Genomic DNA, 67,962 nt, shown 5'->3' on the forward strand with positions numbered 1-67,962 from the left:
AGTTCTAGGGGACTGATGACCTCAGAAGTTAAGTCCCATAGTGCTCAGAGCCATTTGAACCATTTTGTACTATTTCTGTCGCCGAACTGTGCTTTACGAACGAGATAATATTTATTCACATAATTCATTAACCGGTCCTTCAAATTGGAATCTATTCCAGAATGAAATTTTCACTCTGCAGCGCAGTGTGCGCTGATATGAAACTTCTTGGCAGATTGAAACTCTGGGCCGGACCGAGAATCGAACTCGGGACCTTTGCCTTTCGCGGGCAAGTGCTCTACCAACTGAGCTTTCCAAGCACGACTCACGACCCGTCCTCACCGCTTTAATTCCAGCAGTACCTCGTCTCCTACGTTCCAAACTTCGCACTACGCTGCAGAGTCAAAATTTCATTCTGGAAACATCCCCTAGGCTTTGGCTGAGCCATGTCTCCGCAATATCCTTTCTTACAGGAGTGCTAGTTCTGCAAGGTTGGTAAGAGAGCTTCTGTAAAGTTTGGATGGTAGGGGACGAGGTACTGGCGGAATTAAAGCTGTGAGGACGGGTCGTAAGTAGAGCTTGGGTAGCTCAGTTGGTAGAGCACTTGCCGGCGAAAGGCCAAGGTCCCTAGTTCGAGTCTCGGTCCGGCACACAGTTTTAATCTGCCAGGAAGTTTGGAATCTATTATTTTTGAGAATTATTCATGCTGTCAGTTAACGTGAAACTTTCTTTTAACGTATGGAAGGTCAGGCAATTTACTCATTTATGATAGTGCTTCCCTTAGATTTACGATAAACTGGCTCGACGATGTTTTGAGTGACTGAACCCATTACGTTGCCATAGACGCTGAATGTCCATCAGGGACAGTGGTAACGTCAATAGTGCCCCAGAGAACTGTGATAGGGCCGCGACTGTTCTACGTGAACATAAATGATCTGTCGGATAAGATGGGCAGCAGTCTGTTTGCTGACGACTCAGTTGTATACGGGAAAGTGTCATCGCTGAATGACTGAAGGAGGACTCAGAATGACTTTCACAGAATTTGTATTTGTTTCGATGGCTGGCAGTTTTCTCTGGGAGTACATAAATGTACATTAATGCAGCTGGACAGGAGAAACATCCCTGCAGATGCGATTACGTTTGAAGAGAAGATGAATGGCTGACAGCGTTTTGTTAGGAGAGTTCTGAGCAAGTATAACACACCTGTAGAGAATAGCGCATACACAACGCTTGTGCGACCCATTCCTGGGTATTGTTGAAGTGTCTGGGATCCCCACCAGGACGGGGAAAATGGTTATATCGAAGAAATTCAACGTGTGCTGCTAGAGTCGATATCGGTCGGGTCGGTTAATACAAGAACACGTAATCCCCACCCCCAGTTGTTTAAAGAATCGGACTCCTGTGCATCAAACAGTTTCGTTTGAAGAAAAGCTGTTTCTTCACACATCTCAACGTTTATCACGTTATGGCGGCCGGGGTGGCCGAGTGGTTCTAGGCGCTACAGTCTGTAACCGCGCGACCGCTACGGTCGCAGGTTCGAATCCTGCCTCGGGCATGGATGTGTGTGATGTCCTTAGGTTAGTTAGGTTTAAGTAGTTCTAAGTTCTAGGGGACTGATGACCTTAGAAGTTAAGTCCCATAGTGCTCAGAGCCATTTGAACCATTTTTTTATCACGTCATGTCTCGTGAACTATGTGTCGTAAAATGATACAACTTTACAGATTCATTCAGTAGTAAATGTGGATACTGAATGCAAAGTGTGTAGCGAACAGAGTTAGTATTACAGAAGTAATAAATCAAGACGTCATGCCTGATGCGATACTGCAATAGCGATAATGTAGTGAGCGATAAAAACTTTTCCTTTCCTTATTTTATGGGGGTGGGGGTGCGGGGGAGGAGGGGTGTCTGTCAGCGAGAAAAAGTTTCTAAAAAGTTTGAAATTATATGTTAAGTCTGTTGAAGTCGCTAAGTGTTCTCTTTCTCAAATAATGGATGAATATAGTCTGTGTAATTTGTGCGCTGTGAGCTACACACAATTTCTAGTTTGAGTTCTTGACTTGTTGTGTTAGACCTTTAACGTAAGATTATGCCTCTTAATGAGTTTATTATGGCAGTATTTTAAATTTTTAAGTTGGGACGTAACGATATGAAATACTGAAAACCAAATTTTTTGTTCTCCTTTAAGCCAATAGATAGCCAGTCTTCAGTTGTGATCAGGTGACCCTTTCAGCCATTTAGTAATACCGATGTTACGGAAACGCTGTGTAAGCCTCTATGGGAGAAGAACATGATTTTATCGAGTAACACTGTGGAGAAAATTTAGAGAATCAGCATTTGCGACAAATACAGTCCGATTCTATCGCCTCCAACGTCCTTCTCCTATAAGGACCATAAGGACCACAACGACAAAATAAAGGAGATTAGTGCTCGCGCACTAGCGTAAAGGCAGTCATTTTCCTCAGTTCCATTTGCAATTGGAATAGGAAAGGGGTTGAACAGAAGCCGGCCGCTGTGGCTGAGCGGTTCTAGGCGCTTCAGTCCGGAACCGTGCGCCTGCTACGGTCGCAGGTTTGAATCCTGCCTCGGGCATGGATGTGTGTGACATCCTTAGGTTAGCTAGGTTTAAGTAATTAAAGTCTAGGGGACTGATGACCTCAGATGTTAAGTCCCATAGTGCTTAGAGCCATTTGAACCATTTGATGAATAGAAATGGCACAAAACACCTCCTAACTGAATTGTACAGTGGCTTCCGGAGTGTGTATAAAGGATGTTTTAAAGTCTTTTGCGACATGTATTGGGAAGCAACTTTTTTTGGGAAAAAAATTTTCGTTGAGGGTTACCGGCGACACTATTCGTCGTTTAAGACTTATTATGCCCCTGAGAGGCAGCAGGGCAGCATAGGCACTCAGCGGCGTTCGTATGCAGTGCGTGTTGCCTTTCATACAGTCATTTGCCCCTCGTGAAAGGCGATATGCAGGGCAAAATTAAAGTTCCTTATTCGCTTCTAAACTATCTTTGCCCGCTTAGAGACAGCAGTTCATATTTTTCCTGTTGAAAATCACACTATCAGTTTACCGAGGTAGGCAATATGTTGCGCACCTTATTAATAGACCCTACCAGTACCCTGAAAACTCGTGTTCCCAGGACCGACGAGTACTAAAAGACGCCTTGAATCGTTCGGATGCGTCAGCTAAAATATTTTCTCTATAAAAAGTTGTTCCCCATGACACGGTCTAACAACCCTAGGCATCTGATGCGAAGACTCCGAAACACCCCGTCAGATGTAAATGTTGACGGTTCTAAAACTCAAAGCTGTAATCGCACTGACGTGTTAAGGGAAGATGAGAGTCAGGACTCGAACTTGTACAACTTCGCGGGCAGTATTCAACCAACAGAGCAAACCAACATTATCTTAAAGCGTGATAGGAATGCGGTGCAATGCGGTGCTTCAATGGGACATTTTCTCCATACCAGTCTCCATACAGGAGTAAAGCCGACTGGCACAATATATACGAAAGAGAAAAAATTATCCTGGAAACAGAAGACTTCAAAAGAAAGAATACTCCATATTGCGTTTACATGTCATTACTTTGTGACATCGCTTTATAGCAGTCGCATCGCAATTATTTATTAGTTTACGCTGATGATGTATTGGATAAGCATTTGCTCATCTGTAGAGTACTCAGATAGTATCCTCAAGATGTGCTTGCCGAATAATTTTCCACCTATAACGCAGAAATGCACGTGCTCATGACAGCTTATTAGACCTTTTACGTTACGAAATTCCTCATGTACTCCAGCTGCGTGAATGCTGAGGACCTTATTTTGTTGGGCATAAGAAAGTCAAGAGAGAAATGACGGTTATCACAGCGAAGTGTCTATTGTGGCAAAATGTTTTGTGTCGTTACAAGTAGCTACCTCGCATTAGCGATAAATATTTGCTGATAGTGCATCAGCCGCAATCTAGAAGCTAGTTTGCTGAAGAGCTATCATTCAGTACTACAAAGCAAAAAATTTAGAGTTTAACGTCTCGTCGACATGAAGATAATTTGGGAGGTGTTACCATAATTACTGCACAAGGATGTTGAACGGAGTTGGCAGTGGTCTTCCTGAAGTAAACGCTCCGCCGTACACATCAATTAGCGAAGGACAGACCGCAAACAACAGGATAAATGGACTGTTATTTAACCCTGCTCCTCCAAAACATAAATCCAGTAGTGAAGTTCCTCTTATTTTGTCTGTGACTGAATTTTTTAATTGTTACTAAGACTTTTACATGACGCATTGTTAGAGCAGTAGCTTATGGAGCTACAGGATTAGGAAAGAAAGGGTCAGTTAGTGGTATCAGAAGTAACTTCCGCCACACACCGTCAGGTGGCTTGTGGAGTACTGATGGAGATGTGAATGTAGATCATAACGAGAGGCTGTCACCACGGCTGGAGGCAGCTTGGGCCTAACATAGATACATGCCACGACATATACAACATATGGTGCGTATAAACACTAGTCTAGGATGAGACAGTGGGCTCAGTACGGAAGAAGATACCTTGCTCTCTGACATGTAGATCGTGGATGAACCGAATAATTGGCGCCGATCAGTAATAATTGTAAATAACAATATTAATAACTATAAATGTTTCCCATAGAATATGTCACGGGGAGTCTATGCAGCAATTTTCGACTTTTGCTAAGTAAAGGACATAGTCACTCGAGAGTATACGATGAAGTACGGAACAGAACGATGTTGTATAGCAGATTTTACACCGTGCCAAGTCAATCATTCGGCGCTTCGAGACGATCCAGCTGAAATCTCTCCGGAGGCCATGATTTTCATATACTCCACTTTCGACTTAATTACGTTGGTTATTACCAGAAGCGTATTGCTGTACACTCCACAGTGATTAATTTCTATACGTTCGCCGTGATGGCATCTCTGTTTTTCTTTTATTGCGTTACTATCAGAAGCTATACTATCAATTTACAGCACAATAGTCTACTGTCTGCGAGGGACATCATCAGAAGAACTGCAACACGGAGAGACTGTCAAATGCTTCCTCAGTAGGTTAATTCAAGGGCGCACTAATCTCGCCTTTCCTTCCTCAATGACATGGTGTTTCCCGGTATGTCTTAAGGCAACTAGGTGAATTGCCTGCTTCGAAAGATGTTCTGTATTGTCTTAACCATTTTCTGTAGCAGCGTGTTCCCCAAACAAAACCTTCCATGCAGATAGAAGCCTTCCACGAATCATACACTATAGTAGTATCAACCCAGGCATCTAGGAGTGGCGGAATATAGCAGTCTGCAAGTCTCTCTCCATTACGTTAAGCATTCCGCAGAACTTTTTCTGTTAACCATTTCTATAAGTCATTCGGTACTAGTACCCATATGGAAAAGAATACGACGGTGAAAGGACATGGACAAAACTTAAGAGTTCTAGGGAAATAAAAAAAAATTCTCTATAACCAAGCGAGATATGCCCAAATCTTAAAGGACTTTCTAGTTTCTCTGTTTGTTACAAAGAGGAAGACTCTGAAGACAATCAAACAACTTCTAAGGCATCTTACACATAGCATGTCCAATGTTCATCAGCGACCGCAAGCTCTTATACATTTTATGAAAACTCAACCCAAATAGTTTTTAATTAATACAAATAATAACAGTTACCTTATACAGTACAATGCAGCAGTTTCATGGAACTTTCGCGACTTGCCTAATGATAATGCCATTGCTAGCTCATAGTATATGTTGCTGTTGAGGAAACAGAATACTATGTAAGCTACTAAGTAACTAAAGAGCCGACTCTTCACTGGGAAAACCATTTCCGTAACTGCAAATTTGGGAATTTCTTATCTTGTAAAATCTTAAGTACAATTTTAAATACTCACTGTCCATAAAAATATGTTTAAGTTATTCGCAGAATATGTTTTCCAATTTTCCAACCTTCATTTATCAACTCCACAATTAACGCTACAGTGCGTGGTTCGATGTGTGTTACTACTAGTTAGTCGCACCCTATCGCAAATGGAATGCCAGAGAGACTACTGCATTCCTCTTCTCACTCCTAGCTCTCTTGTCCAAATGCACATACGTGATACATGTATTTCAATTACCGAATAGTTTGTTATTGGAAGGAGCCTGTCGCAGGGACTGAATCGGCTCTTTCCTGTTATAGGAATATGCGTCTGAATTGCTTCAACTTTTTCTGTAAGACCGAGTTAGTGTGGCAGCAGAAAGTGCATTTTTTTACTATTATTTTTTTTCATCTATTCCTTAGCAGAAATCGCCCGGCAAATAGATGTCTTCGTTTCACGACTCATGAAATTCATCTAAAATCTTTCCATTTAGTATGCGCCGAGGTCTAGATCAGTAATGGTGCAATTCAATATTAATGAATGTTTTTCTTCTGCTCATGGCATTAATCTGACAATTATTCACTTGCTTCATTCAAATAGAAATTGACATAGGCGCATCCATGGAGCTGCATAGGCAGTTTCTTAGAGCGTGCTTCACGAAAATCGTATAAATGGCGTTCATTCTGTAAAGTAGTTTGAATACAGAGCTGGTACCAAATATACCAATGAGGTTTCTCAGGTTGTACAGGAATGCCTTGTGGCGCTGTGTTTCTTTTGGGAATGCTATGGTATGGCGCTAACACATAAGATGTGCGATAAGGGTTATGAGATTGATTTATCTACCAAATTTTCATTTCATTTCATTTCACTTTCAAGCAACAATATTGTCCGCTTCAAAGTAGTTCCCTCCGGCGGAGTCATTGTTTCCAGTTTTGATAGCACCGCTGAAAGACTTCAACTGGTAGGGCCTGTAACACGTCAGTCACATTCCTCTGAATGTTCCGGAGGGTCCCAAAATGACGTCCTTTCCAGACACTTTTCAATTTTGGGAAAAGGGAAAACTTGCATGGACTTATTTGAGGTGAACAGAGGAGCTGTGGAACAGCAGGAATGCCTTTTGAGGTCGTCAATTTCGTAATGGAAGTGACAGGTGCGTTGGCATGATGCAGCTTCCACTTCTCTTCAATCTCCGGCCTCACTCGATTCGCCGTTGTCCTGAGCCTTTCAAGAACTTCTTTGTAAAACACTTGGTTGATGGTTTGTACTGGAGGAATAAATTCTTTATGGTCGATACCCCTCCTGTCACAAAAGCAGATCAGCATTGTTTTGATCTCTGATTTGCTCATTCGACCTTTTTTCGCTCGAAGAGCTGTCTCAGTGTTCCACACCTGACTTTGCCGCTTTGTCTCACGATCGTATTCAGAAAACCAGGATTCATCACCTGCGATCACTTGACTGAACTATTCGTGGACACTGTCAATCCTCTCAAGATGATCAACGCACACTTTTCTTCCAGTGTCCTTCTGCTCAGTTGTGAAGTTTTTCAGCACCATTTTAGCGCAAACCTTTCTCATGTACATAATTTTGGTCAAAATCTGATGTATATTGAAAGTGTTAAACGTTATCAAATGTTGGTCTGATCTCTGACGAACACGCACATGTTCGACGTTTTCGTCAGATTTTGAAGATCTTTCTGAGCTAGTTTTATCTTCAACGTGTTCCCGGCCTTCCAAAAATGATTTGTACCAGCGGAAAACTTGTGCTCTTGGTAAGGAATGTTCACCGTAGGCCTACTTCAACCTTTCAAATGCCACACTCGCGGATTCCCCAAGTTTAACACAAGCTCGATGGCCATACCTTGCTCTAAATTCCTCTGCTCCAGGTTTGTTACACACAACGAAAACACTACCTCATTGACGGCGCTCTCAAAAATCACGTGATGGCTGTACGCAGCTGAAGTTCGGTCTAAGCGTAATGAGCATCTACACAAGTAGAACAGCACAGCATTGTCAGTCTCATTACTTTTCTCACACATGTCGTATTATGCTCGTTAAGAGGCAATTCGTCACAGGAACATGCTGCAGAAATCTACTGGAGAGGTCACAGAATACTGTCAAGAAGAAGGGAGTGTTTTAGCTCCACGATAATGCCCCGGCTCATTACGCACCGGACGGTCACACATGCTGTTTCTTTGAGCTATCAAAGTTTTCCTTTATCCCTCGCCCCTCTACTCCGCCATATTCCCTTGAAATGGTGCCCAGTGAATTCTTCTTCTTTTCTCGGCTGAAGGAACAGGTATTTCCAGGATTTTCGATGTAGAATGTTTTCTGAACAACCAAACTGTAGACTTCAACGACCAAGGCCTCCGCCAAGTTATCTGTCGTTTGGTGTAATGTGTCTCAGTGAAAGCAGAAGTTGTAGGGAAGGACCATAGCCAACTTTAATAGTCACAAGTTGACTTTTTCGAGATGTTCATTAAAATTGTGCCGTCCGCGCTTGATATTTTTTTCTGATATCAATTGTATTTGCGCTAGGTTTGCCTCTGGCCCATTCCTGGGAGACTAGAGGATGCTGGGCCACGTGAACAGCCACGAACGGGATGTAATTATGTCCACGCTCGGCTAGCTATTGGGAAGTGACTGTCTGGCAGCAGTGACGATCGAAAGTTTGATATTTGTAGCTTGCTCCGGTCTGGTATAGTAGATCAAAGGCGCTCGTTGGTGTTAGTCACGTAATGCGCGCTTTCGCAAACTGTCGCGAACGTGCATCAAGTTTTTTGTGTACTCGCCACGTCACCGAACGACATGGACAGCTTGCATTTTCTCTAAGGCTCTTTTCAAGATTTCACTCTGCAAATTTTTTTTTTTTTAATGCCACACTTGACAGTTCTCCTTAAGGTGTTGGTATTTTATTGCCTGTTATTTAGTGCTCTGCATTTTACTTAACGAAAATACTCTAAAGTAGTCCTTGTCTGGTGGAATTGGCTTTTCATTTAAATACTAATTCTCCCTTAATGCTGGTCTAGTTGATTTTATGATTTGTCCTACTGAAGCATGTGTACTACCATATAGCTATGTTGAGTAACTTTTAATCGTGTTTGTGCACTACTGGAAAAAAATTGGTACACCTGGTCAGATGACGTCTATTTTGACCCAAGTACAGAATATGCCACCTGGCCGATCGTCGGCCAACAATAGCGGTGTGGCATAGCTACCAGATCTGTCCTTTAAATGGGAATGCTCGGAGGCAGAGGACTCAGTGTGGTGCAAACGTGTGAAGCAAGCAGGCATTCATGCCACGGGGACGCACTCGTGCTTCCTACAGATAGATGAGCGAGTTTGAAAGAGGTCAAGTTGTGGCCTTCCGAGTGGCGGGATGGTCCTTTCAGGGAACTGCGATACACGTAGGATGTGCTGCGTCAGTTGTGCATCGATGCTGGTACTATTGTTCACGCAAACATTCTCACACCCGTACACGAGGTTCTGGACGTCCACACAGCACAGACGCGCCCCAGGATCGTCGTAGTGCAAGAACAGCAGTGACAGATCATACAGCTACCACAACACATATAAGAGGGTTCGTGAGCCCAGAAGTGTCAACACGAACTGTTGCAAACCGGTTATTATAAGTGGGTCTGCGCCCACTCACACTTCTACCCCACTTCCCACTCACGCCACAGCATCGAGCTGCACGCTCGACTGGTGCCGTCAGAGGATCACTTGGAAGATGGAATGGCATGCCGTGGTCTTCAGCGATAAAAGCAGATCCGCCTGCAGGCAAGTGATGGTCGTTCGCTCGTTCGACGTAGACCTGGTGAGCGCTGTCTCGTAGACTGCATTGGTCCAAGACACACTGGTCCCACCTCAGGCCTTATGATCTGGGGTGCGATGAGCTACAACTTTCGCCGACCTTTGGTGTTCCTCGAGGGGACGCTAACCAGCGCTTGGTAGATCCAGAATGTTGTTCTTTTGCCGTTCTTGCAACGGGAAGGTGATGTATTGTTCCAACAGGGTAACACTCGCCCATACACACTGCCCGTGAAACTCAACGTGGTCTGCAAGACGTGCAGCAACTTCCCTGCCCAACACGACCTTCGGACTTGTCTCCAGTCGAGCGCTTACAGAGCTACGTGAACAGCTCGAGCAGGCGTGGAATAACATATCCCAGGACAGTATTCGTCCTATGTACGATCGACTGGTTGTCGAAGTCAGCGAACGCACTGTCTCCTGTGAAAGCTGCATCACGTACTAATAAAAAGAATGGTTCAAATGGCTCTGAGCACTATGGGACTTAACAAAATGGCTCTGAGCACTATGGGACTCAACTTCGGAGGTCATTAGTCCCCTAGAACTTAGAACTAGTTAAACCTAACTAACCTAAGGACATCACACACATCCATGCCCGAGGCAGGATTCGAACCTGCGACCGCAGCGGTCTCGCGGTTCCAGACTGACGCGCCTAGAACCGCACGGCGACACCGGCCGGCCACGTACTGATATTGGTGTTTCAGCATGTGCTCACCTGCCTCGAGATGACTGGGTGTTTGTGTTGTCCTCATCATTTCATTATCATTCATGAAAGTGGCGAGATTGGACTGAACAAAGGTTGGGGATTTGTACGGGCGCTGATAACCACGCAGTTGAGCGCCACACAAACCATACATCATCATCAGTAGCAGCAGTATGTGTTGGTACCTAGTACCTCAGAACTGCTTGTGGTATTGATCCCTAAATGTAATCATTTCATATACTTCATATTCACTATTGCAACAACAAATCTTGAGTGAACTGAAAACCTCTAAAGAGGTGTACTAATTCTTTTCTGGCAGTGTACATATGTGCTAAAATTAGCTATTATTTAATGAATTATTTAACGGCGACATCACTGTAACATTCATCAAACAGTTTTACATTACGACTGACTAAAGGTATCTAATTTTGCTAAGACGCCTGGCCAGCTGAGTGTATTAAATCTCTATTACTTACCATTTGTTACTTTTGTAACTAGCCCTCTGTCTTTTAACTATTTTCAGTTGTCATTTTGGCCTGCTGCCCTTTGGCCTTGCTGACTCTGTGTGCTTGAGCGGCTACTGCTGTCGTTCGCTGTCCCTGGGGTTAAGCGCTAACCTCGCCACGAATATTTCAGTTATTCAATTTTTATGTGATTTGTTTTATAAATTGTCTTTAAATCTCTTAGTAAATCTAAGAAACACAGCCTAAGGGTGTCCTTTAGAATCAGTTCAGGCTGTTACTTGGCCAATGTGGGGCAGCACCCTATTGTATAGTTACTTATGGACTTGTTGTGTTTTCATCAAATTCCAGACAAATCCTAAAGCACCTTCGCCAGTTATAAAACTTGTTTACAAGACCGCCGACCGTTAAGTCAGTAGATGCCTTTCTTTTAAAATACTGTTAAAGTTCGTTATCAGTATTTATGTTCCTGATCTGTTATTGTTTTTGGAATTCTCACTACAGTAGCTTGCATCACTTGAACTTTTCAGTTACCTAAACTGTACTTGATTATATGGAAATATTTTTCTTGTTTGGATAAAGAAACGCCGGTTACAGGCGACCTATAGTATAAATTCCACCTATGGTTTGCGTGATCATTGTGCCTTAAATCATACTATCATTACCAGTGGATTCCTTGCCTTTTAGGGGAATTTCAGGCAAAACTTAAAGCCCCTTCACCGAATGTATCCTTATTTCCGTGATCACGGACCGCTAATTCAGTTAACCTGTAAATCATCTTATTTATATGAATACTACTGAAGGTCAGTGTTTGTAAAATTCGCAGTCCCCTCTTACTGTACTGTACTTGCATTAGCTTACTTTTTTTGGCTAATCTATAAACCATACCTTTAACTAGGCCTTGAGCCAGTTTTTCAGTCGCCGAGTTTGTCATTTGATTTCCATTTTCTGCCTATGAACAAAGTCACAAAGATATTAATTATGTAGCAGCAATTTGGTTTGTGATTCTGTGTTTGTCGCTGCAGTAATTCAAAACTTCAAGTTTAGCTGTGAATGTCACTTGTTATTTGCCCTTAATCCGCTGAATTGGATTATTCTTGATCTTTATTCCTTGTTGACCATTTGCGCTGAAAGTGTTTCTTTATACTCTAAATTTTTTTCGTGTTTTGTCATTCTGTCATCGGTCTGTTTTCTTCATTGTAGAGATTTTGACTGGTTTAATAAACTGTTTTTAAAATACAATTTTGTGATTCCAGCACCTTTCCATTCTCTTCAGAAGCTCCCAAGAGCTTCAAAAACTTTATAACAATCCCTCGTAGAACAGATTGTGTAGCTGATAAATTTTGGAGATAAGGACAGACAACATCTGAAGAAGAGACAAGTTTTCAGTACATGGTGTTAAACTCTTTAGTAGAGACTATATTTTATTTTCAAAGCCTTAAGTACAGATTTTTGATGAGTGAATGTTAGGCAGATGCAGACATTCGTAAACCTCGACTTGCAATTAGCCAGTTCTTGGCTGAGGAAAGATAATCAGGAAGTGTCGTTTCCCGACGGTTGAGATTACTGTGTGGGAGACAGAAAGTGTCTCCTATGTCAGTATGACTGGTTGCTCTGTTAGCTGACTTCAAGAAGCGAGTAAAGCGATGATGCCAGTAGTATGTGATGTTTGTGATATTAATACTTTTCGTCGTAATCGGTTACTCTGTCTTCGTACAGCAACGGCGTTATTAGGTCTGTAAATAAAACAGAAATCTATTAATAAACGTACAATGTTCCTGCAGTATGGTTAGAGTTCTAACACTTACTTATTAACGCTTGTTCCAACTGTTCAATTATGTAATGGAAGACGAAGAAGAAGAAGAAGAAGAAAGAGAACAATAAGAAGAGGAGAATGAGGAGGAGGAGGAGGAGGAGGAGGAGGAATTGTTGTAGATGTCGAAGTGATGGCATGTTTTTGCTAAAGAGGATCTTCATTGTTAGAAATGTCAAGATCAAACAGTCGTGCCTAGCAGTTGAAGGCTCTGAGGCAGAGCCTCCCCAAAATATATATTAAAAATTAATTTTAGTTCTGTATTACGTAATTTATATTATCAGGAAACATTTCTAAAATTCTCAGAATGCATTTAAATAACTCAGCTGCGCGTATCAAGTGATGTTTATCAAAGTGGTAATAACTAGTCTCAAGGCTGAACCTTGAAAATCCGATTAGCTACATTTAGCAGAGGTTCGAGGGCGCTGATCCTGCAGGGGACAACTCTTATCGTCTACTAGAAGGCTCAGTAAACTGATTCTAAGAGATTTGTTGCATCTCGATATGATTTTTTTCGGTGCACTGATTGTAACCAAGGGGAATCAATAGAATAGATGAACCTTCACTCTCGAATCCCTGTCTCTGTGTCTCTTTACTGTAACTTGATGTGTTGTTAATGAGCATTTGATATTAATATTTTGCCGGTGTTAAAGGCATTTTTTTGTTTGAGGCATTGGCGATTCTATTCACTACAGTAATTTGTAGTGGCTTAACGGCCTGATGCAAGTGTTTCAATTGGGCGCCACTCCGCCAATTTCCGTATCCCTAACCTAGAACTGTAATACTACCTGGGAAAAGGGGTGCCGTTCCTCAAGAATCTTCACCACACTGAGAGGAGAAGGCTAGGTTAAGGAAACACTGAAAAATTTCTATGAATCTGCCAGGATTGGATTCAGCGACATCTTTAGTCAGGAAAGCTGTTTATCGCTAGATGACCAGGTCCGACATCCAAGGTATGCTAGGTTTTTAAAGACTTCGCTATCGTGCACTAGGTCATCTGTCACCGCCTAGGAAGAATTTCATGAAGGTATGATATACGGGCGTGAAACATATGTCGTTACATGCAGTTGCTAACAAGTTTCTTTCTTACCAGCGGCGTTTGCTTGATAAAGTGCGTTGTTTAAGACAATTTAAGATACTGCTTGAAGTGCAGTTTAACGGATTTCGCAACTCTTGCGTCAGCACCGCTAAATACGCGTATTTTGACACATAAATAAAGGGAACAAACACATAGGTAGTGTTTTAGGACTATCTCCAGTGTGGAAGCCAGAGCCGTGACAAAGATAGAATAAGGAAAGTGGCAACGACAACTTCACTGCAAGAAATAATGTGCGTTTGAACTTTCACGATAGGAGTGAGAAATGAATGATAAGCTCCTCAATTGAGTTTCAGTACTATTATCGGTAAATCAAAACCGTATAGTTTTGCTGAGTGATGGGTTCAGTTGCCTAACTGTAACGGTTTTCTTTGATCACATGTATAGTCAGCTTTTGTCTGCGGATTGTTCTATCTTCGTAGTAGGCGACTGATGATTGCAAGCAGACTGCATTTGTGTATGTGTGTGTGTGTGTGTGTGTGTGTGTGTGTGAGAGAGAGAGAGAGAGAGAGAGAGAGAGAGAGAGAGAGAGAGAAGAGTTGATGAACAGACGCGTGAGATAGGGGAAGATACATCCGTGTGCCAGCATATAGCCTACTAATAGCACTAAGGGGACCACGGAGTGCGAACTTCTCATCTGGCAATCGGATCACTAACAGCGTCACAAACCTTCACTATATTGGGACATGCAGTGAGTTTTGGAGTTTAAACCACGGCGTGGTCCATAAGCAAGTGTACGCTTCACCCTCTCTTAACATTATCAGTGATACGTCGCTTAAAATGTCTTTCATCTTACGGATTCGATCAAGTTACCTTCATGAGGGGCATATGGGGTCGCAGTAGATGTCACAGTCGTGAATTAATGATTCCATTTTAAATGCACAGGCAAGTGTTTATGGAACGACATGCATCGAATCTCGTGGTATTGATGAGCTACAATCTAATTCAACAAAAGCCAGAAACACGACAATTACAAATTTTTGTGATAATTGGCAATATAGTAGGAATATCTATCAAGTGAACATAGCGTAGTGCGGATGTCATCAATATCAAACCGATATAGCCGCATGATTTCGCTATATGACAGTGTGTTTACCTTTTTCGGCTGACACATAAAATTTTTTATTACGCTAATTATGCTCCACACTTACATATTTGTTTGCTAGTAATAGCAATTTGCTACTGCAAATGTAGATGTGGACATTCTAGCAAGAGGCACTTCGTGTGTTGATTAATATTGGAACACTGCTTGATCAGGATGTGAAATCGTAGGGCTAACATATCTGACTGTATGGGGACACAATTATGGGACAAGTGGCAGATCGGTTCAATAGTGTGGGAGGATGCTTCCAGTCAATTCGTTGAACGTTTACGCATTTAGAGCAATATTCATCTGCAGATAAGATCAGTGTATGAATGAGTAGTTTCCTTCGCATTTATCAGTTTTCCAAGCCACTGTGTTCATTTTATAGTAAACATAAAATTCTTATGTCATGTTGAATAATTATATGCAATTGCTAGTTCAGTTTCCATAAGGATGAACAAAAATTAACAATATTGTAGCAGAAAATAAAAACGGAAGAATTTCGTCTCTAAATGTGTGATAAATTGTTAATTTGTTGCGTTTCGTAGGCCCAAATTCGAAGTTTTTTGCTACATTTTCGTTTCGTCTTGTTAGGAATTAATTTCGCAGAGCCGCTGCACCATAATTTATTAAAACAGAGATCCACAAATGCAATAAAATGCAGTTCACAACACCAGAAGCAATTGTAGCTATACCTTCTGTCCCTGTAGCAAAAAAGCGACGTTTCAGCTGTAATACCTGTCGCAAATAAGCGAAATGCCCTTCAGATTATCTTTTCAAAGCTTTGAAACAAGCTCTTTCAAAATAAGGAATCTAAATTGATGATATGCCTATGAAACACACGTATAAAATTAGTGGAACTTAACGAAGGACATCTGTTAGTTTTAATGATGTGATTACACTCAAAATCAGCGGCAATAATTCTGTTCTGTATGTCTGAATGCTCACTACATAGATATTCCTACTCTTAATTATTGAAGCTCATTTTATAGCTTATAATGACCAAATGAAAGAAACAATAGACTTTTATAAAGTTCCCATAGTATATCACACAGTATCCTCATAAAAAATTACCATTGTAATTTTTAAACACGAAAAATGCAGCAGATTTGTTAGATGGGAGGTATAACTATGCCTTTTTCTAACTACGAGCTAAACAAAATATGTGCTAGAGATTAGATAGAGTGGTAGTAAGTGATTTGGACTTAAAGGTAGATGGCTGATGAAATATGGCAAAGCTGCAGGATACCTACACGGACGGTGATTGGAGCTGACTCGACGCCGACCCAGAACTCGGTGAAAGACTTCACGATCGTAGCCCTGCAACAGAAGGTAAACACGTCAGGAACTGCTACAGGTCTTGCAGCGCCGTAAGGGAGACCATACTGAAAATTAACTTTCTGGAAAGTGGTCAGATGACTCCACAAACTAGGACATGACAACGAAAAGGGAAGCAAATCCCATACAAATTATCCTGAAAACCGAGACAGAGATCAATGCAGCTCTTTTTCCTTTAAAATCTAAACTGTGACTTCAGACCAAATACGGAGTCCAACATAGCACCTGAGCGGAGTGCAGTATGCAAACTAGATATGATACGGCAAACAAAAACATTAATAACCATAATGGAATTTTAACCTCTGTTCCCGTGCTTGCAGAAAATGACAGTGAATTAAAGATAGTCTGCATTTTACAAGAGCGCAGCTGTTTTGTTTTGTTTAATATTCAAACATGTTTCACCACATTTGCGGCACCCTCGGTAGGTTTTCTTCTTTTATTTTTTCTGTAATATATACACACAAATTTTATATAGGGTAGAAGTATGTTGACATGAGATTTTGTTGTTGTTCAGGTTGCAGATATAATTTTTTTTTACGTTATGTGCGCCCTGTGGCTGCAAACATAAATCAGCAATTAATCTAAACTAATACAAAATATCATCTGCAGCACAAGGATGTTAGGGGAACGTCTTGATTCCACTTCGATTTAGATTATAGCCTTTAAACTATTGCCATACACCCGACGTTGCCTAAAGGGATCGCAACCCCTCAGACGCTGATGCATTACGGAGTTGCATGAGTACAAGGCGTTGCCTTCTCAGACTGCGTCGATCACAACGAGGACTGCAGGACAAGCGCCACCAGAGGTCCTCCGTGGCAGGGACCTATTTCCTCCGCCGTGACACTTGTTCCGAACTGGAATGGCGAGATATCCTCCGCGCCCCGGCTGTACAGAGCGGCAGTTCGCTCCACCGGAGCTCTGGGCCAATTCATGCAGCGGCTCTTAGCAGCCCATCATCCTGGTCGAAAGCCACCACCGCGGAACCTACGACATTCCAGCGAAATCCGAGGCATGCCTGTGGGCCAACTACGCCGAATATGAATGTAGTTAAGGCTAACCGGCCATTGACCTTTTTCTGTACGGATCCACAAGTATTGCCCGAACTCCTACGGAACGCGGAAAGATTGTCTGCCGCGAGTAATAAGTGTAATGGGCAGGTGCACTACGAATGTAGTGTGTGGACATTAAGTTGGGAATGTGTGTCTCACGGGGAGCGTGCAAGAGATAAATCCCTGCAGTCGCACTATCCTCTGTGACATCGGTGGCTCAGATTGATAGAGCGTCTGGCATGTAAGCAGGTGATCCCAGGCTCGAGTCCCGGTCGGGCATACATTTTCAACTGTCTCCGTCGATATATTAACGCCTGTCCACAGCGTAGGGTCTTGATTTCATTATCATTTCAACCAAGCCAAATGCTCAAACTCCGTCGTTAGGGATTATCAGTGACACAGTCTTCACATCCCATTACGTTTACTCATATGTGCTCCAGGCCTGTTACTGTCTGAGAAGTTGTATTATTTTTTATTGAGAAGAGTTTTTCCTTTGTTATTAAATCTCTCTACTGTGGTCGTAATAACCTCTTTTTTTTGTTTGCCTGTGTCTTATTATGGCTTACCAAACATCTCCCATGGGAGATACAGCCTATACACTATGAGATGAAAATTATCCGGACACCCCCAAAAACATACGTTTTTCGTATTAGGGGCATTGTGCTGCCACATACTGCCAGGTACTCCCTATCAGCGACCTCAGTAGTCATTAGACGTCGTGAGATAGCAGAATGGGGCGCTCCGCGGAACTCACGGACTTCGAACGTGGTCAGGGGATTGGGTGTCACTTGTGTCATACGTCTGTACGCGAGATCTCCACACTCCTAAACATCCCTAGGTCCACTGTTTCCGATTTGATAATGAAGTGGAAACGTGAAGGGACACGTACAGCACAAAAGCGTACAGGCCGACCTTGTCTGTCGACTGATAGAGACCACCGACTGTTGAAGAGGGTCGTAATGTGTAAAAGGCAGACGTCTATCCAACGATCACATATTAATTCCAAACTGCATCAGGATCCGCTGCAAGTACTATGACAGTTAGGCGGGAGGTGAGAAAAGTTGGATTTCGTAGTCGAGCGGGTGATCATAAGCCACACATCACTCTGGTAAACGCCAAACGACGCCTCGCTTGGTGTAAGGACATAAACATTGGACGATTGAACAGTGAAAAAACGTTTTGTGGAGTGACGAATCATGGTACACGATGTGGCGATCCAATGGTAGGGTGTGGATGTGGCGAATACCCAGTGAACGTCATCTGCCAGAGTGTGTAGTGACACCAGTAAAATTCGGAGGCGGTAGTGATATGCTGTGGTCGTGTTTTTCATGGAGGGGGCTTGCACCCCTTGTTGTTTTGCGTGGCACTATCACAGCACAGGCCTACATTGACGTTTTAAGTACCTTCTTGCTTCCCACTGTTGAAGAACAATTCGCGAATGGCAACTACACTCCTGGAAATGGAAAAAAGAACACATTGACACCGGTGTGTCAGACCCACCATACTTGCTCCGGACACTGCGAGAGGGCTGTACAAGCAATGATCACACGCACGGCAAAGCGGACACACCAGGAACCGCGGTGTTGGCCGTCGAATGGCGCTAGCTGCGCAGCATTTGTGCACGGCCGCCGTCAGTGTCAGCCAGTTTGCCGTGGCATACGGAGCTCCATCGCACTGGTAGCATGCCGCACCAGCGTGGACGTGAACCGTATGTGCAGTTGACGGACTTTGAGCGAGGGCGTATAGTGGGCATGCGGGAGGCCGGGTGGACGTACCGCCGAATTGCTCAACACGTGGGGCGTGAGGTCTCCACAGTACATCGATGTTGTCGCCAGTGGTCGGCGGAAGGTGCACGTGCCCGTCGACCTGGGACCGGACCGCAGCGACGCACGGATGCACGCCAAGACCGTAGGATCGTACGCAGTGCCGTAGGGGACCGCACCGCCACTTCCCAGCAAATTAGGGACACTGTTGCTCCTGGGGTATCGGCGAGGACCATTCGCAACCGTCTCCATGAAGCTGGGCTACGGTCCCGCACACCGTTAGGCCGTCTTCCGCTCACGCCCCAACATCGTGCAGCCCGCCTCCAGTGGTGTCGCGACAGGCGTGAATGGAGGGACGAATGGAGACGTGTCGTCTTCAGCGATGAGAGTCGCTTCTGCCTTGGTGCCAATGATGGTCGTATGCGTGTTTGGCGCCGTGCAGGTGAGCGCCACAATCAGGACTGCATACGACCGAGGCACACAGGGCCAACACCCGGCATCATGGTGTGGGGAGCGATCTCCTACACTGGCCGTACACCACTGGTGATCGTCGAGGGGACACTGAATAGTGCACGGTACATCCAAACCGTCATCGAACCCATCGTTCTACCATTCCTAGACCGGCAAGGCAACTTGCTGTTCCAACAGGACAATGCACGTCCGCATGTATCCCGTGCCACCCAACGTGCTCTAGAAGGTGTAAGTCAACTACCCTGGCCAGCAAGATCTCCGGATCTGTCCCCCATTGAGCATGTTTGGGACTGGATGAAGCGTCGTCTCACGCGGTCTACACGTCCAGCACGAACGCTGGTCCAACTGAGGCGCCAGGTGGAAATGGCATGGCAAGCCGTTCCACAGGACTACATCCAGCATCTCTACGATCGTCTCCATGGGAGAATAGCTGCCTGCATTGCTGCGAAAGGTGGATATACACTGTACTAGTGCCGACATTGTGCATGCTCTGTTGCCTGTGTCTATGTGCCTGTGGTTCTGTCAGTGTGATCATGTGATGTATCTGACCCCAGGAATGTGTCAATAAAGTTTCCCCTTCCTGGGACAATGAATTCACGGTGTTCTTATTTCAATTTCCAGGAGTGTACATCCTTTAACACGATCGAGCACCTGTTCATAATACACGGCCTGTGGGGGAGTGGTTAAACGTCAATAACATCCCTGTAATGGACTGGCCTGCACAGAGTCCTGAGCTGAATCCTAGAGAACACATTTGGGATGGTTTGTAACGTCAACTTCGTGCCAGGCCTCACCGACAGACATCGATACCTCCCCTTAGTGCGGCACTCCGTGAAGAATGGGCTGCCATTCCCCAAGAAACCTTCCAGCACCTGATTGAACGTATGCCTGCGTGAGTGGAAGCTATCATCAAGGTTAAGGGTGGGCTAACACCATACTGAATTCCAGCATTACCGATGGAGGGCGCCACGACGTTGTAAGTCATTTTCAGCCAGGTGTCCTGATACTTTTGATCACACAGTGTATATTCCGGCGAAATATGTCTGTTCATTGACTCTCTCCATTTCTGTAGGAATCTTCTCCCGAGCTGTTTTTTTTTTCTTTTTAATGTGGTTGTTAGGGTTTTTTTTTTAATGACGTTTCTTCCTGTTCATTTCAAACACAAAAGCATAAACGACACATTTAGCAGCCAAATAGGAACCAGTACTGTTCATTACAGCTTAACTACAGCGCCAAAGAAGTGGCATGTCAACTGTTTTACGGGAACATATAGTTTAAAGGCTATCAGCTAAACAAAAATGGAATGCAGACGTTACCCCTGTGTTGCTTATGTCATGCTCTATTAATTTAGAGTTTTGGTTGATTACAGTTGCAGCCACACGGCACACACAATGTAAACCGATGCTTAAGTTCATATGCAATCTAAACAACAAAATATGATGTCAACAGATACCTAACCTACATAAAATACATTGTATATACATTGTGATGACAAGTCATGGATATTATCTAATGTCGTGTTGGACCTGCTTTTGACCTGCATAGTGCAGCAACTCAACTTGGCATGGACTCAACAAGTGGTTGGAAGTCCCCTGAAGAAATATTGAGCCATGCTGCCTCTATACCCGTCCATAATTGCGAAAGTGTTGCCGGTGCACGAACTGATCTCTCGATTATGTCGCATAAATGTTCGATGTGGTTCAGTCGGGCGATCTGAGTGACCACATCATTCGCTCGAATTGTCCAGAATCTTCTTCAAACCAATCGCGAACACTTGTCATCCATAAAAATTCCGTTGTGGTTTCGGAACATGAAGCCCATGAATGGCTGCAAACGATCTCCATGTAGCCTAACATAACCATTTCCAGCCAACGATCGGTTCAGTTGGATTACATTTGAACCCTACCATTAGCTTTTACCAACTGAAATCGGGTCTCATCTGATCAGGCCACGGTTTTTCAGTTGTCTAGCGTCCAACCGATATAGTCATGAGCTCAGGAGAGGCGTTGCAGACGATGTCGTGCTGTTACCGAAGGCACTGGTGTCGGTCGTCCACTTCAATAGCCCCTTAAGGCCAAATTTCGTAGCACTGTCCTAACTGATACGTTCGTCGTACGCCCCACACTGATTTCTGTTGTTATTTCACGCAGTGTTGCTTGTCTGATAGCACTAACAACTCTATGCAAACGCTGCTGCTCTCGGTCGTTAAGTGAAGGCCTCAGCCACTGCATTGTCCGTGCTGGGAGATAATTTCTGAAATGCGGTATTCTCGGTACACTCTTGACACTGTGGATCTCGGAATACTGAATTCCCTAACGATTTCAGAAATGGAATGCCCCATGCGTCTAGCCCTAACTAGTATTCTTCGTTCAAAGTCTGTTAATCCCGTCGCGCGTCCATAGTCACGTCGGAAACCTTTTCACGTTAATCACCTGGTTACAAATGACAGCTCGGCCACTGCACTGCCCTTTTATACCTTGTGTACGCGACACTACGGCCATATGTGGATATCGCTATCCCATGACATTTGTCGCTTCAGTGTATTTGAGAAACAATAAAAGAAAAAAGAAAACTATTGAGGGTGCCAAAACTGTCGTGAAACAAATGGTTCAAATGGCTCTGAGCACTATGGAACTTAACATCTATGGTCATCAGTCCCCTAGAACTTAGAACTACTTAAACCTAACTAACCTAAGGACAGCACACAACACCCAGTCATCACGAGGCAGAGAAAATCCCTGACCCCACCGGGAAGCGAACCCGGGAACCCGGGCGTGGGAAGCGAGAACGCTACCGCACGACCACGAGCTGCGGACTCGTGAAACATGTTTGAAGATTAAACAAAATAAAAAAGTTGTATTCTCGCAAGAAGGCTTGCTACCTTCACTTCGTTATTACGAACATATTGTAAATATCAAGAACAGTGCAGTTACATTTACATCTGCGTTTACGCTCCCTAGAAGACTTTCCAAGTACGGCCGAAGGTGCTTTGCATGTGATTGTCATTCCACCCTTTCCTGATACAGTCGTGAACGGTGAGCGGGAAGGCGGGCTGTAGGTGAAGTTCCGTGTGAGATCACTTAGAAAGGACGGAAAGGTCTCTGTGCGCCCTACAACTGTCCACTGATAACAATGAGGATTAGGCAACATTAATTACGTTTTGATTTGCCATTGTATTATTCGTAGTTAATAGTTTTGCTTATTTTTCGTCAGAAACTTATACCTTTTTTCAAATACAAATCATACTGTGTAAGTAATTTACTAACTGCAGAGTACACACGGTCCCTAGCCCGTAGAGACAAGCGCTTTTAGCAACAACTGTTCGTCATATGTTGCCTCATGTCAGACATCAATGCACATCAGTGTACGAATGTTGTAACAGATTGCAAACAACATCGTTATAAACCGGCTCATGGGATATAATGGCGGAACAAATTTTTTCAGCAATCACTTCTCAGCAAACCTAATAATGAAACGGTTTCTACATTCCTAGATGAAACTGTACGCTTTGTCCTTGATGCGCCACCGCTCAAATAAGCTTCCCCTATTAAAAATGTACACTGACAGTTTTTGAGCGCTGTACACGGTATTGAACTGTACGAGTAGGTCACACATACACTACTGGCCATTAAAATTACCACACCAAGAAGAATTGCAGATAATAAACTGGTATTCATTGAACAAATATATTATACTACAATTGACGCGTGATTACATTTTCACGCAATTTCGGTGCATAGATCCTGAGAAATCAGTACCCAGAATAACCACGTCTGGCCGTAATAACGGCCTTGATACGCCTGGGCATTGAGTCAAACAGAGCTTGGATGGCGTGTACATCCTGCCCATGGAGCTTCAACACGATACCACAGTTCCTCACGAGTAGTGACTGGCGTATTGTGACGAGACAGTTGCTCAGCCACCATTGACCAGACGTTCTCAATTGGTGAGAGATCTGGAGAATGTGCTGGCCAGGGCAGCAGTCGAACATTTTCTGTATCCAGAAAGGCCCGTACAGGACCTGCAACATGCGGTCGTGTATTATCCTACTGAAATGTAGGGTTTTGCAGGGATCGAATGAAGGGTAGAGCCATGGGTCGTAACACATCTGAAATGTAACGTCCACTGTTCAAAGTGCCGTCAATGCGAACAAGAGGTGACCGAGACGTGTAAACAGTGGCACCGTATACCATCACGCCAGGTGATACGCCAGTATGGCGATGACGAATACACGCTTCCAATGTGCGTTCAACGCGATGTCGCCAAACACGGATGCGACCATCATGATGCTTTAAACAGAACCTGGATTCATCCGAAAAAATGACGTTTTGCCATTCGTGCACCCAGGTTCGTCGTTGAGTACACCATCGCTCGCGCTCCTGTCTGTGATGCAGCGTCAAGGGTAACCGCAGCCATGGTCTCCGAGCTGATAGTCCACGCTGCTGCAAACGTCGTCGAACTGTTCGTGCAGATGGTTGTTGTCTTGCAAACGTCCCCATCTGTTGACTCAGGGATCGAGAAGTGGCTGCACGATCCGTTACAGCCATGCGGGTAAGATGCCTGTCATCTCGACTGATAGTTATATGAGGACGTTGGGATCCAGCACGGCGTTCCGTATTACCCTCCTGAACCCACCGATTCCATATTCTGCTAACAGTCATTGGATCTCGACCAACGCGAGCAGCAATGTCACGATACGATAAACCGCAATAGCGATAGGCTACAATCCGACCTTTATCAAAGTCGGAAACGTGATGGTACGCATTTCCCCTCCTTATACGAGGCATCACAACAACGTTTCACCAGGCAACGCCGGTCAACTGCTGTTTGTGTATGAGAAATCGGTTGGAAACTTTCCTCATGTCAGTACGTTGTAGGTGTCGCCACCGGCGCCAACCTTGTGTGAATGCTGTGAAAAGCTAATCATTTGCATATCACAGCATCTTCTTCCTGTCGGTTGAATTTCGCGTCTGTAGCAGGTCATCTTCGTGGTGTAGTAATTTTAATGGCCACTAGTGTAATATACGGAACATGAAAATAATTCATACATGGTCTGTCTCACCTGAAGGCAACCTGGGCGTTGATTTGTGGTGCCTTCCACTCAACTTCTGCCTCTTTAGTTCCCCTGCGTGAGTTGTACGAGAAGGCGTTCTGAAAGGAAATAAGTAAGTCACACAGTTGTCCACTACAAATTTTCAACGAAAAGAAGAAGAAAATAAGCTATAGTGTATATTACTCAAGTTTTAAAATTATGAAGATGCGTAATGAATATCAAAGGCATATACAGAATGATTACCTTGTATAATACTTTCTTCATGAAGTTAATGCAAAATGAAAGATTCTTATACTTCAGAGATAAAATAAAGCTTTATGGACGAAGCAAGGAGGATGTAAGAACCAGACCAGCAGAGCCAAAGTGGGAGTTGTTCACTAAATGAAGTTTACTAGTATCAAACACGTGCCTTAATTTGTAGAAGAAATTTCTAAGTATGTACGTTCGGAGCAGAGCATCCTATGGGAATGAACGACAGATTCTGGGGAACCTGGAAAATTTGAGAATCGAAGCGTCTGAGGTGTAGTGTTACAGAAGGTTGCTAAAAAGTAAGTGGACTACTAATAAGACAGGGAATGCGAAGGTCGTCCGCAGAATCGACGAGAAAAGCAGTATATGGAAAACGCTGACTAGAAGATGTGACACGACTATAGGACACGTGTTATGACCTTATGGAAGTTGCATAATACTAAAGGGAGCTGTAGAAGGCGACAATAGTAGGTGGAGGGATAGAAAGTAATACATCCAACAACTAACCGAGAATCTCAGGTGTAGGTGTTAGTCTCCGATGAGGAAGAGGAAGTTGAGGGGGTTTGCATCGAACTAATCACAAGACTGACGACAAAAAATAAAATTATCTAACAGAGGTGGTGATTACGTACAATGTCACACACCAACCAGAAGTCACCGGTTAGCTGTGCACTACTGACTTTGGAGACTGTGCACTTCTGACTTCGACACTGGGGACTGGTACGTTGTATCATTCGTATAAGCAAAATGTCACACGATCTAAAGAGAATGTGAAATGTATAGTGGAACTCTGGGGGCAAAACGGGATAACTGTGACTTGGTCCGGAGTGCGACTTGTAAGTTAACGGTTGTTCTTCGCGTTACCAGTCGCGTTTTTTCAACTTATGGTGAATGTAAAGGTAGGAAAATCCGTTAATCCCTAATTGCACGCCCTTAAATGATATGTAATCTTAAAATGCGTGCCTTTCCGTATATTTCAGTTACGCAACACGTTAAATCCGCCTGTTATTACGCTCCATAAGAGTTGTTAACCTGAAATGTGCACTTGGGGCAGAACATTACATGGCAGACTGGGACAGTATCCCGTTGGGTCCCGTCATTTTTTGATGCAAATACATTTCAAACTACATATGCCTTTTTTTCTTCCTTTTCCAGGTGGTGTGAACTTACATTAGAAATACTAATGGACAGAAATTGAATAGTAAATCAATAGAAATTGCAGTTTCAACCGCATTATATTCAGAAATGGGAGTTTTAAAAGCAGCTAACAAGTTTAACGTACCCAAATCAACGTTGGAAAGATACGTTCGTAAAGCAAAGAATATTCACAGCTATAGTGCTGACAAATCAGATGGAAAATTTAAAAATTTGTTCACTGCAGAACAAGTAGACAAGCTGATGACATATATGAAGTCAACGGAGAGAAGATGTTTTAGTCCAACGATAAAACACCTCATTGACATATCATTAACCTATCGGCTAGTACAAATAAATGGTTTGCCACACATATTTGACAAACAAACGTGTCTAGCATAGCAGGATGGGTTATAAGATTTATTACTATGTATCCATTCGCAAGCCGGAAAATACATCTACTGCACGAGCGACGATATTGAATAAAGTAACAGTATATTGGTATTAAGCATCAAAAATAATTGTACATTTTTTCGTAATGATGTTAAAATATTTTCTTCTTATTAACATTTTTTTAATATTCCTTATTCATAAGTATAACTTGTGCATTACACAACTTTGTTTTAATTTTAAGACGTTATTCCTGATAATAACAACGATTGAGCAATAATTTCACAAAAAAATTACCTTATCCCATTCTCCTAAGTAGGTGGGGCAGAACGGGAAATACGCAACCATTTCTTTAAAAGAACGTAAGAAATACATAATATACGGTTAAGGTGATTTTCAACTAAAGTACGGTACAGGATGATTTTCGACACCTTGAAGAAGTGTTTTTTGTGGTCCTTCATTTTAAACATCCCGTCCGCCCCGTGTTACCCTAGTTTATAATGAGTAACGATATTGACAGCGAAATGATGGCAATTATTTGTGGTTGTTTGCGTATGTGCTCCAGGAAGAAATGATTCCCGTAAGTAGTGCAACAGTAACCAAGCATTACTCACTTTCTGTCCGGACGGGCAGCCAAAGACGCCGGCCCTGCAGCCTTGTCCGCTGGGGACCAGGAACTCCCCCACCGGCTGCTCCCCGTTCCCTGCCTGCAGGTACACGCTGTGGAAGTTCTCGCTGCCAGATATGCGCACTGCAAGCACAACAGTACCAGCTGTAAGAGGTGCCAGCTAGCTATCACCGTCACAGGACACGTTACAAAGAATCTGCGTCATTTACTTTAACACTATAGTGCAGTTATCCACTGCGGTGGACAGATGTTAATGTCGCGTCTTCGGCGTTTTTAATCAGTCCTGAGGCTCCAAATGTAAGCAGTCCACTCAAGCGGATACTTCCCGCTGATGCTATGCCCTGCATCCATTTGCCGTCTTTCTAGAGACTCCCCCAAACTGAAATCCTATCACTTGCAATGAAACTTCATAAACTGAAGCGCCAATGAAACTGGTATACGCGTGTGTATTCAAATACAGAGGTATGTAAACAGTCACAGTACGGCGCTACGGTCGGCAACGCCTATGTCAGACAAAAAGTGTCTGACGTAGCTGCTAGATCGGTCACTGCTGCTACAATGGTAGGTTATCAAGAATTAAGAGCGTAGAAACGTACTGTTACAGTCAACGCACGAGCGGTGGAACACAGTATCTCCGAGGTAGCGATCAAGTGGGGATTTTCCCGTACGATCATTTCAATACCGTGAATATCAGGAACCTGGTAAGACATCAAATCTCCGACATCCTGCAAGAACGGGACCAGCGACAACTGAAGAGAATCGTTCAACGTGACAGAAGTGCAACCTTTCCGCAAATTTCTGCAGATTTCAATGGCGGGCCATCAACAAATGTCTCCGTGTGAACCACGCAACGAAATATCATCGATATGGGTCTTCGGAGCCAAAGGCCCAGTCGTGTGCCCCTGATGACTGCACGACACAGTTTTACGCCTCGCCTGACCCCGTCAACACCGACATTGGACTGTTGATGCCTGGAAACATGTTGCCTGGTCGGGCGAGCCTCGTTTCAAAGTGTATCGAGCGGATGGACGTGTACGGGTATGGAGACAATCTCCATAGACCCTAATACGTCTAGATACGACACTAACAGGTGACACGTACATAAACATTCTGTCTGATCACCTGCATCCATTCATATCCACTGTGCATTCCGACGGACTTGGTCAATTCCAGCTGGACAATGCGACACCCCAGACGTCCAGAATTGCTACAGCGTGGCTCCAGCCGGGAACATTCTTCTGAGTTTAAAAATTTCCTCTGGCCACCAAACTCCCCAGAGGTGAACATTATTGAGCATATCCTGGATGCGCTGCAACAGATCTCACTCCCCCCCCCCCCCCCCCCTTTATACTCTTACTGATTTATGGGCAGCCTTGAAGGATTCATGGTGTCCGTTGGCTCCAGCACGTCGCGTTGCGGCACTTCTTCGTGCCCATGGGGCCCTACAGGATATTAGGCAGGTGTACCAGTTTCTTTGGCTCCTCGCTGTATTTCCATAAGTGCAAAGTCAAACATCCTCCAACAAGACTCGAGGACATAATCCCTAAACGAATTATCGACTACCAGTTTCACCCCAACAACTACCTGTGTCCCTTTACCATAGCTAAAGTAACTGTCCGATTCGTCCCAGTAATGCTGCCAAATATGCAACCCTTCCAACTTTCTCACACGCTATACCAAATTTCCGTAGCTGTCCAATCTGTCCTCCACTGAACTTTAACTGCCACCTATTCCTACAACCAGATAGACTTTAGCTTGAACCACCTATCCATCCTAATTACCCGATCCACTCCCACGTTCTGCTCGAGAATCCGTTTTGACGTGGATACAACAAACAACTCCACCCCTCTGATTTCCAAGTGACACCTATAACCTTTCATTTTGTCATCCGTACCCTTTCTTTCCCAACCCACTCAATGAAGGCCCCAGTTCGTGCTTCAGCTTAATTCAATTCCACCTACTGTTTGACTCCAACACCCCATCTATTTCGATCCGTTCCACGTAAACATACACTTCCTTGCACGCAAAAAAATCTACATCAGTTCCACCGTTACCAGGAGCCTTCACATCATTTCCATGAGTCATGAATCAATACACATAATTAAGATCTTAATAAATATTTCATCACTATTGTTCACGTTTTAAAAACAAAAACGTATTTTGTCCGTTTGTAAACACTGTGGTTGAAGAGACAATCTGTTATACCGCTGCCAGCACAAACAAAAAAGAAAAAAAGAATCGTGGCGTCGTGGCATTTTTTTACATCACATCCTTGTGAACGGAAAAAACAAAATTAAAGAACATCTCGTCAGATAGCCAAATATACTCGTAGGGTGTCCCAAGAGGAATGGTCAGTATTCAGTGATATGACAGTAACGATCATTCTAAGCAAAAAAGTCTACTGAACAATAGCTATACAATGGTTACCTTAAGAGCTGTGAGCACTAATTCAGTAGAAGAGATGTGTTTCACAGTAACGAAGGCAAATGTTTTCTAGACAATTTTTTTCTTCTTATGGTCCTCCAAAAATGTGGAAAGCAAAAAGCTTTCAGCAGAAGAGATTTGTTCCCCAGTATCGAAGACAAAGTAACGCTCACAACCAGTAAAGTATGCATTTTAGAACCCATGTTTGCTAGACTTTGTTGCTTCGAAAAGTGGTTCAAATGGCTCTGAGCACTATGCGACCTAACTTCTGAGGTCATCAGTCACCTAGAACTTAGAACTAATTAAACCTAACTAACCTAAGGACATCACACACATCCATGCCCGAGGCAGGATTCGAACCTGGGACTGTAGCGGTCGCTCGACTCCAGACTGTAGCGCCTAGAACCGCACGGCCACTCCGGCCGGCCTGTTGCTTCGAAATGAATACTGTCCATCCCTACTGGGACACGCTACACTGTAAATGTCACATGGGAGAATCATTCGGCTTCAGTCCAGAATCAACTATTAGCATCTGGTTTGGAAACGGATAAAATAGTAGGATGTTTACTCCAAAGAGTGACTGTGGTAGCACGTTCGAGCATCTCGCAATGATTTGGAAGAAAGTAGTAGTACATTTTCTCATTGAATGTACAGCCGATGACATCTTACTTGAGAAGATTAACTGAATCCATATAAGCCAGTATTATCTTCAAGTATCTTTTTTAATTCGATGGGGAGGTGGATAAATAATTGTGTAGTTACTCTTATCAGACCTTCCTGCACATGAATGAGACTAATACATGAACAGTAGCTTATATTTACTGAAACAACTCTAGTGTTTTGCAAGTGTTTCTGAGCGTAATAAATGTTGCTAAAGCTCTCGAGCGTTGCATCGGGTGGTGCTGCTAGGACTTCGAGTTATTTCGATAGAGCAGCATCTTCGGGAGATGACGCTGACTCCTCTACGGACTTCCAACCACAGTCAATATCATTGCCTTTAAGCTTCTGGGATAGAGTTTTGCCAAAATGCTGAAAAATTTAGCGAAAGCGTCCTCAGGGAGCTTCGGTAACAACGTTATAAGAAAATTCTGTCTCTTTAGTTAATGATGTAATGAATATAGTTAATGATGTAATTAATATAGTTACGAATCTACTGTGAAGCTGTGATTACTGTGTCTAGTAGCCTGAACAACTGTCTACAGTTCGACAGGCATGTTTTTCTTGCACTTATTCCAAAACATTATCAAATGGTTCAAATGGCTCTGAGGACTATGGGACTTAACATCTATGGTCATCAGTCCCCTAGAACTTAGAACTACTTAAACCTAACTAACCTAAGGACATCACACAACACCCAGTCATCACGAGGCACAGAGAAAATCCCTGACCCCGCCGGGAATCGAACCCGGGTACCCGGGCGTGGGGAGCGAGAACGCTACCGCACGACAAACATTATCACGTATAGCGTTTAGCAATGAAGCGTACAAACTATTCAACTTTCTTATACATAAAACGCGGAAGTTAAAATCACGCACACAGTAAAAACGCTTGAATTTTAGCCTTTAATGCCTTCAATATGCGATTTTTAATTAATGTTCTTATCAGCAAACACCCAAGGAAAATTTTTGAACGTTTTATTTTACGTATTGTTGTGCTGAGGCTGTAATAGCACTAGCTTCTACGGAACTATGCGAACTTTGTTTCTTCCGTTTCTCTTTTTTACGGTAAGTGGTACCACCATTTACAGAAAATCGGTCAACAACCTTGTCACATACTTCATTTATCATTCCTTTTGCATGCACATCTCTGAAGGATCTTGATCATAATGTTTGCGGCGTCAAAACCGATGAATTATTTCTGATTATTACGTAACACATTTACATATAAGAAGAATACATAACTGGTATTGCAGAACGCTGTGGCAATTTTTCATTAGTCGGGAGTCGACCATTGCGCAAACTCGTCGCGTTGCCTAACGTGGAATTAGAGTCCTGAAGTTAAATGTAAACTACCAGTTATTAATCGTGCGTGCATTGGCTAAAAAATTAAATTTCCAAAGTTGGATAGCCAAACGCGTTAGGCGCATCACCATCAGTTTCTGTTGTTGATAAATGATAACATTTTGTTGTCATGAGGAACAATACTGGATAAGTTATCTTGTTAAGTGTATTCTGCATGTGATCGACGCCTCTCTCGAAAATGGTTGCAGTCATATCGATCCCCAATGGATAAACAATGGAAAACTGTGCGTGCAGAAGTTTAGGCTATTTGGATCGACGTACCGCATCAACATGGACTGCAGCAAGACGTTCAGATCATTCCAATTGCACACTTACTCGAATGCGTAAGTAAAAGACGGAAAACTACGGAAAATAATTTTCAGATAGTGGAGCGGTTATTACAGTTCAGGAAAAACGCGGTAGATTACTCATGAGAACACGACGAAAAATGTGCTCGGTCCTAAGTTATTCGATGAGAAGCTTAGAAGTAAGTAACGTTAAAACACAAAAAATAATATTAGGAGCACTTAAGACATAAATTAGTTTTTTTAATAAATTTTCCTTAACTCTCTTTCTCTTTCTCTCTCTCTTTCCCTCTCTCTCTCTTTCCCTCTCTCTCTCTCTCTCTCTCTCTCTCTTTCTCTCTTTCTCTCTCTCTCTCTCTCTCACACACACACACACACACACACACACACACACACACACACACACACACACACACACACACACACAAAGAGAGAGAGAGAGAGAGAGAGAGAGAGAGAGAGAGAGAGAGAGGCAGGTTGAAGAAATAAACAGTAAAATGTATCTCTGTCTCCACTGAAATGTATTTTAAAACCGCTTTTAGTTCCGTATATTCCGTCCGGTATTTTTGAACCACCGCAGACCATCATAATAATAGTGTCTCTGTAAACAGAAAATAGCAAGAACCACTTCTTGCTGTTGGAGTATGGATGATGAAAGCACTGGTCTGTGCCCCGACTGCACGATCTCCTTCCCTGCTCATCCACTATACTCTGAGCACGCACAGCTCTGCCATCATTTACTACTCACTGTAAGATAATAACTGCCCGGTGAGCCAAAAACAACAGAAAATGTAAGACTTGATACATTCAAAAACTATTGCCCATAATGGAAGGTCATCTCAGTGGCACGTGGAGCAAGATATAAGGCCGCTAATAATGCTGTATTAACCGTCAAGAATGCCGTGACGGGAGAAATGTCACGTAAAATTAATTTTAGATACGATTTTAACAACTTTACCTCCATTTTGTACTTGAATGTTGGAGTCCTGCATGACTGAAAAACCTACGCACCTGCACTGTCAACATTTCAGGGCGTAATGCAAACGCGCCGATGCAGACGACATACGTCAAATGGTACAATGAAGATGAACATAATTAATTCATTATCAGTATTACTGAAACACGGGCAAGGCGGACATGATAACAGTAACCCGAAATCAGGTTTTAAACTGTAAAACGTTCCCAAGGGCAGATGCGAACTCTGGCAGTAATTTATGGGTAATGAACTGCAGATTAAAATTGAACAAAGACCAAAAAGGAAATTAAGGAGATGAGTTCTGGATAATTAGAAGGAACCAGAAGTTGTTGAGAGATTCAGAACGAGCATTAGGCACGTTTTTTCGAAACTAGACACATTCACGTTGACTAGACACATTCATGTTGACTGTGTATTGAAATATCAAGAATCAATATCATCGCATAAAAGATGAAAACGTGCTCTGTTGAAATATTTCGATTTTAGTGACAATTCGACGGACTGCCCCAAGCCTTAGAATCTAGCACTCTGGATTCTGAATCCAGAGTCGGTGGATCCTTCGGTTATTCCAGTATTATAACTTTTCCGTCACTTTCGCACTGCCACTGTCTCCTTCTCTCTCAGCATGAAAAGCACGAATTTGTTTCGCATGCCAAAATTTTTGGGAAAATTTATAAAGGTGCTTAAGGAAGGTAGAATGAGGCAGCTTGTGCTCCACTTTTCACCCATAGTCGTCTAAACAGGAGCATTTTCACCTTTTGTGCGCTTCGATAGGAGTATTTTTCGGCTGCTTCCGTTCTTTTTCCTGCGACAGCAGAGCAAGTCACTCATATGAAAAGAACTTTATGGATCACTAAAATTTTGGTAGTTTACTTATGTGAAATTGAAATAACGCAAACCTAATTTTACACCTCAGATAGGATTTTACGAGCACAAACATTTGCATGTACTTCAGTAGCACAATAAGGGGTTCTCAGAACCCTTCTGATCACAACGGAGACAGTTTACAGGACAGTCCTCCGTGATAGGTCACTTTATAATCTACGTTTTGGGTGACTTTGATCTCTGTATCTCGGAAACGGATAAAGATATCAAGAAAATTTTCAAGGATTGGTATTGGGTTCTTAGAAACATATCATACAAGTTTCAGCCATTTGCTGCCTATAGCCGTCTGGACACCGTGGCTCAGATTTGGCACGAAAATTGGTAAAAATATCTTGCCAGAATTAGATTTTCACTTTGCAGCGGAGTGTACGCTGATATGAAACTTCCCGGCAGATTAAAACTGTGTGCCGGACCGAGACTCGAACTCGGGACCTTTGCCTTTCGCGGGCGTGTGCTCTACCAACTGAGCTACCCAAGCACGATTTACGCCCCTTCCTCACAGCTTTACTTCCGCCAGTACCGCGTTTCCTACTTGCCAAACTTCACAGAAGCTCTCCTGCGAACCTTGCAGAACTAGCACTCCTGGAAGAAAGGATATTGCGGAGACATGGCTTACCCACAGACTGGGGGATGTTTCCAGAATGAGATTTTCGCTCTGCAGCGGAGTGTGCGCTGATATGAAACTTCCTGGCAGATTAAAACTGTGTGCGGGACCGAGACTCGAACTCGGAACCTTTGCCTTTCGCGGGGCGTGAGTCGTGCTTGGGTAGCTCGGATGGTAGACCACTTGCCCACAAAAGGCAAAGGTCCAGAGTTCGACTCTCGGTCGGGCACACAGTTTTAATCTGCCAGGAAATTTCATATCGGCACACACTCCGCTGCGGAGTGAAAATCTCATTCTGGAAACATCCCCCAGGCTGTGGCTAAGCCATGTCTCCGCAGTATCCTTTCTTTCAGGAGTGCTAGTTCTGCAACGTTCGCAGGAGAGCATCTGTAAAGTTTAGAAGGTAGGAGACGAGATACTGGCAGAAGTAAAGCTGTGAGGACCGGGCGTGAGTCGTGCTTCGGTAGCTCAGATGGTAGAGCACTTCCCCGCGAAAGGCAAAGGTCCGGAGTTCGAGTCTCGGTCCTGCACACAGTTTTAACTTGCCAGGAAGTTTCAAAAATACCTTGGTTGGAGATTTGCTAATGAACCTTCCTTGGACTAATGGTGCCCTATTAAGCCCCCCAAGGCCCACCGTAGATCACATCAAATGCAAAAAGAGCCACCGGTTTGCCACATTTGTGTAAGCAGGAAGAAGTGTGATAATGTCCATACTTTGACCCTCTACTGTAGGATAGTGACTCTGTGACGATCCTTTTGTTGGATATGCAAATGGTCCCTAGCGCAAGACCTCTCCAAAATACCTGATCGTATCTTTCTATCAGCAATAGAACCTGAGTTGTGAGCCCCAGAAGAATCCCGATTTTATGCGTGGCATTTTGGAAAATATTAGGTAGTTCATGCTGTCACATGCATACCAGTTTCAGTTAATTTTCTCAAGCAAACTGTCGTCGAATACTCATACAATTAGAAAACGTATTACTACTTACACACAAGTTTCTACTAACTATTTACCGTGTACCTGTATTAAAACAATGATGGTTGTGTGGCCCTCACGAAATGGTTTCGGAGTTTGCTACCCACTGGGTTAGTCAATCATACCAGAAGAACTTGGCGCTTTCACTGATGAAGCGTTGTGTTTGTGAAAAAGCAGATGTGCAGCCGCTCACCTTTAACGGTGCCTCCCGCGTTGACGGTGGTCGGCGTCACAGTTATGGTGTAGGGCGACGGCTTTGTGCTGGGCTGGGCGTCCCCGAAGATGGGCAGCGTATCGACGCACGCTGTGGCAGACAGCGGCGCGGGCAGCACGGCGAGCGCAAGCAGCATCACGGTGGCCGGTAACGGGATCATCCTGCAAACGGACGCCCGTTACATGGGCGCTGCTGCCCCTCACCTTCAACGCGACACGGAACCACACTAGTCGCAATGACAACAGGGTGCTAAGGCTTTGGAGATCTGTACATCGTGTAGAACTGGCACCGAACGGTCGTGTTGTAACACCCCACCCGTCACCCCAGGTAATTGACAAACAGATCAACAGACAATGCAAAACTGCCGCAATGTCGGATAACGCAAAGAAAGTGATAAGGCCCCGTGACTCCTGATTGAGCTGCGGTGGCAGTGTTGACATTAATTGATTCAGAATTGATCCCTTTTAATTAAAAAGGGGTGCACATTGATGTTATATTCAGCTATTGAACACCAGATGTAAATGTTGAACATGAAATTAATTAAGAAAGTGACTTGGGATTTCAACTACTTGATTGAAAATAGATGCAGTCGATTAGCACAGATTTATTTTAACTCACGACCTTCAATCATCACGTTACGTGACTCTCCTATCAGGCAGTGGTAATAAATTGCGTTTGCGTGGAGTAAAGCGCGATAAATCAAAAGTAATTCCTATTGGCTGACCCAGGCGTAATGCGAAGTGCGAGAACAATTCTACAATACGCGGCCCATGAAACCCTCGTGGAAACTTTGCCGACGTGATCCAACAAATTAATCAGTGGCCGGAGCGGGCTCAATATCACCGAATACAGCGTGGCGGAGAGGCGTCGTTGTGTGGACGTCGGCCGACCTCGTGGTGCTGCAAGGCTGCGCTCGTCTATTCACTCCTAGCTATCTTGCTCAGTACATAGCTGAAAGAAAACTTTCTATCTTAAAGCTCAATCGTTCCGTTTGCTAAGTCCTAAACTGCAGAGATGCCCACTCTCTCTCAGGTAAGCTGAGTAAAGAACGCCACGTCCGCACTCTAGGCAAGCTGGGAACGGAAGACCCCTACAGAGACTTCTCCCAGTCCGCTCTTCGCCTCGGTTTCCCCTCCAGCAAAATCACTTACGCCAATTGCAGCGCAAGTCGCGTTAATTATGCGTCGCTTCCCAGCACCGACCAATGTCTGCTCTGGGAAGTGAACAAATGCCCACAGAATTTCCCTTCCTCTCAACTTCTCCTATTTAGCTTCTCCCAGGCCACCCATCAAGGTTAGCGTCTGCACAAACACCAATTTTACCGGAATTCTGACTCCCAGGAGTGTACTTCAAATTCCTTGGTCCTACGTTCCCATCGGAGGCTGGCGTATTTCATTCTGTCACTCTTCACCTGATTTACTTCAGACTCTGCAGACCGTGAATTCAGCGTGAAGTTCCTATAGTCAAGAACACGCATATTTTGACCTCTGTTCACCGCTCCACCATAGCTTTCTCGCATGTTTCACTGAAAACAGGACAACGGACATTTATCGACAGGTGTACGAGTTCTCCGTCTGCTTCCCGGTACACCACATGGGGTCAACCACCCACTCACTGTCACTCATCTTAAGGCAACTGGAGGCCGCACCCCATTACCGCTATCTCAGAGCTTGAGCCGCCCTAAGCTGCCTATTGTCGCTTCCCTTTGCCTCTCCCCCGCCGGCCATGGTGGTCAACTCGAATACTTCCCTGGGATAAACTAGCCTCCAGTAAATCGACGTATTTCCACAAAGTTTTCATGTCCTGTGAATTACTTTAAAACCATCACCCAACAATTATTCCAATACGTCCATACTATACCCTCTACAAGATGCAGTGTGCCTTGTCAGTCATTTTTGTTCAGCCCTACTGTTCGCTCAACGTGAGTTAGGTGATTTTTAATGACTTCATGTAAGGAGCATAGTTCTTGCCATCTTACAATGTGACCCTCTAACAGCAGATGTTAGTCACGGCAGTGGATGTGGTGTGTACGTTCCAGTCGGTTGTATGAAACCAGTGCAGTAACATGGTTTGATGAAGAGACTAGACTGAATGGCAGAAAGGAACTGTCTCGGTTGGATGTGTTCGTGACCACACCATGAATGAAACTGCCTGATTTTGATGGTGTGTTAACGCAAACTGTCCCAAGTGGTGCAATGGAACTGATCAGTGACATGCTTTTTCTTCAACCTACTTTTCGATACATTTAATAAAATCACTACCCAATCCACTAACATTCTTTACACTTCACGTAATTTTGATTTTTATTTACAATCAAACAAACGGTGAAGGATTGTTTCATTTGAGGCACTGAGAACCATATGAGCCCAAAGCGCAAACTTTTGAGAGAAAAATAGATATTTGTGAAAATCAAATTTGTACGCAAGCCACCATTCTCACAGGCTGCACTTGTTTTTTAACCAAGTGTAAACATCCTTTATCTCCAATAGAAAATAATGTACCTACTATATGTTATGAAATTTTAATTAATATTTAGGACTATTGTTATTAATCTAATCCACAAAATGTTCATGTATAGACTGTTGGCAATACTGCCTTTTTAACTGTTGTATAGTTTGTAATTAATGTGAAACTAGAATCAGAACATAAAGAACAACACTAAATACACCACCCACGCAATTATGACCCATCCCAGCCCTTCAGAGCCTTCGTTATCATCATTTTGATTAAGCACATCCTCCGGCTTGAGGTTCAGATAAAACCGTCTGTTCAATTCAGGCATGAAATCTAGTGGTTTTGTTAATTCTATGTGTTTTAAGCTTGATCTAGTAGTATTGTTATGTCTTTGTGTTTCAAGGTCGAAATTTGCCTTTCACTTACGTTGGTGGGCACTAGGTTTCGTAAGACATCTACAAACTGTGGGGAAATAACAAATTGTGGTCTCCCTCGATGTGACTTAAGGTCAGTGGCAGCTTTTCACGACTCCAGTGAAGAATGTGTTACTTTAGACGACAATTCATGGACATTCTGTTGAAAACTTCATCATTGTATAATTTCTGAAATGTACATTGTTACCACGAACATCATCTCATGGTTTGGTAATGACGGTGGTGACACCCTAGAGATTTTAAAATCCCCAGCATCAGTTTTACAGACTGGAATGCTGAAACCATGGAAAGTAACGTTATGGTGGGTCATTGCTTCAAGAGATTCCAGCTTTTTGAAGAAATGGGCATCAGTGTAGCCAGTGAGCGTTCCCAAAACAATGAAAACTTGTGCTTAGGGCCCATATGGTAGTGAATATCAGAGAAAGCAGTGAGACTTTTCGTAAATGTTCATATATACGGTGTAGCTGAACAGCGCTGGTAAAGCTGGTTCATCGTGAGATCAATAGATGTCAGGACTTGTATGCATGCTACAATCTCAAAATCCACCAACTCCTGACTCCATATGGAACCATTGTGCACAGCGACTACATATTACTATACGGAAGGATAGAAACACAACAATCAGTCGCAATTCCATTAGTTTTCTTATTAATCTTACATATACAGATTTCAGCTATAAATAGCCATCTTCAGTGCATTTGAGCGATTTGTAATCCAACGAACTCCCCGCTGTACGCGACACCAATAAAGTCGTATGGTGACATGCATTTCTGGGAGTTTGTTGGATTATGACTCACTCATATGCACTGAAGATAGGTGTTTATAGCTGAAATCTGTATACGTAAGAACAATAAAGAACCAATGCGATTGCGACTGATTGCTGTGTTCCTATTCTTCCTTATAACCTCAAAACTGGCGGTGATGTGCTTTAGTCCCTTATGGTACTCAGTTCCACGTTTACATTCAATTATGAAAACGTGCGATATCCAGTTATTTCAGACCGAAAACTAAAACATTAAAAATTTGTGTTAAACATACATTTATAAGTTTTGAAAATAGCTGAAATAATAATAATTACTATTATTATTTCATAACTTTTTGGTGAGCATTTGAAAACATTTGTAAAGTAAATTATCTAATTTATTAATCAAATATTAGTTTATCTTTGCATGTATAGATCGATATTAAAATATATCTTTATGTAGCGAGATACTATTCGCTAATCTTTGTCTAATTCTTGGTGCGTTTAATAGCAGTTCTAAGTTAGAAAAGCTGGGCCTTGTAAGTGTCTATTTTGAAAAGGGCGTTACTTGATAAAGTGTCTGGAGGCAGACATTTATACTGCGTGATTCAAATGTCACACCCGATAGGTTTAATGCAACACACTATGCCTTCAAATACCATGCGGAAGATTTTCATATTCTCTCGCTCGGTATATGCAAACTATTAGTCCTGCAGAAAGAAATTAATAGAAAACTAAATTTAATGTAGTCAAATTTTGTATTTAGACACGTTTTCGCTGGAGGCCGTAATTTCTAATAACTCCTGAAAAACGTACAAAAATCGCTATCAAACACGTTTTTCTTGAATAACTCGAAAATCGTGGCCTCCAGGGAGAATGTATCCCATTACAACACTTAACTACATTAAATTTCCTACAAAAACGTTCTGTTCATTTTTTATGTAGGACTAATAGTTTTGCGCGTAACGCGGGGGAGAATATGAAAATCTCGTTTGTGGTTTTTGATGGCTCTGCACTTTGCATAAAACCTACAGGTAGGGGCAGCTGAGTCTCTCTGTATTAAAGGCCTGTAAATCTTTATTTGGGTAATGTATAGTGTTCTTGTAAATAAAGTAATGAGTAGTGGAAATCCCGAAGACGAAAAAACTAGAACTAATCATTCAGAGGTTTAGACGTAACCTCGAAAACCTTGTAGCTCTACTTGACATGTGCAGCAGTGCTGGGGGAACGGAGAGAGCACCAGTAACAAATCAGCACGCCAGGTTTGTTGGACGCAACCAGGTCGCGAACACTTACTGTGCGAGGAAAAGATGTAAAGAGGTGGCGAGGAGCGTCGGCGGAGGTGACTGACCTGCTAGACTGAGAGTAGTTCGCCGGTGGCCAAGGCAGACGGTGCAGACGACGTGCGTTGCCGATGGCTGCGACAGCACGCCTTTATACACGCGGACCCCACACTGCGGGTTCTTCCCGCGGGGACTCACCGCGGGACTTGGCGACAACAAACAGCAAATAAAGGCGGGTACTCTTCCTCCTACTCCTCGTCCTACTCCGCCCGATGGCAGGAGGTCGTCCCCCACCACCAGCAACTCTGCGCCGCTGCCGATCTGCCTCACTGGGGCCACGGCCAGTGCCCTAACAGCATCGGAACCATCCAAGCAACAAGTTTCATACTATGTATTCCACACCACCACGTCGTGACGTCCTTGCGTTCTGTCCGCCACGTATTCGTTTTTAACTCGCGACGCGAAGACTGCTATAGTAGTAAGTGACAATGTCGTCTACTTAAACTCGGCTTCAGAAATGCTTTGCAGTGGACCCTCGCATAACGAGAATAATTCATTACAGAATCTTACTCGTAGTACGAAACACTCGTTAAGCGAAACAATTCATCCCATATAAAGTAATCTAAAATACGATAATGCGTTCCATGCAGAAAAAGGTACTAAATGTTTTAAGTTATTTCATGCCATTTATCCAAAGAAAATTATACATACAGTATTATGTACTTTTTTTATTCACGATACATAAACAATTCTTATTGATTAGGATGCTATCTATTGTCATTTGTTTCTGCAGACGTTTAAACACTTGGCGAAAATGCGACGTAGCATTATCGTCAAATAAATTTGTAGCGCGCGTAGCCACTGATTTATTTGGGCGACGATTTTCAGTGTACCAGGTGTAGAAGTATGAAACCGGAATTTGGTTGCAATAGTTACAGTTCTATTGTTTGAAACTGATAAACAATATCTTGTTCCAAGCAATCTCCATCGCTATTTATACATTCCTCTCAACTCTCCGGCAGGCTCTGAATTCTACGCTCCCTCCCCCCCTCCCCCAAATTTTTTAAGAGTACCAGTCAGCGAGCCGTTTTCGTACATATTCATACGAACTGAAGCGTTTTTCAGCGAGAGCGTGTCCCAGTGATGCAAATAGATGATAATCGGACGGAGCCAAGGGTGGAGAATAAGCCGCATGCCCTAGTACTTTCAACTTAACGCCTCGAACGTTTCCCTGACCCGTTTTGTTGTGTCTGATGGGGCGTTGTCATGGAGCAATATGACTTTGCGTTGACGTTTTTTTTCACATTCCGGTCGTTTTACATGTAATACTCAATTTAAATCGATCATTTGCTGTTGGCAGCAATCAGTGTTAACGGTTTCACCAGGTTTTAGCAGCTCATAATAGATAATACCCTTCTGATCCCAGCAAACACAGAGCATTGTCTTCTTTCCAAGGCGATTTGGTTTGTCTGGATTCACCCATGATTTACGACGCTTAGGATTCTGAAAATATATCCATTTTTTTTATCACCTCCCACTATTCGATGGAGAAAAGACTTTCTTTTGTATCTGACGAGCAGCATTTCACAAGTGGTCTTTCGATTTACTTGCTGTCTTTAATTCAGGTCTTGCGGAACCCATTTTCCCACTTCCTGCATGTTTCCCATAGCTTTCAACCGAGGAGAAATGGCTTTATGCGTCACATTCAATTGTTTCGCGAGTTCCTGTTGAGTCTGAGTATTACTTCATCCAATAAGGCCTGCAATTCGTTGTCTTCGAACGTTTTCGGTGGGTTCCCGCGCTTGTCAAAATCACCACTTTTGAATTTTTTTAACCAGCCGAAACACTTTGTTTTCCCAAGAGCATACTCACCGAAAGCTTCGACAAGCGATTTTGCAGACGTTTTCTTCAAATGATAACAGAAAACCAATGCTCTCCGCAAACCGTAGTTCGTAGGCACAAAACTCGACATTTTTGTGGGTTTGAAACACGTGCCGATGAATGGAACTTGGGTTACTGTGTGTTGACATTCGTCGTCAGGAACGACAAGGAGCAGATGGCGCCGCAGACGCGGTCTCGCGGGCCCTATACTGACGGCCAGCGTCATCTGTAGGGTAATTCCGGTTTTATACTTCTATCCCTGGTACGATGCAACCGACTCGCGCGCTTTCAGCATTTCTCTTATTGCACCATAAGAGTGCTGCTTTGCTGTTACCACCTCCTTCTCTGAAGAAGTCTTCTCCTACACCCTCCTGCTGTGAAACACACTGCAGTTCCATTAGCTCATCCGTGGTCATTTCGTGGCTGTGATCTACCACAAGATCATCAATATAGTTGTTATCCACTTCTAGTCGCATGCTCTTGGCGAAAGACACAATCTCATTGACTACAGGCTCCAAATAATCTAAATCAAATGCCTCAAATTCGACAACGCACCCTGTCCAAAGTTTCTTCCAAGCAGAAGTGAAAGTTCTCTCGGTAACCCCTTCCCACGCGTTTTCGATCATCTTGACGCAGGCAACGATTTTGAAATTTTTCCAAAACTCTCTCAGAATGAGATTGGTAGCTTCAGTCAATGCTCCAAGAGTGCTTTAGTGTTGAACTTCTTAAAATTAGAAAATATCTGCTGGTCCATAGGATGAGGTAACGGAATTATGTTGGGAGACAGAAAAAGGATCTTGATAAATTGAAATTCTTCAAAGAGGTGATTTTGTAGGCCTGGGGAATAGGCAGGAGCGTTGTCCGTACCAAGCAAGACAGGGAGTGACAGATTCATCTCAAGCCGAAAGACCAAACACTTCATTGATCCAATCGCACCCTTAGCTCTTCTGGACTTAACACTTCTTGAGGACTCATGGAATTTCTGAATGGTAAACAAGCAGCGGTTTAATTTTGAAATCGCCGCATGCATTGGCACAGAATAGCTGTGTGAGACGGGCTTTCACTGGCTTGCGACCGGGCAATGCGTCCTCCTATGCTGTTATAAAGGTACACGTCGGCATCTTTTTCCAGAAAAGGCCCGTCTCGTCAAAATCAAAAACTTGTTGTGGCAAATATCCTTTAGAATCTACGAGCACCATGAAGTTTCTGATGAAGTTCTCTGCTGCCTTTGTGTCGGAGTTGGCTGTTTCGCCGTGCCTCGCAACGCTGTGGAGGTCGCTTCTTCTCTTAAGCTTCTCAACTACCCACGGCTTCCCTGAAACACTTCTTAGGCCGTTGATGATCCTGATATCTTCTAAACGAGGTCGTTGAAAATCATTCTCGTCTTCTCGCAAATGGTGTCCTTGTTAATCATGTCGCCTTACAGTTGCTTTTCATTTATCCGTATAAGGAGCAACATTCCAAAATAGGAAACCGTTGTTTACATACTCTTGGACTCTTTGAAACATTTGTTTCCTTAATCTTGTCCTTGTTCTTGAGGATAGTGCAAATAGTTGATGTAGTCCGATTGTAAGTGCGTGCCACATCAGCAACGCTCACACCGTGTTCGCTTTTTCAATGACTTTACGTTTTATTTCTAAGGTCACATACTTTCCCTTATGGCCGTCTTCTTGCGGCTTTATCTGCGGGGAAATTTCTATGGAGGTATTAAATTTGCACACAAAAAGCACTGTGTGAACAGTAGTTTAGAAAAATATGTCGCAAGCTGCTCTAAGATGGAAGCAGAAAAAGCACTAAACCCACACTGCAGTACGTATTAAAGAGATTGTTCATATGTCGCTGCCGACAATCAAAAGTGTTCATATTGTCGAACTTTTCCTCCACCGCGCGCGAAGCCCGGAGACGTCACACTAAATCATCGTCACTCGACATGAGAAACATTACTCGTTAAGAGTGTCATTTTTTTACAATTTGTTCTGCTCCTTATACAAATTGCGCATTCTGGGAGGTGCTCGTTAAGCGAGGTTCCACTGTATTTCGTTCTTCGTTTTGTCCAATGAAGGAGCACGTTTAAACTTGGTAGTTGGTTCAAAGGTTACCTCCTAAAATTTCTTTACAAATTCACCAAGTTATTTTTTCTCCCGAGAAGTGTGCTTCGTTACTACATTTCCAAAAGCTAGACGATTAACGCACATCGAAAAAAGTTTTGCATCACCTCGGTTCCGAGAGTTCCGGAACCTGTACTGAAAACTGGAATAGAGATTAACATAAACATCATTTCCGCTCTTTTTATTGCTCATGAAAACCACACATTGCATGTTGTACCACCATACAGCGAGAACTTCAGAGGTGGTGGTCCAGATCGTTCTACACACTGGTACCTCTAATACCCAGTAGCACGTCCTCTTACATTGATGCATGCCTGTATTTGTCGTGGCATACTATCCACAAGTTCATCAAGGCACTGCTGCTCCACATTGTCCCACTCCTTAACGGCGATTCGGCTTAGATCCCTCGGAGTGGTTGGTGGGTCACGTCGTCCATAAATACGACTCAAATACCAGAACAAAAAAAAAAAAAAAATGACCAGTCAGTTTGTTTAGACGTTTTACTGATTTAGCTGCTGTTAATTGGTGGATTATGTACTAAAGATCTTGTATAAAGGAAGGGGTACTAAAATGTAACAGATCGTCCCTTCAGATTTTGTACTGAATTTAGCTAATGAGCTGATAAAGTCTTCTCATGTGAGAAGTTCCTCACGGCTTAGATTAGATTAGTTTTTCGTTTCATAGATCCGTGTTGAGGAGATCCTTGTGGATGTGGAACATGTCACTTTTTTTTAAATAAAAAAAGCTGAAATAACAATACTAATAGTATGAATATACACAATACATCATTTGTTTCTATTAAAAAATTCGTCAATGGAGTAGAAGGAGTTGGCCACTAGGAAGTCTTTCAGGCTCCTTTTTAAACTGATCTTTATTTGTAACTAAATTTTTTATGTTTGCTGGCAAATTATTGAAGATGAGTGTTCCTGAGTAGAGGACCCCTTTTTGAACTAAAGTAAGTGCTTTTAAGTCCTTGTGCAGATCATTTTTGTTCCTTGTATTGTATGTATGAACTGAGCTGTTTGTTGGAAAAAGAGATATATTATTTAGGACAAATTTTATTAATGAGTAAATATACTGAGAGGCAGTAGTTAGTATACCCAGTTCTTTGAAGAGGTTTCTACAGGACGTCCGTGAATTTACTCCACAAATAATACGTATTACACGCTTTTGGACTCTGAAAACTTTTGTTTGACTTGAAGAGTTACCCCAAAATATTATACCATATGACATTATGGAATGAAAGTAGGCAAAGTATGCAAGCGTTTTCACTTTTATGTCACCTATGTCTGCTAACACTCGAATTGCAAATACAGATTTGTTAAAGCGTTTCTGCAGTTCTGTGGTGTGCTCCTCCCGACTGAATTTATTATCAAGTTGTAATCCCAGGAATTTAAGACTGTCAACCTCTTCCACCTGCTCTTCTTCATACTTTATGCATATGCTGGGTGGAAACCTCTTACAGGTTCTGAATGGCATATAGTGAGTCTTTTCGAAGTTTAATGTCAGTGAGTTTGCTTTAAACCATTTATTAATATCCATGAAAATGTCATTAGCAGATCTTTCTAGAACTACACTCGACATACTATTTATTGCAATACTTGTGTCATCTGCAAACAAAACGAACTCTGCTTCTGGCAGTGTAACTAATGAGAGATCATTAATGTACACAAGAAAAAGCAGTGGCCCTAAGATGGATCCTTGTGGGACACCACATGTAATTTCTTCCCATTCTGATGATGACTGATGATTTAATTCACTAGTCCCTGGCGCTGATACCCTTTGTTTCCTGTTATCGAGGTATGACTTGAACCATTTTGCAGCACTGCCTGTGACACCATAGAATTCTAATTTATTTAAAAGGATGTTGTGGTTTACAGAATCGAATGCCTTTGACAGATCACAGAAAATACCTGCTGCATGTAATTTGTCATTTAATGAATTAAGTATATTTTCCCTGTAGGTGTAAATAGCCTTTTCGATATCAGAACCCTTCAGAAATCCAAACTGTGTTCTTGATAATATGTTATTTGTAGTCAGATGGTTGAGAAGCTGCCTGTACATTACTTTTTCTAAATTTTTTGAGAATGCTGGCAACAGTGAAATCGGTCTGTAGTTTGATGGTGTCTCTTTATCCCCTTTCTTGAATAGAGGCTTAACATCTGCATATTTCAGCCAGTCAGGAAATTCCCAGTTATAATTGACTGGTTACACAAGTAACTTAGAATTGTACTAAACTCACAAGAACATGCCTTAATTAACTTTGCTGATATTTCGTTGTAACCACTAGAATGCTTTGTTTTTAAAGATTTTACTATGGAAGTTATTTCTTTTGGTGAAGTGAGTGATATATTCATGTACCTGAAGCTATTTGTAAAGGCTAGTTTCAGATATTCAAGGGCATTATTTACTGATCCTGACAATCCCATTCTATCAGTAACGGATACGAAGTACTTGTTAAATAGATTTGCCACACTGTGCCCATCGGTTACTAATGTGTCATCTACCCTTAGTGCTATTTGCTCCTGTTCCTTTCTGGTTCTACCAGTCTCCTCTTTCACTATATCCCATATTGTTTTTATTTTGTTCCCTGACATTGCTATCTTCTTCTTGTACTGCATTTGTTTAGATGCCTGAATTACTTTTTTTAATATTTTACAGTATTCCTTGTATTTAGCTAAATCATCAGCATTGGAGCTATTCTTGGTCGACAGATACATTTTCCGTTTTGTCTTACAGGAAATCTTTATTCCTTGTGTGATCCATGGTTTTATTATAGACTTCTGTTTTATTTGAGTAACTTTTAGAGGAAAACAGTTTTCAAACATGGTACTGAGATTGTTCATGAATGTGCTATATTTTTCATTCATGTCATGAGCACTATAAACATTTTTCCAGTTCATATCTTTGAGCAGTTTTCTAAAACACTCAATTTTTGGTTGGTTGAATACTCTCCTATACTCAGATTTAGCAGTCTTGATAATCTGCTTAGAATTTACATCTAAAACAAGGTGCTGAATGTCATGATCTGATAGTCCATTTATTACAGGTTTTATGATATGATTTTGTTCCTTTGATTTGTCTATAAATATGTTATCAATGGCTGTCCTTGAGGATTTAGTGATCCTAGTTGGAAAGTTTACAGTGTGAGTTAGATTGAAAGACAACATTACTAACTGCAGTAAATGTTTACTGGAAGATTGCATTGGAAAATCTGTATTAAAGTCACCAGCAATCGAAATTTCTTTGTTTCTTCCTGTTAAATAACCCAAAAGAGATTCTAGATGATTTATGAATAGATTATAATTTCCTGCAGGTGCTCGGTACACAGTTACTATTATATAGGATCTGTTATGGAACTCTACTTCTATTGCACATGCTTCTAGATGCTGCTCTAAACAGAATTTATTAATGTCAATGTTCTTGAATTTATGGCAGTTTTTAATAAATGTGGCAACTCCTCCTCCATCCATATCTATTCTGCAGAAGTAGGAAGCTAGCTTAAAACCTGAAATGTCTAACATATCTATACCAGTGGTCACTTGATGTTCAGAGAGGCAGATTATGTCAATTTGGTTAGATGAATTCATTTCATCGATACAAATGAGTAGTTCATCAACTTTATTTCTGAGTCCCGGAATGTTCTGGTGTAATAAAGATAACCGATACTGCATACTAATGGGATTATAACTGCTTTGGTGAAGATGAACTGGCAGTTTCTGATTACTTTCTGTTAAACATTGTTTAAATGGAGGCTGTATGCTAAAATCTGACTCCTCTTCATCTGTTTTCTCAAACTGAGTGTGTCTGCCAATCTCTCTTAAAAGTCGTTTTCTATCCCCCTTCCCTATCCTAAAAAAGGCATCCCTCTGACACCTGTGACCACTGGTATTTTACCACTTGTGACCGTGCCCCTCCTTAAGTTTTCTGCAATCAATCCAGACAGTTTTCCCTTCCCTTTCCTATTGAGGTGAAGGCCATGCCTAGTGTGGTCCCACCTATCGATAGCATCCACAGGAATCAATCCAATACGGGACCCTACATCCGTCCTAAGCAGCCACTCCAACTCCAAGTTCACCCTCCCGACGGAAGATTTCAAATGAGGCCGATCATGGCGTCTCAACACAGACACAAATCCCACATTCGTATCTCCAGAGGGATATATGTGGATGAACAGGAAAGCTGTGACAGTTCTGGACCTGATGATAAGGCATCAAAGAGAAGAAATGTTGTTCCCGAGCCAAGAAACATAACTCTTCACGACCAGGTTCCCCAGTGCATAGAGGTGAGGAATGTGACCATGAAGGGTGCAGAACCGTGTGCAAGAAGCTCTAATAGTTTTCATGTTCAAAAAATTGTTCAAATGTGTGTGAAATCTTGTGGGACTTAACTGCTAAAGTCATCAGTACCTAAGATTACACACTACTTAACCTAAATTACCCTAAGGACAAAACACATACACCCATGCCCGAGGGAGGACTCGAACCTCCGCCGGGATCAGGCACACAGTCCATGACTGCAGCGCCTCGGTCCGCTCGGCTAATCCCGCGCGGCAACCGTTTTCATATCCGCCGGAGGTGTGTATGCGTACGAAGCTACATTGGCACCCGACTATTCCTTCTGGATGCTTCGCTTTTTTATTGGGGCCGTGTATATCGATACAAACGGATAATCTCATGATTTTGTAAAGTGACACCGTCATCGCAAGTCAGTTACTGCCTGACTAAAAAGCGCAGCTACTTAGGCCTATTCGGTACGTACCGCTCTTTTCGACGTTAGGCGAGTCGACACTGCCCCACAGCTTTCCGACGGTCGCCCTTAACGCCACTCCGGGGATTGACGTGGGAGGCGGTCCCTGCTGCAAGGGGTCGGCGCACACGGGCTTAACAACGCGGAAAGCGCCTGATAGGGCCGACGTGTCAGGCCTCGGCGCTTCCACCCGACCAGCACGCGCTCGGGGGTCAGCTGGCCTGCCCTCGCACTTGTCGACCCGTCACTCTAGCGGGAGAGAATAATTTACTGTCAACGTATCGCATCGTCAACATCATGGCGCGCAACAGCTGCGGAACATTGTATTTCAATACAGTATTAAACAAATAAAAACGGCGCAAAACTCAACGTACTAACGTTTTCTCTTAGTAACGGGAACCCAGGTTTTTAAATGACTACAGTATGAAAAAATGAAGAAAGCATAACGTCAATACCAAAGGATATAGCTGTGTTGTTTTTCTCCACTCGCCTGTGTTCTTTGCTTTTTTTGTTTATTTGCTGTTGACAGTCTTATGGTTGACTAGCCCGACCCGGCTTCACGTGGGTAGCATTAACCCTATCTGAAGATAGACGACTCGCGTAGCGTACTGTGTTTGCGGGACACGAATATAATTCAGAAATGGCTCAAATGGCTCCAAGCACTATGGGACTTAACATCTGAGGTCATCAGTCGCCTAGAACTTAGAACTACTTAAACCTAACTAACCTAAGGACATCACACACATCCATGCCTGAGGCAGGATTCGAACCTGCGACCGTAGCGGTCGTGCAGTTCCAGACTGATCCGCTTGGCCACTGCGGTATTAATTCCGTTAGGACCAAGTTAATCTGTAAAACTACAGCATGAACCTTCTAGAATTACTAACTCATGTAACAAGATGCACTCCAACGAGTATCCCGTCACGTAACCAGGACGCAGTCAAGCTGAAGCTCCCAAGGAAGTTATTTAAGCAGATGGACTTAAATTATTCTCATATACTGTGACGTACTGACCTGAATTACAATCAGTATGTATTATGTGACGAGCACTTATGCCAACAAATTCCAATGCCAGTTCTATTTTAATGATCTGTTCATTTCTGTTTGTGAACAAGAAACTTGAAGAAACAAAAGTTCAAACTCTATAAAGAAAACCTGTGTTTTTAGGATCCACCATTATTAACAACGACAGGTTCACCGTCGGTTCTAAGCAATATACAATGATGAAGCAAAACATAATGACCACCTGCTCAATACCTTGTATGTGCGCCTTTGAAACGAAACACATCACTTATTCTGCATATCAGGGGTCCGACAGTTTGCTGGTAGGTTTGTGGATGTATGTGAGATTAAATGTCTACACACACGTCATGTAATTCGCGTAAATAACGAGCCACCGATTTGTGTACGCCCTCGATAGCGACCCTCAGGTGCTCCATGGGATTTACATTTGGTCGCCGAGAAATCAACGTGAGTTCACTATAACGCTCCTCGAAACACCGTAGCACGGTTCTGGCTCCGAGAACGGACAGTTATACTGCTGAAAGATGACATCGCCGTCGGGGAAGACATCAAGCATGAATGGTGCAGGTGGTTCACAGCTGTCAGCGTGTCTTCTATTGCTACCACAGGTCCCAAGCATACGCAGGAGAATGTCTCCCATTGCGTAATGCTGCACCCACCAGCCTACGTCCGTGGCGCGCTGCACGCTTCGAGCCGCCGTTCAAATTGACGACGGCGTTTGTGGAGACGACCATCGACCTACTGTAGCAAAACTGCGATTCACCCAAAGAGTCCACACGATTCCATTGACCGACGGTCGAATCTCAATGGTCCCGTGCCCATTGCAATCGTACATGTGAACACGTAGGGGTGGTCTGCTGCGGATCTCCATGTTCAATAATGTACGATGAACAGCGTACTCCGAAATACTTATGAGTGGACCAGCATTGTGCTCTTTCGGCAGACATGCCACAGATCACCATCGATCCCACTTTACAGAGCAGACAAGCCTCCGAACCCGACGTTTTGTGAAGTGTCGTGAACGTCCAATCACTTAGCGCCTAGTGATCGTTTAACTGTCTTTCCGTTGATGCTCACGACAGTAGCACGTGAATATTCGACCAGCCTCGCCGTTTTCGAGATACTCGTTCACAGGTTCTGCATAATAATAATCTGCCCTTTGTTAAAGTCGCTTATCTCAGTTGATTTCCCCATTTGCAGCGTATACTGTACCTTCGCTAGAGTGATCCTCCTTCCGTGTCTTCTCCGTTTATATACTTTTGTTACCGCGATACCTGCCCGTAACGCCACCAGGCTGCATCCAAAGTCGCTGTGGGCTGTGGTCATAATGTTTTGCCTGATCAGTGCATAACGTTCCCGTTAGTTTGAATTCTACTTCTTTTTTACAGTTTTCATGCTTATGTTATATTGCACTTCTGCGATAATTTAATGAAGTGAATAGATCTGGAGACGAGTTCTGCTGTCTGGCATCGCCCGTCGCGTCTCAGAGAATCATGCGGAAGTCGCCTGTAACTGCAAAGTACAGTGGTACCCTGGTACACCGCCGGCCGAAGTGGTCGTGCGGTTAAAGGCGCTGCAGTCTGGAACCGCAAGACCGCTACGGTCGCAGGTTCGAATCCTGCCTCGGGCATGGATGTTTGTGATGTCCTTAGGTTAGTTAGGTTTAACTAGTTCTAAGTTCTAGGGGACTAATGACCTCAGCAGTTGAGTCCCATAGTGCTCAGAGCCATTTTGAACCTGGTACACCATGGCACTTAAGACTGCTGGAGGAAGATAGTAACTGCCAAGAATTTGGTTCCAGACGTTCACCTATTAAGCAGCAGAGGTTTTATCGAAATAGTCAGGAACCAGTTGCTCAACAGAAATTTTATTTCATTTACGTAGTGCCTGTATAAAAATGGTATAAAGAAACCAAACAACAAGTGCCAGTTTTGGAAAGGTATTGTGAACCACGTGGCAACGCGTGAATACGCCTGGAAAGACAACGTGATTTTGATCCGATGACGATATATGCCACCTGGAGGATAGTAGATGTAACGATAATGGTTTCACCGTCGTCCGCCAACAGATAGCGTAGTAGCATAGCTACCAGAGCGCCATCTGCTTGTACCCTTTAATAGGGAATGCTCAGAGCCAGGGAGGCTCAGTGTGGTGCAAACGTGTGAAGCAAGCAGGCAACCATACCATGGAGACGCGACCGTGCTTCCCAAGCCAACTGAGAGAGTCTGAAACGGGTCAAATTGTGGCCTTCCGCGCGGCGAGATGGTCCTTCCGGAGCATTGCGACACAAGTTGGAAGTGGTTCAAAAATGGTTCAAATGGCTCTGAGCACTATGGGACTTAACATGTGAGGTCATCAGTCCCCAGACTTTGAACTACTTAAACATAACTAACGTAAGGACATCACAGACATCCATGCCCGAGGCAGGATTCGAACCTGCGACCGTAGCAGCAGCGCGGTTCCGGACTAAAGCGCCTAGAACCGCTCGGCCACAACGGCCAGCTGGACGTGGTTCGTCAGTTGGACAACGATGCTGGTATCAGTGGTCACGTGAACATTCTGACATCCGTGGACGAGGTCCTGGACGTCCACGTAGCTCAGACGCCCACCAGAATGTTGTATTGTAAGGGTAGCAATGAAAGATCTTACAGTTATCACAGCACAAGTAAGAGAGCTTTGAGATCCCCTGCTACACCCGCAGGACAGGACAGGTAGTTTAATTTGTGCAAAGGGGCCAAAATGAGTAGCTGTCAGTTGCACTCGAACATACTACTTTATTCATTTGACAAATGTAAAGGAAACATTAAAAACAGAGCAAGCTAAACACTAATTTTAGAACTTAATTCCCGGCCAAATGCGCCATTCAATCTCACGCCTCAAGCGCAAAACAAATTTAATTTAAAACCGGCTGAAGGGCAATCACTTAAGACTCAAAAACAAGAATTTGAATTTTAGAAGGCACAACGCCTCACCTTAAAACATTTCTCTAAATTAGGCTGAAGGACCAAACAATCTCACGCATTAAGGGCAAAACAACTTTAATTTAAAATCGGCTGAAAGCCAATAATTTAAGACTGAAAAACAGGAATTTGAATCTAAAAGGCAAAAGGCCTTATCCTAAAATTTCCTTAAATCAGGCTGAAGGGCCAAACAATCTCACGCCTTAAGGGCAAAACAACTTTAATTTAAAATCGGCTAGAAGCCATATATAAACAAACAACAAGGACAAATAAGAAAAGGCAGCACATCAAACGGCGCTCAGAAGTTTCCAAGGGTCGGCCTGGAATTCAAATATCTCGCTTAGGTGAGATAGGCAGTCGGCCCAACAATTCTCAATCCGACAGCAACCCAACTGACAGACAGTCAACGGACCAAGTGACAGGATTACTTCCGCTTCACCCGACGAGCACACAACGGGGAGTTCAATGAAACAATACAGAAGGTATCGAGGCCCACAACGAATTACACATTCGGCTGTGAAACTACACGCCGTGCTGGACAGCCACAACATGACGAGGAAAATACACTGCCTGAATTTACGTCAACGGCCAGGGCGGGTAACCGGAACGTTAACGGCCATTAGGCAGAAGATTCCACTGGTGCAATTCAGTTCAAAAATAATCAAGTTAAGTTAAACTCCACAGGAGGGCGGCTACAATTTCGCCAACTTGAAAACACACGTTGTTGCTCGTGGGAATGTCCCAACAGCCCACAACGAAATTCAAACGACACAGTGTGAACAGTTGGGGCTGGCTAGTAGATTAAGTAAAGACTCAACTTTCGTGTCCGGGATCGGTGAGCCACGGATCTCGTAGCAATGGGAAAGCACCCCACACTGCGACCGTGCGTGGACGCCGCCAGCAGGCCCGGCCAGACGTGCGCCACGGAGACTTCCTCGCTGCTCCACGCCAACCGACCAACTGCCCGCACACGACACAGCCGGAAACTATAAGCGCGAGGCCAAAGATAGTACAAGGGTGTGAATATCGATAGACGCTGCTGCTGCGACTCGCGGAGAGAGAGGATAACAGCATAATCGCGATAACCATGGGAGACTAATGACAGAATAGCAACCAAGGTTTAATGCAAAGCATAACACGAGCCAGTCACGGCTCAGGTCTTGTGACCCCAGACGTGTCAACACGAACTGTTGCGAACCAGTTATTAGCAGTGAGACTACGGGCACACCTCTAGCCTGTCTTCCACTCACGCCTCAGCTTCGATGGGCACGGCTCGACTGGTGCTGTCGGGGAATCACTTGGAAGATCGGATGGCGCGTCATTGTCTTCAACTATGAAAGTAGGTTCGGCCTGCATGCAAGTGATGGTCGTTTCCGCGTGCGACCTAGAGCTAGTGAGCGCTGTCTCGTACAGTGCGTTCGTCCAAGACACACTGGCCTGGGGTGCGATAAGTTGCAACTCTGGTTCACGTCTGGTGTTTCTGGACGGGACGCTGACAAATGTTTGGTAGGTGCGGAATGTTGTTAGACCCGTTCTATTGCCGTTCTTGCAACAGGAAGGTGATCTGTTGTTCCATCAGGATAATGCTCGCCCACACACTGCTCGTGAAACTCAATTGCTCTGCAAGACGCGCAGCAACTTCCCTGGCCAGCACAATCTCCTGATTGTCTCCAATCAAGCACGTGTGAGATATAATGGGACGAGAAGTGACTCGTGCTTCGTCAACAGACAACTCTTATGGGCACAAATGAACAGGTAGAGCAGGAGTGGCATAACGTATCCCAGGACAGTATCTGTCATCTTTACGATCGAATGGATGCCAGAGTCAGCGACTACGTTGCCGCCTGTGGAGGCACTAATATGGGTGTTAAACAAGGCTCGATACCTGGCACCTTAGAGCCTCTTGTGCTAATGATTTGTAAAAGCAATCATTTCATATGCTCTATATGCACTGTTGAAACAAGAAGTCTTGAGTGAATTGGAAACCCCTAAAAGGGTGTACAATTTTTTTTCGGCAGTAAATGTTGGACTTAGTGCGTTCTGTGTTTAGGATTCTGTACCTCAATCGACGAAGCCGGCCGCTGTGGCCGAGCGGTTCTAGGCGCTTCAGTCCGCAGCTCGTGGTCGTGCTGTAGCGTTCTCGCTTCCCACGCACGGTTTCCCGGGTTCGATTCCCGGCGGGGTCAGGGATTTCTCTGCCTCGTGATTACTGGGTGTTGTGTGATGTCCTTAGGTTAGTTAGGTTTAAGTAGTTCTAAGTTCTAGGGGACTGATGACCATAGATGTTAAGTCCCATAGTGCCCAAAACCATTTGAACCATTTTTTTATGCGCTTCAGTCCGGAACCGCGCGGCTGCTACGGTCGTGAGTTCGAATCCTACCTTGGGCATGGATGAGTGTGATGTGCTTAGGTTAGTTAGGTTTACGTAGTTCTAAGTCTAGGGGACTGATGACCTCAGATGTTAAGTCCCATAGTGCTTAGAGCCATTTGAACTTTTTTTTTTTTTTTTTTTTTTTTTTTTCAAAATACGTTACATGCTTGTCTAAGTGGAGCGAAATTGTACGAGAGATGCTCAACATTGTAGAAGGAGTTACTCTTAAAATATTAAGGTAATAGGGGTAGTGAAGAAAAGTTACAGGATCTGCTAAATGGAATGAAGTCTGATGAATACAGAATGACAACTGGGAGTAAATCGACGAAAGACGGAAATAATGGGAAGTTGCAGAAATTCAAATGGCTCTGAGCACTATGGGACTTAACATCTGAGGTCATCAGTCCCCTAGAACTTAGAACTACTTAAACATAACTAACCTAAGGACATCACACACATCCATGCCCGAGGCAGGATTCAAACCTGCGACCGTAGCAGTCGCGCGGTTCCGGACAGAAGCGCCTAGAACAGCTCGGCCACCTCGGCCGGCAGTTGCAGAAATACCAGTGAGAAACTTTGCTGTCCGTTTGTCTGTCTCTGACCGATTGTTAAAACCGCTTTTTCTCAGGAACGGGTGGACGTGCCAAGCTGACATTTATGTCATATAATGTTTACAAAACGTCCTCGTTCCTGGATTAGAAGCCCGCCACCGCTTACATTTTGAATAAAAATCATCAGCGTTGCGGCCGAAGACTTCCGGCATAAGAAATCATCCTCATTCTGCTCACGGCCTCATCAAAGAGGGCGCAGGAGTGGAGAGAGAGAGACAGGGCACACTCTTGCCGTAGTGGTAGGAAACTGCCCCTAAAGCTGGAAGAATAAGCTATGATAAACGGCATGAGCATTCAGAAGGCAATGGAAACCTCTACACCACAGACACATAATTTGTATCCACAGGACATATTGCCTGTAATTGAAAAAGTGTCATGATGGGTTGGGTTGATTTTGGGGAGGAGACCAAACAGCGAGGTTCAAATGCTTCAAATGGCTCTGAGCACTATGGGACTTAACTTCTGAGGTCGTCAGTCCCCTAGAACTTATTACTACTAAAACCTAACTAACCTAAGGATATCACACACATCCATGCCCGAGACAGGATTCGAACCTACGACCGTACCTGTCGCGCGGGTCCAAACTGTAGCGCCTAGAACCGCTCGGCCACTTAGGCCGGCAACAGCTAGGTCATCGGTCTCATCTTATTAGGGAAGGATGGGGAAGGAAGTCGGCGGTGCCCTTTCAAAGGAACCATACCGGCATTTGCCTGAAGCGATTTAGGGAAAACACGGAAAACCTAAATCAGGATGACCGGACGCGGGATTGCACCGTCGTCCTCCCGAATGCGAGTCCAGTGTGCTAACCACTGCGCCAACTCGCTAGGTAGTGTTATGATGATGTCTCCACTGGCAAAAGACTCCGGAACAGTCCCCCCACTCGGATCTCCGGGAGTGGACGGCTAAGGGAGAGGTGACCATAAGAAAAAGATTGAATGACCAACGAAAGGGTAACGTTCTACGAGTCGGGCCGAGGAAAGTCAAAAGTTTAAACGTGGTAGGGAAGCTAGGAAAGCTGTAAAGGGAAACGCAAAATCTCAGCCAGATATAGTGTGTGTCAGTGAAGTGACATGGAAAGAAGACAACGATTTCTGGTTAGATGGCTATAGAGCAATATCAGTATCCGCAGAAAATGGTAGAACGGAGAAGGATCCGTTATGAATATTGCTGTGTGTTTATCACTGGAATCTTCCACCATAGCGTCTCGTTACATCTGGGGTGGATCCTGTTACACTTATTTCAACCGTTTTTGAGTCAAGAAATGGTTTTCTGATCCGCAATGAAATGCGATATTCGTGCACCAGATAACGTACCTTCGACTTGTAGGGCAAAGATTGAGTTACTGCGAACAGTTTAGTGATAGAGTTGTTCCCGTCAGGGTCGACAGCAAACCAATACTGACAACGGTTGTTCAGGTATACATGACAAAGTCACAAGCTGAAGATGAAGAGGTAGAGAAAATATATGAGGATATTGAGCGGGTAATTCAGAACGTAAACGGAGATGAACATCTAATAGTCATGGGGGACCGGAATGCGGTCGAATTAGAAGGAGAAGAAGAAAAGGTTCCGGGAGAATATGTGTTCTGTAGTAGGAATGAGATAGGAGAGAGACTAATTGAGTTCTGCAATAAATTTCAGCTAGTAATAGCGAATACTCTGTTCAAGATTCACAAGAGGAGGAGGTATACTTGGAAAAGACCGGGAGATACGAGAAAATTTCAGTTAGATTACATCATGGTCAGACAGATTCCGATATCAGATACTGGATTGTAAGGCATACCCGGAAGCTTGAACTCTGGTAGGGACACTTTCAGTGAGGTGTGTGAATGTCTGTGGAGCTCCGAATTTGCCGAAAAGTTTCAACAGTTTTAGGGTACGTTATGGTCGCCATTGTCGAATATATCATCCGTTCTGTCACACTGGCTCTAGAGTTTTAAGTAGAGCAGCGGCCCTACAAGTCGACGACTCAAGAACGGTTGAAATAAGTGTAACAGGATCCACCCAGATGTAACGAGACTCTGTGGTGGAAGATTCCAGTGATAAACACACAGCAATATTATATGGCCAAACAAAACGCAATAACAGCTTTAGAAAGAAGGGCAGGGGAAAGTGGAACGGGTAGGCAAGGTTCAAGTAAAACATCTTTCACCCTTTAGTGTACATACTTTATGTAAATCAGACCCAAGATTTTTCAGTTAAAAAATTTCCCAGTTTTTAAAAAAATATAATTTAAATAAAAAGACGTAGCATAACGCACAGCCCAACTCAAGCGCTTGAGAAAGATTCACAATTACCCAATTCTTAAGAAAAATGTTAACCATCAAAATTCACTTTTCTGTCAGTTAAAAGCAACATTTAAAAAAACGTTTTAATCATTTAAGAAAAACAACCATTTAAGGGACATAGCCAACAGACTTTCAAGGCAAGCTACAAATTACGTATGATTGATTAAAAATATTAAAGTCTACATGATACCATCGTACTTGATAAAATCTTACAATTTCTTTCAGTTAAGAAGCAACAAGAAAACTCTTAAAGTATCAATGATTTGAGAAAAGAGAAAATATATTTGAGAGCCCCTGCCCAAGGTGCACCTTCAAGGCAAGGTTTCAATTACGTATAATTGCTTTACGCAACTCTTGATTCCATGAGCCGTCTGCCCAGAACGGCGTCCCTCGGTTATCGCAGGTCCGGCCGTCCTTCAACGCCGTCAGACCGGCGTCGCCTTCTACAAGGCGTGGCCCTCACGCCGGAAAAACTACAATACACTAAGGCATGTGTCAACGGCAGTTTGCATACCACTAGTTGAGAAATAGTTTCAATAAACACGCAGGGGAGAGAAATATAAGTCGAGTGCGAAACAACACAGTGCCTTTGTAAAGACACAGTCAAGATGGAAACGCCGAACTACCAGGGGCTCGAAAGGCAACGGGCAGAAACCAAGGCCTGCAATTCAACACGGCCGTATTGAACCAAAACATCAAAGAGTTTTTATGGAGATCCAGAACAACTTCCGGCCGCGGTGGTCTCGCGGTTCTAGGCTCGCAGTCCGGAACCGCGCGACTGCTACGGTCGCAGGGTCGAATCTTGCCTCGGGCATGGATGTGTGTGATGTCCTTGGGTTAGTTAGGTTTAAGTAGTTCTAAGTTCTAGGGGACTGATGACCATAGCTGTTAAGTCCCATAGTGCTCAGAGCCATTTGAACCATTTGAATCAGAACAACTCAAGAGGTGGCTGACAGCTGCAGAAGTTAAAACAAACAGCCGCCCAACTTAGGTCATCTAGGAGGAGGCAGCAACTTGCAAAGTTCACGGCTGGAGCTACTGATACACACCCACTATCCCGGAGATGTCGGGAAGCATCTGGAGTAGAACACCGAGTGGGCCTTCAGGTTAACTGGATAAATATAACACAACCGCTAGCAAAGCGACACTATACAGGCTCATTCTTTCAGGAATTTACATAAGCAAACAGCTAAGCCGTGAGTCAGAATTTTTAACAAGGATCAAAATTCCGTCCGGGGTCACAGCACTACAGCCAGTCCATCAGATAACGAAAGTTAAAGAAGATCGCTAAGTAACAGAAAAACGACCAGGGCGGGCGATGATCCCCTTCAAACGGACGCAAACACCTGTGGCCCCTTGTCCTGGAAAACGATGGGTCTGTCTTCTGTCTGCTTTGGAGGTCGCCTCCTAACTGCTGCTGCCTCTTCCCTCCGTCCACAACCGCTCCACCAGACTGCCCTGCATCGATCCTTCCATCCGCCGTACTGCCTCGATCGCGCCCTCTCTCGGCCCCGTCGCTGAAATCGAGACGAGAGCTACCACCAGAACAAGAACATCTCAGAAGCGAAAAAACAGAAAACAGAAAGGCACCGGGAATCCGAAGGAATCTGACAAGGGAACCTCCCCATCACACCCCCCTCAGATTTAGTTATAAGCTGGCACAGTGGATAGGCCTTGAAAAACTGAACACAGATCAATTGAGAAAACAGGAAGAAGTTGTATGGAACTGTGAAAAAAATAAGCAAAATACACAAACTGAGTAGTTCATGGGTAGATAGGCAACATCAAGGACACTGGAACCGCAGGAGCGCCGTGGTCTCGTGATAACGTGAACAGCTGCGGAACGAAAGGTCCTTGGTTCAAATCTTCCATCGAGTGAAAAGTTTAATTTTTTATTTTCAGTTTATGTGACAAACTCTTATGTTTTCATTAGTTTTTTGGGAGTGTTTATCACATCCACAAGAAAACCTAATCGGGCAAGGTAGAAGAATATTTTTACCCATTCGCCAAGTGTACAAGTTAGGTGGGTCGACAACATATTCCTGTCATGTGACGCACATGCCGTCACCAGTGTCGTATAGTAGAATATATCAGACGCGTTTTCCTGTGGAGGAATCGGTTGACCTATGACGTTGCGCTCAAATGTTTTCGGTTCCCATCGGAGAGGCACGTCCTTTCGTCTACTAATCGCACGATTTTGCGATGCGGTCGCAAAACACAGACACTAAACTTATTACAGTGAACAGAGGCGTCAATGAACGAACGGACAGATCATAACTATGCAAAAATAAAGAAAGTAAAATTCTCATTCGAGGGAAGACTTGAACCAAGGACCTCTCGTTCTGCAGCTGCTCACGCTACCACGGGACCACGGCACTCCTGAGCTCGTATTGTCCATGATGTTGTCTATGTCCCCCATGGACTACTCAGTTTGTATATTTTGCTTATTTTTTCACAGTTCCACACAACTTCTTCCTGTTTTCTCGATTGATCTGTGTTCAGTTTATCAAGGCCTATCCACTGTGCCAACTTATAACTAAATCTGAGGGGGGTGCGATGGGGAGGTTCCCTTGTGACGCGCACGCCTCAGAATACACAATACATTTATGCCAAATAATCAACCACATACAACTGAAACACAGTATGAGAACAAAACTATATGCATACAAAGTAAGCTGAATCATATTGTCTGTATGATTTTCTTTTCAGTTGCTAATTCAGAGCAATACCGTTGTAGGCGCCAACAGTAGTCTCGTTCAATCTCGTCAGTCAGTCCCACCTACCTTGGTACCTTCTCTCCATAACTTTTATGTCCACGTGGAACCTCTCGCCTTATTCCTCACTGTTACCACACAGGTTCTCAGGAAATTTGTCAAGCTGGCTGTGGAGAAAGTGTACTTTGATGCTCATATTGCAACCCAAATTTTTAAAGTGCAATAACATGATGTGCAGCAATAATTATTTGCTTGCCTGTTATCCAATAAGTTTCTGACAACCGCAACGAACGCACACCAGACAGAAGCTTTAACGTCACTCATAGCTCGTGTGAAATTTTAATCTTTTACACGTCTCCAAATTTGAAGACCATCAAAGATATTAGCCTTTTGTATTGCTTACACCAGTGTATGATTGACAAATGTATCTGAAGCAAAATTAGAATTATATATTAATACCTTCAGCAGCTGACGGGCGTTGAAACACATCCACGGGGACAGGTGAAAATGTGTGCCCCGACTGGGACTCGAACCCGGGATCTCCTGCTTACATGGTAGACGCTCTATCCATCTTTTCTTTTTTTAAATCTTATTTTGTTCGTTTTCGTTCGTTTCATCTGCTCGGGGCGGACGTCGCAAGACCCCCGTTTCAGTTCGTCGTTGATCCATTAACTCAGCAGCTAACCCTCTGACTGAACACGCTGAGCTGGTAAAGCAGTGAAACAGTAACGGTGACAGTGACCGTGACAACTCAATATATAGTGTTTGACAGTGAGGAAGATGATTAAAAGTAAAATGTATAAGTGGTTGCAGATAACAAACTGTGCAAGAAAACGGTCGCTGTATAAACACAACACATCAGAAAAACCACACCATGTGGTAAAAAGCAAAGAACACTTTATCTTTAACAGATGGAAAATAAAAGCCCACTGAAGATGCTGCAACTGCAGCGAAACATGTTTGGGTTAAAAAACAAAATTGTGTTTTGCTAAAGGCGGACCCTATCCAAAAACATACGTATCATTAAAAATTGCTTCGTCACTCCTAACTTGATACGAAGAGCTGGGAGAATAAGGTAACTTCTGTCAACTAATGGCTCGTTGATGATGTTCCCTGCACCCACAGTTATATTTTCCCTTGAGGGCTACGTCACTTTCTCTCAGCGATCTTGGGTTGCCCTGTTATCCAATACGCAGATGATACAAAGGATTTTGTGTATGTGATAAAATTTACCATCTTGAGGTCAACGCACCTACACCACTGCTGCTCCTGGTAACAGAGTTTCTTCGGGACCATGTCGATGTTTTCATATGTTTAGTAAGTATTGTTGAGTGTGCAATTGCCACAGACGCAGTAAAACGTATTTTAACCTTGTGGTGGAGCTATCTATAACAAGTTGCCCATGTTCCGGTCGATACTCCAGTAATCTCAATAGGTGGAGAAGTTCCGAAATATTATTCCAGAATAAAAGTTCGTCGTCTTGGCCGAAGTACTGCACACGTTGCAGACGTTGCTCTTCTCTTGTCCGACAAGCTGTTATCTTAACGTCTTGTTTCAGACAGTCCTTTTCTTTTAGGCTTGCTTTGACAGACTGAGGTCTCGTACCAAGTAGTTCAGTTCTTGCTAGCAGAAAGCAGAGGTGTTACACATTCGTCACATTCACTTCCACCGATCCCATATGTGTATTGCATTTATTCACTGCCCGATAGGGGAACAAAAGTGCTGTAAACAGTAGTACAGGAACATCTTCGCTGTGTGTTGTCTTGCTGATTCCTATCTGGATATTCCCACATATGTTTTTTGTACCTGTTGAAACCTTTCACTATAACTGCATAAAAATAAATCTTCGTGGCTGTCTGTGGGTTCTTTCCACACCATAAGACCACCAAAATGTAAACCACTTTTTGCTAGATTTTTATACTGTCGCAAACACCCCTCACACATTTTTCATGCCTTATGGGAAGACCACTGCTTGTCTTGGCCCCAATCTGTATACTTAAATAAGCGAGATATGCCTGTTTGAGTCATATATGGTTTTCTAGCGCTTTTGGTTGGTTGGTTGGTTTGGGGAAGGAGACCAGACAGCGTGGTCATCGGTCTCATCGGATTAGGGAAGGATTGGGAAGGAAGTCGGCCGTGCCCTTTCAGAGGAACCATCCCGGCATTTGCCTGGAGTGATTTAGGGAAATCACGGAAAACCTAAATCAGGATGGCCGGACGCGGGATTGAACCGTCGTCCTCCCGAATGCGAGTCCAGTGTCTAACCACTGCGCCACCCCGCTCGGTCTTTTGCATTTTGTTGTATATGTAACAGAAGGCATCTGGGGGCTTTACGCAGGCTCTGCGGGACGATCTCATTTTTTACCTCCGCAAAGAAGACAACACAAATTTGAGTTTATTTCTATGGGTGTATTTTCTAATGAAAAGTACAATAAACCAATCACATACACTTTACATGACAAAAATATCAGTGCTGATGAGTATATAGACAGAAAACGCCTTCTTGTCATATGTCTGCGCCTACACACAACACTAAAGGGATGCTAAATCAAATCTCACAAACCAGAGCTAATTAGATAAAACTAACGTCGCATTTGGATTCAGCTGCCACAGAATACCCTTAAAGTGTTGAAAACAGCAAGCAAAGGAATAAAAATCATTTGTTGACCAGCTTTTCACTTCTTGCATTACTTTGACGTTCGTAATTTTTGTGCTAAGCAAGTAGTTGTCCTCCTCTCTGCTATTCTTTGTCAGCTTCGTGTTTGCTTTACCTTTATCCTTAAGGCGTAGTCCAAGCTATGTATGTTGTCCATGTCCTTTAGCAGTTCCAGTTCTTCCTCGTACATGGCCAGAAGAACAATTTCGTCTGTGAACCTTAACGTTGGTGTCTATTACCGAAATTTTCTTTCAATTACTGTATTGTCTTCGACAAATTGAATAGCAGTAGTGATAAGGTGCAGTCCTGTGGGTTTTCGAATGTGTCTTTCTATCCTCGGTTCATGCGTGCAGGCACCATCTACAAATTCTTAAGTTTTATTCATATCATTTTGTAGCGTCACCTGCAGGATGATTCAGAAGTATCTCTAGGGTTTCACAAAACAGACACACATTTCATTGGTTGGAGCATCTCTCCTCCAAGTTTCTAATTCACATTACAGGTAAAAATGGAAATGTCGTGTGGCTAGGGCCTCCCGTCGGGTGGACCGTTCGCCTGGTGCGGGTCTTTCGATTTGACGCCCCTTAGGCGACCTGCGCGTCGATGGGGATGAAATGATGATGATTAGGACAACACAACACCCAGTCCCTGAGCGGAGAGAATTTCCGACCCAGCCGGGAATCGAACCCGATCCCTTGGGATTGACAGTCTGTCACGCTGACCACTCAGCTACCGGGGCGGGTGTTCGGTATGGGCATCGTTTGTGACGTGGTAACGTCAGTACGGGCTGAAGAGAACCAGCGTGCAGTTCACTGAAGTCGCACCGAAAGCATCCCGCTTTTGAAATCTGTTCGTTGGGTTGCCTATCTGCAGAAGCAAACTACACTACTGGCCATTAAAATTGCTACACCACGAAGATGACGTGCTACAGATGCGAAATTTAGCCGGCAGGAAGAAGATGCTGTGATATGCAAATGATTAGCTTTTCATAGCATTCACACAAGGTTGGCGCCGTTGGCGACATCTACAACGTGTTGACATGAGGAAAGTTTCCAACCGATTTCTCATAAACAGCAGTTGACCGGCGTTGCCTGGTGAAACGTTGTTGTGGTGCCTCGTGTAAGGAGGAGAAATGCGTATCATCACGTTTCCGACTTTGATAAAGGTCGGATTGTAGCCTATCGCGATGGCGGTTTATCGTATCGTGACATTGGTGCTCGCGATGGTCGAGATCCTGACCTAAGTCTTCACTTTCTGTGTTAAGTTCCTTCTTAGAGTAGTTCCTGCGATCTCTACTAGAACTTTCCCTTCCACATAACGCTACTTCGTTTTCTAAAGAAATAAATTGCTTCTCAGTGCCATTCTGCTCTGCCTTTCTGATTTCATTATCATTACATTCAATACATTGTATAGTAGGTGCCTTCTTTACAAAGGGCGTTGCTACCGGGTTTAGTCTGTACGGTTGCAATCTGTAAACGCTTGCGTCCTCACACAACGCTACACGTTTCCCTGCCGTGCGAGGTCGTTGCCTCTGACGTTTCTATCACCATACAACTGACGCTCATGCATTACGTCATCGGCTCGCAGCTGATTGCAATCAAAATACTGTACTCTCTTATTTTACCTGCCTCCAGCAGTACCTCCTCTTCCACTGTACCTACCCCGGTAACCATTACCTCCTTGTACGTCTATTCTATTCACATTGACCTTCGTTCTATTGTCAATGGGTCTAGCGGGAGGCCTATATTCTCTCCAGTTACTTTCTTCCTCATTCAGAATGTTTGCTACTCTTTCTAAATAATGGGCAAACCGGTCAATGTCATCCTTGAAAGCAGAAATGATCTCATTTCGCCAATATAATGGCAACTTGTTTTCTGTTCCCATAATTGTAAGCTCGGTTTCTACTTTAGAGTTCAAGTACGACGAAGTTGTAACCCACTTTTACACAAATCTTTTAATGCTATCTTTCTTAGGGTCATACCTCTCCCCAGATCAAAACATATTCTGAACCTCCATCTGCTTCCTCTTTCCCCAGTATTCTTCGATAAAAACCTGTTTGAAATCTACTAGTCTATCGTATTTTTCTGAAGCTAAATTACCCCAGATTCTAGCTTCACCCATTAGGTTCGAGGTTATGAATCCAATCTTTTGTTTGTCACTCCACACTTTAGGTAAAAGTCTTCAAAGTCACTCCAGAATTCTTTCGGATGAACGTTCTTATTTGTATCAAATTTCAGAAATCGACGATGCGTAACATAGGCAATTTTTGAAGATTCCACAACTCCATTAGACACTACACAAACGTTATTGTTATTACCATTTTGTTCAACTTTTGTTAGTCTACTTTCATGGTTACACAGTTGCTCATTCACACTAGTACTAAATTGCTGGATATTAGTTTCAACGTTAATAATCTTACTAGCAGCTTGCATACCAAACTTATCACACACATCTTAAACTTTTTTCATTTTATTTTCTAATACAATGTGACTTTCCTCACAGCACTTTTCTATCTTGTGAATCTGTTCCTGAACTTTACTTATTTCTGAATGTAATTGTTGCTCTACCTGCTGGTTGTTCTCAGCAACTTGCTCAATTTGTGAAGTTAGTTCACTTTTCACTGTTACAATAGCAGCACTACATTCGATTTTTACTTGATTAATTTCTTCTTTAATATTATTACCAAACAAAGTCAGGTCATTTTTCCATGAATCCCTCAAATTCGAAATTTTACTTTCCATTTTGGATTCCATTTCGACAACTTCAGTGTGTAACTCGTTTATTTCCAACCCTAATTTATTCATTTTAGCATCAAGGTTAGTACCCATTTTATTTATTTTATCGTGAATATCAGAACTTAATGACGTTTTAATTTCGGATCCCAAACCATACATCTTACTATCAATATCCAACTCCATTTTACACATATTAGCATTTATTTGTCCCATATGTTGCAAGATATTTGCCGACACATCTGACACATTGTCCTTCTGATCCCTAGCAGCTGACATTGGCTCCTGTTTTGTTTCTTTAACATTACCAGGTGTAATTGGTTCCGATATATTGTGCTCACTATCCGTTCCATAATTAGCATACATTGAATCTGTCAAACTGTTAATCGTATTAGCTTGTGACATATCAAAACTCAAACATATGTGACATTGATTATGTACCTGTCTTCTATTTCATGTAGGTCTGCATTACATTACCTTAAGTTTCACTACATACGACTCGTGGCATTGCCAATGTTTTTCTTGTACTAGTGTATGTTTTGCCAACATACAGATAGATGTCACTCGTTAACACTGTATGTCTGATCGAAAAATTACTATTACTTACATTTTAATTATGAGCATGGTGTGTGGCCTCCTCACTGGTCAATTAATAATGTGGCTTGACTTTGACACGATCTGAATGACTGGAAATTTTTCTAATTGCTGGCATGGATTGGCTTTTGGTTTTGTGTGTGTGAAATCTTATGGGACTTAACGGCTAACGTCATCAGTCCCTTTTTGGTTTTAATGCCATCGAAAGGCGGAAGTGTGTACTATTTATAATGCATTCATTCATAACTATATATTTCATTTTTCAGTCAGTTCCTCGTGATAACTTATGTTTAACACACAAGAGTACTTTTCAAGCGGTGTGCTACTCAGTAAGCTGTTCTGGTTTCTTGCATGTATGAATATGTACTGTTGTCATCCTTCATGAGACACTGCATCCTTGCGGGCTACTTAATATCCCTGTGTGTGATTGTTTCATGGCAATACATGATATACGATGCATTCGCATATGAATATTTGCATCATGAACAGTTTCCTTGTGGGTATGTTTCATACGTTCTATGTATGTGGGTCCCAAATTCGGTTTATACCACGTCCCGGACGTTCATTTTATAGATATGACATAGTGTATGCCCCTCATTTGTGTACACTTAAGCATTTGATACTTTGACACGACACATTCATTCATAACTACTGTGTGAGGTACTGTTTCTTCCATTCATCATCTTTTACAATTATTTTGTCTTACAGTAAGTTATTTCAAGGTTGTGCAGATAATGAGTGTCCGATTGTCAAATAAAAATCGTGAATAGTATTTAAAGAAGTTTTAATAAATAGTATAATTGTACAATGTATTGAGTGGAAATTCATGATGGTACATTTTAGATATGTGACAATGGGTGTATCTGTTCTTTCTGTCAAAACGTTCGGTGTAAATTCAGAGTCTTGCCTTTTGTTCTCATTCCATTTTAATCTGCTTCTATGTAACTTGACCGATAAGTTCATAGTGCTGTCTTTAATGTTTTATGCATTTATGCAGGCCTGAAGATGACGCAAAGCGTCGAAACTGGTAGCGATAAAATAAAATAAAATCAGAATGACGGCTGTAGGTGTTCTTATTTTTTGTCAAGATAGTAAACGGACGTCGCC

At 43.3% G+C, this 67,962-nt stretch overlaps 1 protein-coding gene across 1 annotated transcript; it reads right to left on the reverse strand.

Annotated features, from left to right (window-relative positions):
• Positions 1-12,183: 12,183 nt before the first annotated feature.
• Positions 12,184-40,378, reverse strand: LOC124795417 (putative defense protein). Its single transcript, XM_047259441.1, has 6 exons — positions 40,238-40,378; positions 35,236-35,417; positions 26,859-26,995; positions 24,481-24,569; positions 16,048-16,114; positions 12,184-12,537 (listed from the first exon to the last, which is right to left on the reverse strand). The coding sequence occupies exons 2-6, from the start codon at positions 35,414-35,416 to the stop codon at positions 12,532-12,534; spliced, it is 480 nt and encodes a 159-aa protein (XP_047115397.1). The 5' UTR covers position 35,417; positions 40,238-40,378; the 3' UTR covers positions 12,184-12,531.
• Between the last annotated feature and the right edge of the window lie 27,584 nt (positions 40,379-67,962).

Source organism: Schistocerca piceifrons, chromosome 4, assembly GCF_021461385.2.
Source record: "Schistocerca piceifrons isolate TAMUIC-IGC-003096 chromosome 4, iqSchPice1.1, whole genome shotgun sequence".
Taxonomy (NCBI): domain Eukaryota; kingdom Metazoa; phylum Arthropoda; class Insecta; order Orthoptera; family Acrididae; genus Schistocerca; species Schistocerca piceifrons.

Excerpts from the sequence above, each read along its gene's own strand:
- LOC124795417 (XM_047259441.1), bottom strand. The coding sequence starts at position 35,416 with ATGATCCCGTTACCGGCCACCGTGATGCTGCTTGCGCTCGCCGTGCTG. Across the intron at positions 24,570-26,858 it reads GCTGCCCGTCCGGACAGAAA|AACGCCTTCTCGTACAACTC; the intron begins GTGAGTAATGCT and ends ATTTCCTTTCAG. Across the intron at positions 16,115-24,480 it reads AACGCCCAGGTTGCCTTCAG|GGCTACGATCGTGAAGTCTT; the intron begins GTGAGACAGACC and ends CTTCTGTTGCAG.